Source organism: Ranitomeya imitator, chromosome 4 (assembly GCF_032444005.1).
Source record: "Ranitomeya imitator isolate aRanImi1 chromosome 4, aRanImi1.pri, whole genome shotgun sequence".
NCBI lineage: Eukaryota > Metazoa > Chordata > Amphibia > Anura > Dendrobatidae > Ranitomeya > Ranitomeya imitator.
The window spans coordinates 625,966,303-626,038,391 of NC_091285.1; the positions used below are offsets into that span (position 1 = coordinate 625,966,303).

The following is a 72,089-nucleotide window of genomic DNA, read 5'->3' on the forward strand; positions in this document are numbered from 1 at the left end:
CTTATCTAGAGGTGTGGTGAGCACTTTGACCCACCAAGTGCTTCACAGAAGTTTATAATGCAGAGCCGTAAAAATAAAACAAAATTTTTTTCCCACAAAAATTATTTTTTTAGCCCCCAGTTTTGTATTTTCCTGAGGGTAACAGGAGAAATTGGACCCCAAAATTTGTTGCCCAATTTGTCCTGAGTGCGATGATACACCATATGTGGGGGGAACCACTGTTTGGGCACATGGGAGGGCTCAGAAGGGAAGGAGTGCCATTTGAATGCAGACTTAGATGGAATGGTCTGCAGGTGTCACATTGCGTTTGCAGAGCCCCTAATGTACCTAAACAGTAGAAACCCCCCACAAGTGACACCATTTTGGAAAGTAGACCCCCTTAGGAACTTATCTAGATGTGTGCTGAGCGCTTTGACCCACCAAGGGCTTCACAGAAGTTTATAATGGAGAGCCGTAAAAATAAAACAAAAATTTTTTCCCACAAAAATTATTTTTTAGCCCCCAGTTTTGTATTTTCCCGAGGGTAAGAGGAGAAATTCGACCCCAAAAGTTGTTGTCCAATTTGTCCTGAGTACGCTGATACCCCGTATGTTGGGGGAAACCACCGTTTGAGCGCATGGCAGAGCTCGGAAGGGAAGGAGCGCCATTTGGAATGCAGACTTAGATGGAATGGTCTGCAGACGTCACATTGCGTTTGCAGAACCCCTAATGTACCTAAACAGTAGAAACCCCCCACAAGTGACCCCATATTGGAAACTAGACCCCCCAGGGAACTAATCTAGATGTGTTGTGAGAACTTTGAACCCCCAAGTGTTTCACTACAGTTTATAACGCAGAGCCGTGAAAATAAAAAATCTTTTTTTTTCCCACAAAAAATATGTTTTAGCCCCGAGTTTTGTATTTTCCCAAGGGTAACAGGAGAAATTGGACCCCAAAAGTTGTTGTCCTATTTGTCCTGAGTACGCTGATACCCCATATGTTGGGGTAAACCCCTGTTTGGGCACACGGGAGAGCTCGGAAGGGAAGAAGCACTGTTTTACTTTTTCAACGCAGAATTGGCTGGAATTGAGATCGGACGCCATGTCGCGTTTGGAGAGCCCCTGATGTGCCTAAACAGTGGAAACCCCCCAATTATAACTGAAACCCTAATCTAAACACACCCCTAACCCTAATCCCAACAGTAACCCTAACCACACCTCTAACCCTGACACACCCCTAACCCTAATCCCAACCGTAAATGTAATCTAAACCCTAACTGTAACTTTAGCCCCAACCCAAACTGTAGCCCTAGCCCTAACCCTAGCCCTAACCCTAATCCTAACCCTAGCCCTAACCCTAGCCCTAACCCTAGCCCTAACCCTAGCCCTAACCCTAGCCCTAACCCTAACCCTAGCCCTAACCCTAGCCCTAGCCCTAACCCTAGCCCTAACCCTAGCCCTAGCCCTAACCCTAGCCCTAACCCAGCCCTAACTCTAACCCTAGCCCTAATGGGAAAATGGAAATAAATACATTTTTTAAATTTTTCCCTAACTAAGGGGGTGATGAAGGGGGGTTTGATTTACTTTTATAGCGGGTTTTTTAGCGGATTTTTATGATTGGCAGCCGTCACACACTGAAAGACGCTTTTTATTGCAAAAAATATTTTTTGCGTTACCACATTTTGAGAGCTATAATTTTTCTATATTTTGGTCCACAGAGTCATGTGAGGTCTTGTTTTTTGCGGGACGAGTTGATGTTTTTATTGGTAACATTTTCGGGCACGTGACATTTTTTGATCGCTTTTTATTCCGATTTTTGTGAGGCAGAATGACCAAAAACCAGCTATTCATGAATTTCTTTTGGGGGAGGCGTTTATACCGTTCCGCGTTTGGTAAAATTGATGAAGCAGTTTTATTCTTCGGGTCAGTACGATTACAGCGATACCTCATTTATATCATTTTTTTATGTTTTGGCGCTTTTATACGATAAAAACTATTTTATAGAAAAAATAATTATTTTTGCATCACTTTATTCTCAGGACTATAACTTTTTTATTTTTTTGCTGATGATGCTGTATGGCGGCTCGTTTTTTGCGGGACAAGATGACGTTTTCAGCGGTATCATGGTTAGTTATATCTGTCTTTTTGATTGCGTGTTATTCCACTTTTTGTTCGGCGGTATGATAATAAAGCGTTGTTTTTTGCCTCGTTTTTTTTTTTTTTCTTACGGTGTTTACTGAAGGGGTTAACTAGTGGGCCAGTTTTATAGGTCGGGCCGTTACGGACGCGGCGATACTAAATATGTGTACTTTTATTGTTTTTTTTTTTTTATTTAGATAAAGAAATGTATTTATGGGAATAATATTTTTTTTTTTTTTCATTATTTTGGAATATTTTTTTTTATTTTTTTTACACATTTGAAATTTTTTTTTTTTACTTTTTTACTTTGTCCCAGGGGGGGGACATCACAGATCAGTGATCTGACAGTTTGCACAGCACTCTGTCAGATCACTGATCTGACATGCAGCGCTGCAGCCTTCACAGTGCCTGCTCTGAGCAGGCTCTGTGAAGCCACCTCCCTCCCTGCAGGACCCTGATCCGCGGCCATCTTGGATCCGGGGCTGGAGGGAGCAGGGAGGGAGGTGAGACCCTCGCAGCAACGCGATCACATCGCGTTGCTGCGGGGGGCTCAGGGAAGCCCGCAGGGAGCCCCCTCCCTGCGCGGTGCTTCCCTGTACCGCCGGCACATCGCGATCATCTTTGATCGCGGTGTGCCGGGGGTTAATGTGCCGGGGGCGGTCCGTGACCGCTCCTGGCACATAGTGCCGGATGTCAGCTGCGATAAACAGCTGACACCCGGCCGCGATCGGCGGCGCTCCCCCCGTGAGCGCTGCCGATCGCATATGACGTACTATTGCGTCCTTGGGAAGTAAAGCCCACCCCACATGGACGCAATAGTACGTCTAATGGCAGAAAGGGGTTAAGAAATGAAGGTCAGTCAGTCTGAAAAATTGGGAAAACTTTGAAGGTGTCCGCAAGTGCAGTTGCAAAAACCATCAAGCGCTACAAAGAAACTGGCTCACATGAGGACTGCCCCATGAAAGGAAGACCAAGAGTCACCTCTGCTTCTGAGGATAAGTTTATCCGAGTCAACAGCCTCAGAAATCGCAGGTTAACAGCAGCTCAGATTAGAGACCAGGTCAATGCCACACAGAGTTCTAGCAGCAGACATATCTCTACAAGAACTGTTAAGAGGAGACTTTGTGCAGCAGGCCTTCATGGTAAAATAGCTGCTAGGAAACCACTGCTAAGGACAGGCAACAAGCAGAAGAGACTTGTTTGGGCTAAAGAACACAAGGAATGGACATTAGACCAGTGGAAATCTATGCTTTGGTCTAATGAGTCCAAATTTGAGATCTTAAGTTCCAACCACAGCATCTTGCAGCGGCATGCTATTCCATCCGGTTTGCGTCTAGTTGGATCATCATTTATTTTTCAACAGGACAATAACCCCCAAACACACCTACAGGCTGTGTGAGGGCTATTTGACCAAGGAGAGTGATGGGGTGCTACGCCAGATGACCTGGCCTCCACAGTCACCAGACCTGAACTCAATCGAGATGGTTAGGGGTGAGCTGGACCGCAGAGTGAAGGCAAAAGGGCCAACAAGAGCTAAGCATCTCTGGGAACTCCTTCAAGATTTTTGGAAGACCATTCCCGGTGACTACCTCTTGAAGCTCATCAAGAGAATGCCAAGAGTGTGTAAAGCAGTCATCAAAGCAAAAGGTGGCTACTTTGAAGAACCTAGAATATAAGACATATTTTCAGTTGTTTCACACTTTTTTGTTAAGTATATAATTCCATATGTGTTAATTCATAGTTTTGATGCCTTCAGTGTGAATTTACAACTTTCGTAGTCATGAAAATACAGAAAAATCTTTAAATGAGCAAGTGTGTCCAAACTTTTACTCTGTACTGTATATAGATTTATAGTTGGCTGTTATCTTTGAGGATTAGCAATTTCTTTTTTTGTTTAAATTTTAGTTTTCTACTGCAGAGCACAATTCCAACCCCAGGACCTTCCACTGATCATACAATCACATACTACATAAAGTTCCCCATACATATTAATTGCCGTCAGCCCAGCAAAATTGGACATGCCCGATTGACATCTCCACTCCTGACAAAGTTAGCGGCACCCCCCCCGCCCCCCATGCACAATGTGTTAACTGAACCCCTTGATAAATCGGCAGATGGAGCAGATATTACTCTTATGTGTATGGGGGCTTAAACTTTTACCCTTGTGGGTGCAGCCATCTTGAATTTTGAAGACATGACCACATTTTTTTTTTTACTGTTTCACTATTCCCAAACGTTTTTTTTCCATTGACGTAGCCATACGAGTGCTTGTTTTATTGTGAGAGGAGTTATAGTTTTTAATGGCTTCCTTTTGGGTACAAAATGCGTTGTAAACTTTTTTTTTTTTTTTATTTCCTGCAAAAATAAATAACAGCCGTTCCACAATGTTTTTGGTTTTATTTCTTGGGATTTATTTTTAGTGGCATTCACCATGCAATGTAAGTGATTAATTGGCCCGAGGAGCCCATTTCCATTGTCTAAGAACTCCAGTCTGTTTACCTGCTTGTTGAGCGGTCATCACGTGAGCACTTGTACGCGACTTGCATACTTGCGGTAATGTGCCACAAATCTTCTCCTCCAGGATCTCTCCATCACCCCAAAAACCCTTTAACCCAGAGGTAAATGGGCAGCACATAAAAAAAAAGTGAATATGATGGGCTGCATTCTTTGCGGGACAAGATGATGTTTTCAGTGACACCATTTTTTTTTCATATGACTTTTCATCCTTTTTTAACATTTTGGGCTTTTTAAAACTATTTTAATGGTTATCATCATGAGGGTTATTGTACAGGTTTTGGTTTGTATATAAAATTTTTAATATCAAGATATTTTTGGTATTTTTTCATTACTTTAAAAATTAAAAAATAGATTCTAAATACTGCAACTTTTTTCCAGCCCCATTGGCCTCACCCAGTAATATTGTTTCACAATTTGCCCCATATAATAATTCTGCTCCTTATCCTTTAACGTCCCCCATCCTGGTCCACCCTCCTGTAATAATATCCCTTGTCCTGGTCGTAATCTTGTAATAATGTAGTACATCTACTTCTTGTAATAATCCCCATTCTGACATTCTTCACATACAAAAAAAAAAGAAAAAAATTCTTCTCACCTGCACCTCGTGCTCTCCGCGAAGAGAGTCATTTTCCTCTTCCACAGCCAGAATGGCGCCTGACGTCAACTGCCAGTCCCTTGGGCTCCACAATGGAGAGTGTTTGAGACTCCTGCTTTAAACATTGGTCATGACAGATATATAGTGTGTCATAGACATGAATTAGTAAGAGTCCTGGACAACCATAGAAATATATATATAAAAAAAAAAATATAATAATTTAGCATGTTACTCAGCACCCATTGGGGCCCCAAAAAGGCCTAGTGATTTGTGCAAATAATATAATAAATAAAGAAGTAGATATTGTAAAAGAGACCCAGTAGGCAATCAGACACCAATAACATGAGAGATTTACTGCTAATATGTTTATAAAAAGTTCCAGATAATGTCTATAAATATAATTAATCATAGAATAAAATCACAATTTCCTAATTGGCACTAAGAGTCCTCTCCTTTCTCTTTAGAGGTAAGAACATCCAGGTCCTCTTTCTCTTCAAAGTATTCTGTTGCATTAACATGGACCAAGACTGGACGAGACAGAATCTTTAGCGCTTCGAGGTAGCTTGGTGGCGGAGTCCGTGTGTTCTCCAGAGGTCTGGACAAAACACGCAGCGCATTCATGTAGCTGGGCGGAGGGGTGATGGTGTTATTCAACTGGAAACCATGAGGCGCCAGCAAAGCGTTCACTTCTATTGCCAAAAACGAAAAAAAAAGGAAAACAAAACTTGAGGAGAATGTAAGAGTATCTGTCGAAAGAACAATACTTTATGGTTTGTCTGGACCTTTGGAACAGGTATATCTAAGCCAAGCAAAAACAAATCCTACTTTTTAATAAATTCAACAAAGCAAAAAAAGGCCATTCAATCATTGTGAGACTGACAGTGAGCTAATGAAAGACGTTCAGGTTTCTTTCCAGGAGAATCCCCTAATAACATCAAGAAGGCCGTAAGCAAAGCATCTGCATTCAGTCTCCATATCACCATCACTAAACAAGATTCAAGTAGAGAGAAAGTTGCCCCAACTGCAAGAGATCAAGTCCGGTCTCAGGTCTACACAACTCCTATTCAAACTTGTACTCGTCGCAGAACAGTTTCCTGTGTTGGCACCTCATCAGTGCTGTGAGTGAAGGGGGCTGGTTGACAAGCTCTGTTCAAAAACTAAGCTGGCCCCCTTCTCTGTCTGATGATAGATAAAAGGCCTGGCTTAGCTACTGAAATGAACTTGTCAGCCAGCCCCCTTTACTCACAGCCCTCATGAGGTGCCCATGCCTACACTCACAGCACTGATAAGGCGCCAATGCCTTCTCTCACAGCCCTGATGAGGCGCCAATGCCTTCTCTCACAGCCCTGATGAGGCGCCAATGCCTTCTCTCACAGCCCTGATGAGGCGCCAATGCCTTCTCTCACAGCCCTGATGAGGCGCCAATGCCTTCTCTCACAGCCCTGATGAGGCGCCAATGCCTTCTCTCACAGCCCTGATGAGGCGCCAATGCCTTCTCTCACAGCCCTGATGAGGCGCCAATGCCTTCTCTCACAGCCCTGATGAGGCGCCAATGCCTTCTCTCACAGCCCTGATGAGGCGCCAATGCCTTCTCTCACAGCCCTGATGAGGCGCCAATGCCTTCTCTCACAGCCCTGATGAGGCGCCAATGCCTTCTCTCACAGCCCTGATGAGGCGCCAATGCCTTCTCTCACAGCCCTGATGAGGCGCCAATGCCTTCTCTCACAGCCCTGATGAGGCGCCAATGCCTTCACTCACAGCCCTGATGAGGCGCCAATGCCTTCACTCACAGCCCTTATGAGGCGCCAATGCCTTCACTCACAGCCCTCACAAGGTGCCCATGCCTTCACTCACAGCCCTGATGAGGTGCCCATGCCTTCACTCACAGCCCTCACAAGGTGCCCATGCCTTCACTCACAGCCCTGATGAGGTGCCCATGCCTTCACTCACAGCCCTCACGAGGTGCCTATGCCTTCACTCACAGCCCTGATGAGGTGCCAATGCCTTCACTCACAGCCCTGATGAGGTGCCAATGCCTTCACTCATAGCCCTCACAAGGTGCCCATGCCTTCACTCACAGCCCTGATGAGGTGCCCATGCCTTCACTCACAGCCCTTATGAGGCGCCAATGCCTTCACTCACAGCCCTCACAAGGTGCCCATGCCTTCACTCACAGCCCTGATGAGGTGCCCATGCCTTCACTCACAGCCCTCACAAGGTGCCCATGCCTTCACTCACAGCCCTGATGAGGTGCCCATGCCTTCACTCACAGCCCTCACGAGGTGCCTATGCCTTCACTCACAGCCCTGATGAGGTGCCAATGCCTTCACTCACAGCCCTGATGAGGTGCCAATGCCTTCACTCATAGCCCTCACAAGGTGCCCATGCCTTCACTCACAGCCCTGATGAGGTGCCCATGCCTTCACTCACAGCCTTGATGAGGCGCCGATGCCTTCTCTCACAGCCCTGATGAGGCGCCAATGCCTTCACTCACAGCCCTGATGAGGTGCCCATGCCTTCACTCACAGCCCTCACGAGCTGCCCATACCTTCACTCACAGCCCTCACGAGGTGCCCATGCCTTCACTCATAGCCATCACAAGGTGCCCATGCCTTCACTCACAGCCCTGATGAGGCGCCGATGCCTTCTCTCACAGCCCTGATGAGGCGCCAATGCCTTCTCTCACAGCCCTGATGAGGCGCCAATGCCTTCACTCACAGCCCTGATGAGGTGCCCATGCCTTCACTCACAGCCCTGATGAGGTGCCCATGCCTTCACTCACAGCCCTGATGAGGTGCCCATGCCTTCACTCACAGCCCTGATGAGGTGCCGATACAGGAAACTTTTTTCCTGAACTGAGCACAAATTAGAATGGGAGTTGCCTGGATCCAGAACGATTGCTTCAGATGTGGCCACCATTCTTAATACAAGTATATTAGAACGTTGTACATTTTTATATATAAAGAAAGAGATAATGTTATTGCAACATGGGATCAGGTACACAAGTCAGTCTCACGGGTTTCATCAATACTAGCACAGAAACCCCTCCCTGATGTGAACGGAGACTTGTCTGCTTCACAAATGCCTCTGTACAGGGGGAAAGTACAGTCTATATTTCAAAAGTAAAACTTACCGCTCGGATCCTGCACAACTCCCGGAGAAGATGGAGGACTATTGGTTTCCTGGACTTGGACATTAGGGGGTTCCCGGTGGTAAATGCTCCTCCGTGCATGAATTTTATGATGGGGATTGGATCTTTTACAGAAAATATAAAGCACGTTCTTGTGCAGACATTGATTACAACATTTCCAAGACTTGACCACTCGAAACCAGCAAAAAATCAGGATCATTATAGCAGCAAAACATATGGTGAGCCAGACGAGCCACGACTCCTCCATTCTGGGGACACACAGACAGCAGGGTAAGACGGCACATCCACAAGTTACACTCCCTGACAGGCACGATAGTAGCAATTACATTTTACCCCTTTATTCACACTAGTGGAAACTTATTGTTCTGTCAAATACAATGGAGAAAATGGGGGCATAACTTTTAAATAGATGAATAATATGTTACTCATTATCAATTTTTTTGGGCTAATGTTCATATATACCTAAGAAAACCTCTTTACACCTTTAACGACCTACTGCATACTTTTCCATCACAGGTGACTGCAGGTTGTACAGAACGTGCTCAGGAGTTGAGCCCACTTCTATACAGGTTACTCAAATTTGAGAAAGGCAGTAGATACAGTCAGCCTGTGATATGTGTGGCCTCTCTATACTCCACACAACGCTTAAATGCCTTACATACGACCTAGTCAGGTTCTCAGAGTTATATAAAAATGTAATGTTACATAGTAGTAGCAGCTAACCCCTATAAATAATATATTTTGTCCCATGAAAATTATTAAACCCAAGAAATATCTAAATTAACATTCAGGTCCACTGCTACCTAATTCAACAACTACCTAAATCTCGGCACTGAGTTCTCAATCTGCGCATGTGCCACCTACGGCAGCCATTTTCCAGGACGCCATCACATTGAAAAGCATGGAAAGCACGGGGCCTCGGGGCTTTTGCAAAATGTCGATGGAGTCACCGCACACCCCCTCCTACCAGCCTGGGGCCCGTAGCATCACCCCACTACTACCACTGCTGAACACCACTTCATACCAGCCTGGGGCCCGTAGCATCACCCCACTACTACCACTGCTGAACACCACTTCATACCAGCCTGGGGCCTGTAGCATCACCCCACTACTACCACCGCTGAACACCACTTCATACCAGCCTGGGGCCCGTAGCATCACCCCACTACTACCACTGCTGAACACCACTTCATACCAGCCTGGGGCCCGTAGCATCACCCCACTACTACCACCACTAAACACCACTTCCTACCAGCCTGGGGCCCGTAGCATCACCCCACTACTACCACTGCTGAACACCACTTCATACCAGCCTGGGGCCCGTAGCATCACCCCACTACTACCACTGCTGAACACCACTTCATACTAGCCTGGGGCCCGTAGCATCACCCCACTACTACCACTGCTGAACACCACTTCATACCAGCCTGGGGCCCGTAGCATCACCCCACTACTACCACCACTAAACACCACTTCCTACCAGCCTGGGGCCCGTAGCATTACCCCACTACTACCACTGCTGAACACCACTTCCTACCAGCCTGGGGCCCGTAGCATCACCCCACTACTACCACTGCTGAACACCACTTCATACCAGCCTGGGGCCCGTAGCATCACCCCACTACTACCACCGCTGAACACCACTTCATGGGGGGCGTGGCCTAGCACCTGATGTGAGCGGTCGGCTTCTGGAGCTCCTCCGCTGTGACCCTGCATTTATCCTGAAGATGAGATCTCTCTGGGAGCTGATAACGCGTTGCGCGGCTGAGGGAGGTCACCAGAGGTCAGCCCTGACGTGTGAAGCTGTGCAGAGCTGCGGATATGGTCCGGAAAAGGCAACAGGACGCCAAGGCAGGAGCAGTGACCCGGACCCAAGATGGCGCTGACAGTGTGGAGGCGGCTGAGAGAGCGGGCGTTGCAAATGCCTCATATGCAAGGAGGCTAGAGGTGGCTGCTAAGCTTGAAAAGTATGCCTGGGTGGATGGAGCAGGGAAGGAGATAGCTGAAGAGGAGGAGGAACAGGCTGGAGAGAAAATGAACGTGCAAGGAGAAGGCTCAGAGGATGATACAGTACAGGGGGGCCAAAGGGGGAGGAAGGAAGGCGGGAAAATGATGGTGTGGAGCAAGAGACTGTGGAGGAGCTTATAACAGGGGAACCCACTTTGCGAGACATTTAAGATCTGATCAGATCATGCAAAACTGCAATAACAACTCTCACTCAGAGTGGATGGGGCTATAGCAGAAGTTAATACAATAAAGGCAGACATGACCAAAATGGATAAGAGTGGGAGAGGTAGAGGAGAGAGTAAGTGTGCTGGAGGATCAACTCTCTAAAATGCAGAGGTCCCATACTCAGTGTCTGCAAAAATGTGCTGCTTTGATTAATAAGAACGATGATCTGGAGAATCGCTCACGGAGGAATAATGTGAGACTAGTGGGTATCCCTGAGAAGACTGAAGGAAATGACCCTACAAAATTTATTGAAAAATGGCTCCAGGACAAGATAGGCGCTGATAACCTGTCTAAGTTATTTGCGGTGGAAATGGCGTACCGCATTCCTATGAGACCTCTCCCGCCAGGGTCCCCCCCTCGTACTATCCTTGCTAGGATCCTGAACTATAGAGACAGAGATGCCATATTGAGGAGTGCTCGTACAGCTGAGGACATGTGCATTAATGGCCAAAAGATCTCCATTTACCCAGATTACTCGGCTGAGGTGCAAAAGTAGAGGATGAGTTATGGAGCGGTTAAAAGGAGATTGAGATACTTGAAATTGATTTATTCTACTCTATAACCGGCGAAATTAAGGGTTGTAGCCCTGGGGACGGTTCACTTTTTCCAACACCAGAAGAAGCCACTAAGTGGCTGGACTTAAATAAGCAGAAGCTTACAGCTGACAAAGAAAGAGGGAAGGAAAAGGAAGATTCTGTAGATGAAGATGATGCTGCCTTATTGTTACCACTGGACTTTGGTTTAATGGTTGTTGCGGTTCTCAGAGTAATAATGTTGTTCTATATGCAGAGGGGTTGGGGAGGTGTTCTAGTTACAGCGGTTTACAGGTACTGAGGGAAGGGTAGTAAGACGCTGGACTACTTACTCTCTGGTAAGAGGCGAAAAACAACAGCGGATCAGTTATGGGTTACTGTGTTAATGAAAATTGGGGAGGGGGGAGTGAGGGGGGGATGGGGCTTATTGCTGGAAATTGGGACTTATAGCTTACTGGGAACAGCATCCTATTTCAAGGGGTCATGAATTTGTATTTGTGAGGCTTTAAGGTGGGAGACACAATTAAAATGGTTAGTTGGAATATAAGAGGACTGTCGGAGGGTACCCAGAGGACAGCAATTATGGAATATGTGAGAAAATGGGGTCCGGATGTCAGTTGTCTCCAGGAGACATTTGCTTACAGAAAAGGTAGATGTGCTAAAAAGGAGGTGGATTGGGAGGTCTTATCACTCTACGTATTCTTCATATGCTAGGGGGGTCTCGGTTCTGATTGGAGAGTCCACGCCTTTTGAAGAAATTGAGAGCCATGTAGATAGAGATGGGCAATATGTTCTGTTATTCTGCAGAATTTATGGGCAACCATTATGTCTGGTGGTTGTCTATTTCCCACCCCCATATTCTGGGAAAAAGGTACAAGAAATATTTGAATTGTATAAACGAGGTATGGGGTTACCAATGTTAATTATTGGGGATGTCAATAATGTGATGGATGAAGGGTGGGACAGGTATAAGAAACGTTTAAGCAAAGGCATTAAAAAACTGTCGACGTTTGGGAATTATATGACAGAATTGGGGATGGTGGACCTCTGGAGAGTGAGGAATGAGAATGTAGTTTGCTACTCCTGTTATTCTGCAACTCACGGTTCCCTTTCCAGGATTGACCTAGCACTAGGAAACGATTTAATGACGCGCATGATTTGTGGGATAGAATATCTCCCGAGAGTGATTTCGGACCACAAGCCTATAGACCTCATAATTAAATGGACAGGAGGGAGGACTGGACGGGGGTGGAAATTTCAGCCCCTGTGGTTCAAACATATTAATATGGATAACATTAAGAAGGAGATCACAGAATACTGGCAGTTTAATGAAGATTGTGCCGATAAGCGGGCAGTTTGGGACGCAATGAAAGCTTTTCTGAGGGGTCTTCTTTTCAGGGAGATTTCTAGATGTAAATCCAAAACTAGGATGGAAGATAAAGACATCATAGAGAAATTAGAAAGAGCAGAAAGGGATATAGTGTCGGTCCCATCAGAGATATCTCAATGTAGACTAAGGGAAGCCCAGGAAGAAGTTAAAAAGTTGTATTTGAAAAAGGCGGCGAGAAGAAGAGCTTTTCAGAAATTACAGTTTTTTGAGGAAGAAGAAAGAGTGGGGCACTTGCTCTCAATGGTAAAGGCGGCACAGAAAGAATCATCATATGTGTACAAACTAAGGACAGATGAAGGGACTGTGTTGACAGATGATGTGGATATTTTGGATTAGCTTAGAAGTTTTTATGAACAGTTGTATTCGTCTGGGTTGAGGGCTACATTGGGGGACATTGAAAACTTCCTTGGTGAGGCGAAATTTCCTAGGATTGGGGATTGCGACAGGAGGAGGTTGGATGAACCTATAACGGAAGAGGAGATTAGACTTGCTATCTTGTCAATGACTAACAACAAGGCCCCTGGAGCTGATGGACTACCGGTTGAGACATATAAGAATTTATTGGATATTTCAGTGGCTAAATTAAAGATTAGTTTTTGATGAGACACTACAGGAGGGAGAGCTGCCTGCGTCCATGAGAGAGGCGACAGTAGTAGTTATTTTAAAGGAAGGTAAGGACCCAGAATTGGGGGAATCATATAGGCCAATTTTGTTGCTGACGGCAGATGTTAAGATTTTGGCTAAAGTAGTGGCTAATTGTTTGGCAAGTGTGGTCCAGAATCTGGTCCATCCTGATCAATCTGGTTTTAGGCCAAATAAGTCTACAGCGATAAACTTACGTAGATTATTTCTGTACTTGCAGGTGCCGTCGGACAACGAGGGTAATAGAGTTGTAGTCTCACTGGATGCTCGTAAAGCGTGTGATAGTGTTGAATGGTGCGATCTTTGGGAGGTTTTGAGATCTTTTGGTTTCGGTCCAACTTATTTCATGGGTGAGGTTATTGTATTCTTCTCCAACTGCTAGGGTGAGAGTTAATGGAGAGTTGTCTGGAAGTTTTGGTTTATATAGGGGACTAGGCAGGGGTGTCCGCTGTCGCCGCTGCGGTTTGCGTTGGCAGTGGATCCCCTAGCACAGACAATTAGGAGTTCGGCTTCGGTTAGGGGGTTGCGGTATGGCATGATAGAGGAGAAAATAGCCCTATATGCAGAGGACAGGTTACTCTTTTTAGAAAATTCTGGAGAGGCCCTGGACGGTGTGATGAATATTCTCAGGACATTTGGTGATATATCGGGTCTTGAAATCAATTGGACAAAATCAAATATCTTGATAGTGGATAAAGGGGGGGCAATGACATCCTGATATCAGGGGAAGGTAGCAAGCCGTCAGTGGATCTGCAGTTCAAATATTTAGGTGTTCAAGCATCTATTCATCTTTCAAGCAATGTCGATTTAAATTTGTCCCCATTGTTGGACAGATTTAGGAAGAAAGTAGGGACGTGGTGCAAATTACACCTCTCTGTGGTGGGAAGGATACATTTAATTAAAATGATTCTTATGCCCCAATTATTATATATATTGCTTTACTCCACCGTTTGGTTGCCCCAAAAATGGTTTCATACCATAAGCTCAATATTTCGAGACCTCGTTTGGGGGAAGAGACAGCCAAGAATTAGGCTAGAATTGCTTCAGAGGCCTAAAGATGGGGGGGACTAGCGCTTTCGAATCCCTGGATCTACTTTTTGGCAGCGCAGGGTAAGCAGATGAGAGGTTGGAGTGAGGAGAATGGATTGGGCTCGGTCCAGCGGATTTTGGTTTGGTTGGTGGGAAGGGCCCCATTGGTTCAAGGCTTGGAGGCAAGGGGATTTGGGAAGTTTGAAATGGCCTATCCTACTTGGACACTGCTTCAAAATGTATGGGAGGCAATTAAAAAGACAAGAGAAGTGGGACGTTTAACAAATCTCTCCCAAATATGGTATAATGAAATACTACCTGAATTTATTAAAATGGGGGAATTCACAAATTGGACATCATTAGGTATTCAATATGTGGCTCAGATTCAGGACGCATAAGAACTGTTATCCTTTGAGGCACTGCAGGAGAGTTGTGGGTTGCAGGAGACCTGTAGGTTTCAGTATGGACAGTTGAGAAATGCCTATCTTACGCAGAGTAAAACGATTGATATGGGACTTTATAGAGACATTCTGGTAGACTACGCCTGTGCGTCGGGAGGAACGAAAGGGGTAGTCTCGGATATTTATAGGGATTTGTTGTATACCTTTCTTAACAGATTTCCTATTAAGGCAAAAGAGAAACGGGAGGAAGAGCTGGGAAGGATAGAGGAGGATAAATGGGAGGATATCATGGAGTATATTCTCCAATTATCATTAAGTGAGCCGGGTAGACTTGCGCAAATATATGTGCTTCACAGAGTGTATAGGACTCCAGATAGACTATATAAAAGGCAGGGTTGAGACAGACTTCCGAGTGTCCTAGGTGCCAGTCCGAGAGGGCAGGGATTTTACACGTTATGGCAATGTACGAGATTGAATTCATACTGTTTGGAGGTGGGAGAAGCAATTGGAAAATCGCATGGCTGTACAATCGCAAGCGATCCTGTGATATTTATTTTGGGATACGTGGAAGAGATCCTAGTTCCAAATCATCATAAAGTGGCCATAGCTAGATTATTGTATGTTACGCGATAGCTAATTGCCAGGCACTGGTTGAGTGAGGTACCGCTGACTCTGCAGGAATTTTGTAGACAGTCTGATATGGTCATTAATATGAAAAAGGGTATTTCTAAAAAAAAAGGAAAAGTGTGAAAACCTTTGAAACACTTTGGAAACCATGGATGGAGAGGAACAGATTCCAATGGGATGTTGTTTTATTATGTAAGCAATGTATGCTATTGTCCTATTCTTGTTTATAGAGGCTTTAAGGGAGGGGAATTGGGGGTTTGTTTCAAAATGTTTGTAAACATGTCTATTCTTTTTTGACACAATTGTGTGTGGTTGTTAATTTGAATACTGTCAATAAAAATTATCTGATTTAAAAAAAAAAAAAAAAAAAGACCGCCACTTCATACCAGCCTGGGACACGTAGCATCACCCCACTACTACCACCGCTGAACACCACTTCATACCAGCCTGGGACCCATAGCATCACCCCACTACTACCACCGCTGAACACCACTTCATACCAGCCTGGGGCCGGAAGCATCACCTTACTATTACCACCGCCAAACACCACTTCATACCAGCCTGGGGCCCGTAGCATCACCCCACTACTACCACCGCCGAACACCACTTCATACCAGCCTGGGGCTTGCAGCATCTCCTGCCTCCACCAGCTTCCTGCAGCAGTGACCCTGTCATCTGGGACCTTGCTCCCCCGACAGCTCCCCACAGTTAAGCTACTGTGGATTATAAGACGCACCACCATTTTTTTTTCTTATTTTCCTCCCCAAATCTCTGAGTCCTTGAAGGATTAATTTAACATTTTGAAAGGAGTTAATTAAATTTATGGACGGTTATCAGAGGGTCCTGCAGACAGGATGACCACAGCTTCCACAAACCCATCTCACGGGCCCAGATGTCCAGAGCAAAAAAGCCCTGAAAAAGAGGACCACCTATTTTTGGCGCTTATATTACAACTAGATGGTGGCCCGATTCTAACGCATCGGGTATTCTAGAATATGTATGTAGTTTATTTATGAAGATTTTAGAATAATACATTGGATACACAGGATTCGGACTGCGCCTGTCGCTGATTACTACGTGGCCAGCCGCGTAGTATATAGCACAACCACGTAGTATATAGCACAGCCCACGGAGTATACAGCACAGCCCGCGTAGTATATTGTATAAATTGTATATATTGCGTAGTACCACGCACGCAGTATATAACACAGGCCACGTAGTGTATAACACAGGCCACGCAGTATATTGCACAGCCCGCGTAGTACATTGCACAGCCTGCGTACTATATTGCACAGGCCACGAAGTACATTGCACAGCCCGTGCAGTACATTGCACAGCGCATATAGCACAGCCCACGCAGTATATTGCACAGCCCACGTAGTATATTGCACAGCCCACGTAGTATATTGCACAGCCCACGTAGTATATTGCACAGCCCACGTAGTATATTGCACAGCCCACGTAGCATATTGCACAGCCCACGTAGTATATTGCACAGCCCACGTAGTATATTGCACAGCCCACGTAGTATATTGCACAGCCCACGTAGTATATTGCACAGCCCACGCAGTATATAGCAATGTGGGCACCATATCCCTGTTAAAAAAAAGAATTAAAATAAAAAATAGTGATATACTCACCCTCCGCTGGCCCCTGAATTGAAGCGATTACAGACGCTCCTCGCGCGCTCCGGTCTGCAGAGTGCATTGCGGTCTCGCAAGGCGGCTACGTCATCATCTCGCGAGACCGCAATGCATGGAGCGGTCACCGGGCCGTCGCGAGGAGCGGAAAGGCCGGTTCCTGATCCGGGGGGCGGACGGACGGTGAGTACATAACGATTTTTTATTTTTTTTATTATTTTTAACATTAGATCTTTTTACTATTGATGCTACATAGGCAGCATGAATAGTAAAAATTTGGTCACACACAGGGTTAATAGCAGCGTTAACCGAGTGCGTTACACCGCGGTCACCGCTGCCATTAACCCTGTGTGAGCGCTGACAGGAGGGGAGTACGGAGCGGGCACTGATTGCGGGGAGGAAGGAGCGGCCATGTTGCCGCCGGACTGTGCCCGTCGCTGATTGGTCGTGGCTGTTTTGCCACGACCAATCAGCGACTTGGATTTCCATGACAGACAGAGGCCGCGACCAATGAATATCCGTGACAGACAGAAATGCAGAAGGACAGACGGAAGTGACCCTTAGACAATTATATAGTAGACTAGATGGTGGCCCGATTCTAACGCATCGGGTATTCTGGAATATGCATGTCCACGTAGTATATTGCACAGCGACGTAGTATATTGCCCAGCTACGTAGTATATTGCCCAGCCACGTAGTATATTGCCCAGCCACATAGTATATTGCCCAGCCACATAGTATATTGCCCAGCCACATAGTATATTGCCCAGCCACATAGTATATTGCCCAGCCACATAGTATATTGCCCAGCCACGTAGTATATTGCCCAGCCACGTAGTATATTGCACAACCACGTAGTATATTGCCCAGCCCACGTAGTATATTGCCCAGCCCACGTAGTATATTGCCCAGCCCACGTAGTATATTGCCCAGCCACGTACTATATTGCCCAGCCACGTACTATATTGCCCAGTCACGTAGTATATTGGCCAGTCACGTAGTATATTGGCCAGCCACGTTCTATATTGCCCAGCGACATACTATATTGCCCAGCCACGTACTATGTTGCCCAGCCACGTACTATATTGCACAACGACGGAGTATATTGTCCAAGTATATTGCACAACGACGGAGTATATTGCCCAGCCACGTAGTATATTGACCAGCCACAAAGTATATTGCACAGCGACGGAGTATACAGCACAGAGCCACGTAGTATAGAGACTTAAAATAAAAAATAAAACATATACTCACCTTCCGAAGGCCCGTTGAAGTCCTGCTATACTCACCATCCGCCGCTCCTCGGGACGCTCCGGTGACCGCTCCATTGCAAGCGGCAGCTTCCGCTCCCAGGGCTGGTGTGAACAGGACCTGTGATGACGTCGCGGTCACATGACCGTGACGTCATGGCAGGTCCTTGTCGCATACCAGCCATGGGACCGGAAGCTGCCGCTTGCAATGGAGCGGTCACCGGAGCGTCCCGAGGAGCGGGAAAGGCGACGAATGGTGAGTATAGCAGGTTTTTTGTTTTTTTTATTATTTTTAACATGACATATTTTTACTATTGATGCTGCATAGGCAGCAGCAATAGTAAATAGTTGGGGACACACAGGGTTAATAGCGGCGGTAACGGAGTGCGTTACACCGTGGGCCGTTACCGCTGCCATTATCCCTGTGTGAACGGTGAGTGGAGGGGATTATGGAGCGGGCGCCGGGCAGTGAGTGCAGGGGAGGGACTAATCGGACTGTGCCCGTCGCTGATTGGTCGCGGCAGCCATGACAGGCAGCTGCCAAGACCAATCAGCGACGCGGGATTTCCGTTACGGAAGCTAAGGACAGACAGACGGAAGTACCCCTTAGACAATTATATATATGGATGAAGTAAGATAATTCATGACGGAAGGTCTCCGTTACATATTCCCCTTTTAGAATAGCTTTCCTGACATATCAGTTTTGGCAAATAGTAGTCCCCAAAGAATAACAATTCTGTAGCATCTTGTCCTTAAATTATGCACTGTGCATTACCTTTGTAATTCCCGTCACTAGAAGTTACTGTTCTTTGTCAGTAGGATGTGTCCCTGCACTATCTGACATGGGGAAACTTCCACTTTATCAATGTATTCCTACATTTCCAGGAGGAATAACAGAGGAATAGCACAACACAGAGTTCTAACAAAAGATGCTCTAATACGATTATCACGATTAATACGAGGTTCTTTACAAACTTACATTTGTTCTTTTGCTTAATTATCGCCCTACATTTCATGGCTGCAAACTATTCATTTCTTCCGAGTCTCTACCCTTCATCACACATTTATACTCCTCATATATGAAATAAAGGCCTCACCGAGTGCGGTTACACTGCAGATACGTGGTCAGGCCGGATGCACAAGTCCGAACCGCGTAGTTGTCACACTCCCACAGAGAGCTACCATTCTCCAGACACTGTAAAGTCACCGGCTCCAGAGACGACTTGACCTTGTTAAGTGGTGAGAAAATAGGCGACTGTGGTGTACAGCCCATCTGGTGCGCAGAAGAGACCAAAGGGAGAGACGAGGGAATTAAATCACATATTGTCTTCCTTATATGACCTTCTCGATTATATTCCTACATGGACGGTATCCCTGCAGCTGGGGAGCGTCAGATTACAAGGCATTTCCACCCTATGACTACGTTCACACTTCGTTGCTTTGTTGCAGCAAATCTCAACAGCAATTCAGCAAGAATCCACAGCAAATTTTGAAGTTTTTTTTCCCTGCCGATTACTTGTGGAAAACAGCGGAGCTTGTAAAATAAACACCACATTACCCTACTCGGACTTTTATACTGACTGTCTTTAGGATAGGTCATCAATACCTGATCGGTGGGGGTGCAACATCTGGTGCCCTCAGCTGTTCCCGGTACGTCGGGAGGATGTGCTCAGTTGCGGAGCTGCCCAGCAAAGCTCTATCAACTGTATGGTGGTCGTGTACTGAAGAGCAGCCCCCTACTGAAATCAATAGGGGCGGATGTGCAGTACCCGGCTGCAGCCACTATGCTGTGCACTTCCACATCCGGCTGCACTGATAGGAGCTAATCGGCAGCGGTGGCTGCAACTCATTATGGCTCACAAGTAAAGTGGTCACCCCCACCGTGTGCCTCTGAGCATATTAACTGGGGGGGTACAATAGTTGGACTATTTTAAAAGGTGCCCCGAATTCCTGTTTGAAAACTAATCAAGCAAAGGCACCGGCAAAGCATGACCATTTTATACATGCTCTTTACATTTGGGTAACAGAATCCAGTTAATTACTACAGACAGACATTTTGGATGCGCAGGATGTGTCTGACCATTAGGCGATCCTACAGAGAACGGGAGCTAAAGGCTACTGATAGGAGATGCTTCTTTTACCTAATATTTGGCAAATTGTTACATATTTATGCCCCCCCACCCCCAATTGTTAAGTTGTTAAAAGTGCCACGGCCACCAGTGCAGAGCCAGACTCCAGAATGACAGATGAACCTAGTCACGGAGAGATACATCTGCGTTATAGCACGGCTTAACGAGAAGGTTTAAAGGGAAATTAAACGATATAGAAATGATCTGATTTAATACCCAGGACTATTGTGCCTTACACAGCTCGCGGTCTTACCTGCTGACAGAGCAGAGGAGCATCGCTTTTCTTGATGCTGTTGAAACACAGAGGACTCCATGTGTCAGCCGTAAACACCTCTACGTGCCCATCACAAGACCTGCGGCCCCTGGAGAGTCTCCATGAGCTCACATCTGCGGAGCGGAAACATAAGAACGATAGTCACCCAATCTGGTGGCTTATTATAGAGTATAAGCCCCCCTATATACTATATCTATAGGTTTGTTAGCGGCTTATCACAGGAATCTGTTAAATAGCTTGTTTATCTCTTTATAGCGTTACTCACAAAAATAAATACAGTTATCCCCTATTCTATATAACTTACCGATCGCTAGGAAGCCAGTGATCCCAAGACTGGGGCTATGTACAATAATCCCGAGCCCTGTGCTGAATGGAGTGGAGGTGTGCATGCTCGGCCTCTGCTCCATTCATTGTCTATAGGACTGTGGAGTAAAGCTATTTCCAATAGTGTCATAGACAGTGAATGGAGAGGAGGCTGCACATTCCCACATCCGTTCTGTCCCCAATCTCATGGTTCCAGAGCAGCTCTTTCAGCACTACTGGGGTCCCAGGTGTCAGCCCCCCCAGCGATAAGCAAGTATCCAACTGGGCAGCACGGTGGCTCAGTGGTTAGTACTGCAGCCTTGCAGCGCTGGAGTCCTGGGTTCTAATCCCACCCAGGACAACATCTGCAAAGAGTTTGTATGTTCTCTCCGTGTTTGCGTGGGTTTCCTCCGGGCACTCCGGTTTCCTCCCACATTCCAAAGACATACTGATAGGGAATTTAGATTGTGAGCCCCATTGGGGACAGTGATGATAATGTGTGCAAACTGTAAAGCGCTGCGGAATATGTTAGCGCTATATACAAATAAAGATTATTATTATTATTATTATTATTATCATCAGCATCCAATGTCTGATAATCCTGATGCAAGTGGGCGACTTTTCAGGCTGCAGGATCACTGGATATTCCCAGTACAACACAAGGTAAATCTGTCATCAGAGATGACACAATGACGCCATGTGCGTCCTCACTGTACAATGTTGTCATATAGCCAACGATTCCCTGCCTAATATTTAGATCAGCCTGGGCCAGGCGACCCAGGAAATGCGCATTTTCATACCATACATAATTGTTTCTAGGAAATGAAAAAGCCATGTCGTTATGAACGAGCCATGAGTGGCTTTTGACCACAAAAGGACGATTCACATCCCCCCGATGCCGGGATGACGCTACATATGATTCACATTCCTGTAAGGGGGCAGATGATGACCATTATTGTGTGTCAGGAAGGCTGAGGACCTCTAAGGACCTCCATGCACTGCACATGTATCGCTGTCCATAACAGGTCAGCTTTTTACACTAATGCTAAGATACGTACTGAAGAAGAACCCATGGGGAAAATAAAATAAAGTATCTTCCCTCAGAAGAAAATTGCGCACAATAAGAGTATTACAAAAATATTGGGTGCAAAGCCTTCTCCATAAAGGACTTTTCTATCACGGCGTGTATGGAGTAGGGGCATTATGTGACTGCAGACTTGTGAATCCTCACATCGCGCACACTACTGACTGTGAGCATGACCACAAGTGTGCGATCACATGCCATCTTCATGCCCTCGCTCAATGTAAGCGCACTGAGCGAGGCCGAACATGTCTAGTTGGAATGTGGCCGGAAGTCTGCACATCACACACGTACAGTATCACGGCCGCCTGCTCCCGCCACTGGGGAATCCTCGCATTGCGCACTGTGCGAGCTGTGAGGATTCTGAAATCCGCAATCACATAGACTAACTGCAAACTCGCAGGCTAAGGCCGGACAACGCCTTTAATATGACATTTTTATGAATACTGGAAGAATTGGTTTCTATTTAATACCTTGTAATTCCTCACTGGAAGGAACAGGTCTTTATATTAGGTTTAAGCAGTTTTTTTCTAATTCCTTATTGGCAGGAGTCGGTTCCATTAATATCCCTAAGGGCAGGTGCAGACGACAGTTTTCTCTCCATCTGAGAAAAATCGGCCAGATTATGCTAATCAGAGTGTGATCAAAAGAGAGATCAAATTTTCTAAGAGATGGAAAAAAATACATTTTCTCCACCTTCTCCATTATGTTGGTTCACGAAAATCAGACTGCACTTAGATGTCATCTGAATGCAGTCTGATTTTTATCACGAACCCATAGACATAAATAGGTGAGGGCCATCCGATTCTTAGAGGCAAACTGTGCATGCCGTGATTTTTTCCTCGGACCAAAAAAGAGGAGAGTTAAAACTCTTTGCAGCATGTCAATAGTTTTTGCAGCATTCCTTCTTGACATCATCCTTACAATATAATGGGAAAAGTCTGCAGCAATATTCATTGTAAAGCCTGCATGTAAGACAAACATTCTGCAGAAAATTCATTTGGAGGATGTCCTGTACATACGGTTTATTGATGCTGCTCTTAAGATATGCCACAAATAATACAGTCACAGAGACCCAGATAGTTACCCAACAGCACCCAATCAATAAGTCCGGGCTCTTGTGTTACTGATTATTTCTAGGCTTGGCACCAATTATTGGATGAGTGATGAAGACGTTGGGTGCCAAAGACATCAATGCCCGCTGGTACCACCCAAGGACGGCCCTAAGCAGGCCCATATTCTCCATTTGTATGGATAGGTTGTAAATCCTACATAAGAACGCCTATGGTTACCTGTATGGTTGGTGAAGTTCTGGTTACAGGAGACTGCTGCAATGCTCTGGGGACCACAATCCTGCCCGACCTCTCCTTCCTTCTCACACTCATTCACACTGGACTCGTTTCCTGTGTTCATAGAAAAATACAGCTATCCATAAAAAGGATTAAAAAAAATTACAGCCTTGATTGAATTATGACTAGCTCTGCTCTACTGCACTGCCACTGTAAGAAAACAAAACACAAAGCTATTACCCCCTTGAACTGACAACTGGTTCTTACATTTTTCAGGTTTTATATTAAAGAAATGAAAGATAAGCGTTCCATGTGCAGGGCCGCTACTCGGGTCATATTAAAGAGAATATATTACAAGCTTTTTGCCACCTTAGCTGAGATCAGCATAATGTAGACACAGAGACCCCGATTCCAGTGACATGCCACTTACTGAGCTGCTTGCTGTTGGTTTGATGAAATCAGTGTTTTATCAGCAGTAGATCACTAGAGGACTAATAAACCTGCTATCAGGTAGTCCTCCGTATTCATGAGCTCTCTATAACCTCGCCCGCAGCACTGATTGGCAGAAAGCTGGCAATCAGTAGTGTGGGCGAGGTTATACACAGCTCAGCATTCAGAGAACAGCTAGATCTGCAGTAGATAAAACAGAAATTTTATCAAAACTGCAGCAAGCAGCTCAGTAAGTGACATCCCTGGAATCGGGGGTCGCTTCCCCTACATTATGCTAATCTCAGATAGGGGTAGCAAAAACATGATGACAGATTCACTTTAATAAGCAGTTAGTGAGATTTTGCACAGCACTCCTTAAAGAGGTGGTCTACTACTGGAAAAGCCTTAAACAGCACCAGGAGGGGGAAAAAAAAGATTAGATAGATAGATAGATAGATAGATAGATAGATAGATAGATAGATAGATAGATAGATAGATAGATAGATAGATAGATAGGATAGATTAGACATATCTATGTCGAGTGACCGCTGCAGCCAATCCGAAAACTTAGCTCAGAAAGGTGGGCCACGACAATGGATACACCTTGACGTGGTGGGATGGATTTAATGCTTTTTTTGATCAAAATAGTGTTAACTAAAGGACCCCATGTTATTTACATTTACTATTACTATCAACTTGTAAGGTGTATGATCATTTTTTGTGTCTTTTTTTCCTTTTTTTTTGTCTGTGAAACATCCACAGTGTGAACAAGCTGTTACACATTGCACATACACCAGCTTATATAGTCCAACTCAGTTTTTCTGTAATCTCATGTATTTTGCCATGGCCTCCCTTTCTGTGCTAAGTATTCCGTCTGTATAGCTTCCCATGGATGGGGGTCTCAGTCAGGCCCTGTCCTGCTCTGCCCTTACTGTTATGACCTGGTGGTTAGGAGCACCCGGAATGCCCTGATAGTTAAACCTCATACAGGACGAGCTCTGGGATGTGGAAGCTCTGCTGACCGCAAGCCCTAATCCTATCACACACACTAGAAATAGCCGTGGAGCACTCCTGACCAGACCTAGGCGCCTCGTCACAGCCTAAGAACTATCTAGCCCTAGAGATAGAAAATAAAGCCTACCTTGCCTCAGAGAAATTCCCCAAAGGTAAAGGAAGCCCCCCACATATATTGACTGAGTAAAGATGAAAGTCACAAACGCAGAAATGAAACAGGCTTCAGTAAAGGGAGGCCAGACTTACTAAATAGACAGAGGATAGGAAAGGTAACTTTGCGATCAGCACAAAAACCTACAAAAGACCACGCAGAGTGTGCAAAAAGACCTCCGCACCGACTCACGGTGCGGAGGTGCCACTCTGCATTCCAGAGCTTCCAGCTAGCAAGACAAAATCATGAAAACCAGCTGGACAAGAAAACAGTGAACAAATAATGACTATCAGGAACTTAGCTTCTGCAGGAGAAGGCAGGTCACCAGAGAGATCCAGGAGCGAACTGAACCAATGCAAAAACATTGACAGCTGGCATGGAGTAACGATCTGAGAGGAGTTAAATAGAGCAGTCAACCAAAGGATAAACCACGTCACCTGTGTAAGGAACCTCAGAAGCAGCAGCTTCACTCACAGCCACCAGAGGGAGCCCATAGACAGAACTCGCCGAAGTACCATTCACGACCACAGGAGGGAGTTCGACAACAGAATTCACAACACCTTACATAATACCACGTGACTGTTGGCCGTCAATGATGGAGTGGTAGTAGTCCAATAGGAAAGTGAGCTTGTTTTTAGGCTATGTGCACACAACGTGGATTTGACGCTGTGGATCCGCAGCAGTTTTCCATGCGTTGTACAGTACCAAGTAAAGCTATGGAAAACCAAATCCGCAGTGCACATGCTGCGGAACATTCCGCGCAGAAACGCAGCGCTTACTTTTTCGCAGAATGTCAACTTTTTGTGCGGATTCCGCAGTGTTTTACACCTATATATATTATAGGAATCCGCAGGTGGAAAAAACGCAGGCAAATTCCACACAAAATCCGCAGGTAAAGCGCAGAAAAATAAGCAATGGAATCTGCAACATGTGCACATACCCTTAGTGTTCTGCAGTCTGGCGCTATTAAAGGGAACCAGTCATGAAGATTTCACGACAAACTAATAAAGACTAAATCCATACCCAATTTGTAGAAATCTATTCTGCAGTTTATGAGAAATTCAGCACTGAAATCCTATGCAAATGAGCCACAAGTGCTTTGGGGTGGGACATTGTGCTTGCAGCTCTCCTGCCTTCCCTTCTTATTTAATGCTGGGTTATCCAGAAAATACAAAACTTATCTCTACAATCAAAATATGAATCTAATTAGTCGGAAAGCACCAGTATTTATTTTGTGAGGTGTAAAATCTTCAAGATACGTTCTCTTTAAGAAAATATTGTCCAGCAGTGGACAATCCCTTTAATGCATTGTGTAGTGTCGATGTAATGTGCGCCACCTAGTGGTTGTATAGATGTACTTTTCTCCTGATCCAGAGAAACGCTGGATGGAAGTGACGTTCATGGGCACTGCTGGGGCTACTGATTAATAATCCTAACGACTACTCAATTTCCCTGACTCCGACTCCACAGCCCTGAGTGTAAAAGGACCTTCATGATTCAAAAAATGCATTATTTTACAACACAAAATAAGACTTCGAGTACCACAAGTATCAGACCTGCTAACTGATAGCAGCAGCAGTGCCCACAAACTTCTCCTGATCCAGCATTACTCTAGATATATGGAGTGCGGGTATTAAATAAAAACATAAAGATTAGGCCATGGTGTACCACAGACCTTTACACTGGAAGCCTTGGACGGCGCCATAGGAGTCCTTTGGAGGAGACTTCAAGGTCCATGTAGAATTTGGAGCTCCACATCCCGATTCCTTGCACACAACTTGTGCGAGAGGAGACTGCGGGCTCCACAGACTGTCACACACCTGCACACAAACACAGAATGATAGTCATTTTATCTATGCACCCCTGAATCCCATGTACTTCTCTCCCTCTGTTCTGAGTGGTACTTTGCTTCTTTTTCCCTGACTTTAATTCCTGTATCCTTCTGAAAATCTTCTGACTGCATATTGACATGTCTGTGCTCCTCACACCCAGCCCCATCTTTTGATCTTATCCTGCCTCTGTCTTTATCTTTGGTAGTCAAATGTTGTATTAACTGCAATCTGCTAATTGTCTCCTGCTGTGGACTGTCCTCCTCCACCTCCTTTCCTCCCCTCCCTCTCTCACCTGGCTTCATTTCTTGGACATTTGAATGGTAGAAGTTGCATGGAGCGCGACAGATCTGACTTTAGTCAGATGTGACATAATTTCAAGTGACATATTTTAAGTGTATCATCTGACATATACCAGAAATCGGCCAGACGGTAAGACTAATCACTGTCTTCTAAATTTACTTGCCTTTCTTTTTCTCCCCTGCTCTTTAACCATGCTCACATTTCCCCCACTGTTTTTGCTCCACTAATCCTCACTCTCCTCCACTAACCCCATACCCTCGCACCCTCAAACCACATAACTATCTCCCCCTCTCTCTAACCCCCACCTCGCTTCATCTGCAGACCTGCTCTCTAACCTCAGACCTCTACCACCAAAATATAATATAAGCCAATCACTCTCCTTCACCCACCTGCTTCTTTCTCTGCTTATTCTTACTGCTGGTGACATCACCCAATCCTGCGCCCCCCCCCCCCCGCCCCCCGCCCCCGCCTCCGCCTCATTCAGCACTAATCCTCGCCCCTATCCTTCTCACACTATGAGAAACTATCGCAACCACTCACACTTAAAACCTGTGCCACTTACCCCCACCCCTCTGCTTCCTCTCTCTGGGGCACTTTGGAATGCCCGCTCTATATGCAACAAGCTCCTTGTGATCCACGATCTCTTTACTTCCCGCAACCTTTCCTTCCTGGCTCTCACTGAGACCTGTCTGACGCCCCCTGACACGGCCTCCCCTGCTGCACTGAGCTACGGTGGCCTCCAATTTACCCACACTCCTCGCTCTGGCAACAGACATGGTGGAGGAGGGGGTATCATCCTTTCTAAAAACTGTTCCTTCAACCCTATCCAACCCCCACCCTCCCTTATCCTTCCTTCTTTCGAGGTTCACTCTGTCCATATCTACGCTCCCTCCAATCTCCAAATGGCTGTCATATACCGACCACCGGGCTCAGCCACTGCCTTCATCGACCAATTCTCCACCTGGCTCCTTCACTTTCTCTCTGCTGACATCCCCACCATCATAATGGGTGACTCTAATATCCCTACTGACACCCGCCAGCCAGCAGCCTCCAAGCTCCTGGCCCTTACTTCATCCTTTGGACTCACTCAGTGGTCCTCCACAGCCACCCACACAGACAGATATACACTAGACCTCATCTTCACCCGCCTCTGTTCCTTATCTAATCTCACAACCTCTCCCTTCCCCCTATCTGACCACCATCTACTCACCTTCTCATCCTTGTCCTCCTCACCTGCCCCCCATGTCCAGCCATTACCACATCCTCACAGAAACCTCGCACATCTAGACATTCACAGACACTCTCCTACCCCTGTCCTCCATATCTTCACTCCACGACACGGACAGCGCCACCGCTTTCTATAACTCCACCATCACATCAGCCATAGACTCAGTCACTCCTCTCATGCATGGCATCTCATGCATGGCATAGTGCGACAAACCAATAGGCAACCTTGGCATAACAATCTCACAAAAAAACTTCGATAAGCATCCAGGGTTGCAGAGCGGCGTTGGAAGAAAACACGGCTGCCAGACGACTTCACTGCCTTCATACAAGCTACATTTGACTTCAAATTAGCCCTCACCTCCGCTAAACAGACCTATTTTACTAACCTTGTATCTTCACTATCCTACAACCCACCTCCAACTCCCCTCATCTCTTCCGAGGACTTTGCCACCTTCTTCAAAAACAAGATCGACCAAGCAAGACAAACCCTAAAGGTACCGTCACACTTAGCGACGCTGCAGCGATACCGACAACGATCCGGATCGCTGCAGCGTCGCAGTTTGGTCGCTGGAGAGCTGTCACACAGACCGCTCTCCAGCGACCAACGATGCTGGTAACCAGGGTAAACATCGGGTAACTAAGCGCAGGGCCGCGCTTAGTAACCCGATGTTTACCCTGGTTACCATCCTAAAAGTAAAAAAAAACAAACACTACATACTTACCTACAGCCGTCTGTCCTCCAGCGCTGTGCTCTGCACTCCTCCTGTACTGGCTGTGAGCACAGCGGCCGGAAAGCAGAGCGGTGACGCCACCGCTCTGCTTTCCGGCTGACCGACGCTCACAGCCAGAGCAGGAGGAGTGCAGAGCACAGCGCTGGAGGACAGACAGCGGTAGGTAAGTATGTAGTGTTTGTTTTTTTTTACTTTTAGGATGGTAACCAGGGTAAACATCGGGTTACTAAGCGCGGCCCTGCGCTTAGTTACCCGATGTTTACCCTGGTTACCAGTGAAGACATCGCTGAATCGGTGTCACACACGCCGATTCAGCGATGTCTGCGGGGAGTCCAGCGACCAAATAAAGTTCTGGACTTTCTTCCCCGACCAGCGACAGCACAGCAGGGGCCTGATCGCTGCTGCCTGTCACACTGGACGATATCGCTAGTGAGGACGCTGCAACGTCACGGATCGCTAGCGATATCGTCTAGTGTGACGGTACCTTAACTGTTCCACGACCCCAACCACTCCATATACCAGACCTCTGCCCTTCCCTAATAACCTCCCTCTCCAACATCTCTGAAAGAGAGCTTACTCGCTTCTTTTCCAAATCGCACCTCACCACCTGTGCACTTGACCCCATCCCCTCCCACCTGCTCCCCAACCTCACTAACATGCTCATTCCAGTCCTAACCCATTTCATCAACCTATCGCTATCTTCTGGTACCTTCCCTTCTGCCTTCAAACATGCCACCATCACACCCATGCTCAAAAAAACTAACCTTGACCCAACTGCTACGCCCAGCTAACGCACCATATCACGGCTCCCGTTTGCTTCAAAACTCCTTGAGCAGTATGTCCATGCTCAAATTTCCTCCCACCTCTCATCTAACTCTTCTTGACAACCTCCAATCTGGCTTCTGCCCCCACCACTCCACCGAAACAGTTCTCCATCCTCCTCCTTCTTGACCCGTCCTCTGCTTTCGACACAGTCGATCACTGCCTACTGCTACAGATTCTGTCTTCCCTTGGCATCAAAGACCTTGCCCTGTCCTGGATTGCCTCATACATTTCCGGTTGCACATTTAGCATTTCCCACGCCCACACCACCTCCTCATCCCGCCCTCTCTCTGTTGGAGTCACTCAAGGCTCTGTCTTAGGGCCCCTACTTTTTTCCATCTATACCCTTGGCCTAGGACAACTCAAAGTCCCATGGCTTCCAGTACCACCTATATGCGGACGACACTCAGATCTACCTCTCTGGCCCAGATGTTACCTCTCTGCTGTCCAGAATCCCGAAGTGTCTGTCAGCCATCTTCAGCTCTCGCTTCCTAAAACTCAATGTAGACAAAACCGAACTCATCCTCTTTCCCCCCCCTCCCCCCATCTCATGTATCCCCCCCTACCTGACCTATCTATTATGGTAAACGGCATCACGCTCTCTCCCGCACCTGAAATCCGCTGCCTCGGGGTAACTCTCGACTCTGCCCTGTCCTTCAAACCGCACGTCCAAACTCTTGCCACCTGTTGTCGCCTCCAACTCAAAAATATTGCCAGAATCCGTTCCTTCCTCAGCCCACAATCTACCAAAACTCTTGTGCATGCCCTCATCTCCCGCCTCGACTACTGCAACACCCTCCTCTGTGGCCTCCCCGCTAACTCTCTTGCACCACTCCAGTCTGTCCTCAACTTTGCTGCCTGGCTAATCCACCTCTCTCCTCGCTTCTCCCCTCTGCAAATCCCTCCACTGGCTCCCAATTCCCCAACGAATCCAGTTCAAACTACCAACACTGATCTACAAAGCCATCGACAACCTGTCCCCTCCCTATATCTCTGAACTAATCTCCCACTATCTTCCCTCAAGTAATCTCCGATCCTCCCAAGACCTCCTACTCTCCTCCACACTTATTCGTTCCTCACACAACCGCCTCCAAGATTTCTCCCGAATATCCCCCATCCTCTGGAATTCCATGCCTCAACACGTCCGACTATCCACCACCCTCTGATCCTTCAGACGGAACCTGAAAACCCATCTCTTCAAGAAAGCCTACAGCCTGCAATAACCATTCTGCCCTCTCTCCATCACCAGAGCCGCCGCCTCATCCCTACCTTCTGTCTCTTCCCCGCTATCCCATAGAATGTAAGTCCGCAAGGATATATCTATAACTCTGTATGTAAACCCTTTCTCATGTACAGCACCATAGAATTAATAGTGCTATATAAATAAATAATAATAACACCAGCATCAGGGTGTTTGCAGTAGTCACATTATGGGTAAGCATTGCACTTTATTTTAGTATTATTGATGCTTGAAATTCCATTGTGAATTATTACTATATGTTGTGCATCTGATTGACTAATATATTATGACAGTATATGTATAAACCATATTGTCCACCACTACTTCATCCTACTTGAATCTCTTGACAGTGAATTAGTATATGTTTTAATAGATGCTGATAAATGTATATATTTTTCAGAATTTATGGGTGGTTCGCTGCTACTCTTTGGTATTCATTTATAGGTAATATAATTATCATCATTTATCAGAAATTGCAGAGTAACGCATGATTCCATAACACTAAGAAGAGAAATGTGGCACCGGCTCACAAACGATTACAATTTACAGAGAATCAGGTGACACAAGAGGTAAAAAAAACCGAGATCCGCTCATAGACGTAGGTAGGAAAACTGGACATGGATCCTAATGGCCCCCTTGTTTGTAATTCAGGGGTAGCACATAACAGATCGTAGAGAAATCAATACCAGCGTATGCACAACGTTGGCTAATGCGGACACCCTGCTGTAGTCACAGTGTCGCCCATTAGTCTCCGGAGATGTGCTCCTCAGTGGCCGATCAATGCTTTACTATTTCTGGAAAGCACAATTACCCAGTGTGTGCCTGGGCGACGCCGCGCTCAGTCGTCAGCACAGGTGCCAGCTCACACACGCCATGTTGATGTCCCCTATATGCCGTCTGCTTCTCCTGATTACTACACTTCACTTTAATTCACTTTCCACAACTTGTGCTCAGACCACAATGATCCAATAGTAATGCCAAGATAAGAAACCTCTGCATTCATTGTTGCAAGGGGAAAAAAAACAAAAACACACACCTATAATGCAAATTAAAAATCCATGGGATGTTTGTGTGAAGCATGGATGTGTAAATGGAGGCGTCCATCATGTAGTATAAACTGTCCAAGAGATCATCCATATCTGATGGAAGGGAGAGCAAAAAGCCCATTAAGAATGAATTCTAGAAGACCACACATAACTCCGACATAAAATTACTATAAGCCTTGCTGCAGGTCGCAATCCCACCCGACCGTTAGTGTAGCTACTGGGGGGGCAGAGGGTGCGGTCGCCCCGGGCCCCTGCTCTGAGGGGCCCACCCTGCACTACTGCTGTCAGCAGAACAGCAGGTGAAGTTAGGACAGGAAGCCAGAGAAACTCAGCGTGGTGACATCATCGTGCCGCTCTGGGACTCTGATACTCAGTATGTGCGCCGGCACTTCGCAGGAGGACTCATCAGGATCCTGGAATAGGTGAGTATATGAGGTTTTTAATTTTCATTGAAAAATATAGTGTGACTGTGGGGACATTATAAAGTATGGAGGCTCCTCATCCAGTGTGAAGGGCCCCTCATACGTTGTAAAGACTACTGTGGGGGGCCCTCAAAGTGTGGAGGCAATTTTACTATATGGAGGACTATGGGGAGTGCATTATACTGTATGACGCATTATGGGGAGTGCAATATACTATATGTAGTATGGGAGATGCGTTATACTGTATGTACTATAGGGAGTGCATTACAATATATAGAGGACTATGGGGAGTGCAGTATACTGTATCAAGGACTTTTTTTTATTATTCTGTCTCACAGTTGAAGTGTACCTACGATAAAAATTACAGACCTCTCCATTCTTTGTAGGTAGGAAAACTTGCAAAAATCAGCAGTGTATCAAATACTTATTTTCCTCACTGTATATAGAGGACTATGAGGAGTGCATTATACTGTATGGAGGACTATGATGTGTGCAGTATACTGTATGAAGGACTATAGTGAAATCGTTATACTGTACAGAGGAGTATGAGAAGAGCATTACACTGTATGGCGGACTATAAGGATTGCAGTATACTGTATGGAGGACTATGGGGTGCATTATACTGTATGGAGAACTATGGGGAGTGCAGTATAATGGATTACCAGTTAGGGGCTCACTCATATTTCGCCCCTCCCCCTGAGCTGAACCCCTAGCTACACCTCTGAACCTGCCTGATCAGTCTGTTGTCAGCCATTGCAAAGGAATGTTCATCTAATAATGATAGTCGGATGAAATGGGTAAAATCTTCCATTTCGTGTGTCTTTTACGTTATGTGTATTGTTATGACCTGGTGGTTAGGAGCACCCGGAATGACCTGATAGTTAAACCTCATACAGGACGAGCTCTGGGATGTGGGAGCTCTGCTGACCGCAAGCCCTAATCTTATCACACACACTAGAAATAGCCGTGGAGCGCTCCTGACCAGACCTAGGCACCTCGTCACAGCCTGAGAACTATCTAGCCCTAGAGATAGAAAATAAAGCCTACCTTGCCTCAGAGAAATTCCCCAAAGGTAAAGGAAGCCCCCCACATATATTGACGGTGAGTAAAGATGAAAGTCACAAACGCAGAAATGAAACAGGTTTCAGCAAAGGGAGGCCAGACTTACTAAATAGACAGAGGATAGGAAAGGTAACTTTGCGATCAGCACAAAAACCTACAAAAGACCACGCAGAGTGTGCAAAAAGGACCTCCGCACCGACTCACGGTGCGGAGGGGCCACTCTGCATCCCAGAGCTTCCAGCTAGCAAGACAAAATCATGATAACCAGCTGGACAAGAAAACAGTGAACAAATAATGACTATCAGGAACTTATCTTCTGCGGGAGAAGGCAGGTCACCAGAGAGATCCAGGAGTGAACTGAACCAATGCAAAAACATTGACAGCTGGCATGGAGTAACGATCTGAGAGGAGTGAAATAGAGCAGCCAACCAAAGGATAAACCACGTCACCTGTGTAAGGAACCTCAGAAGCAGCAGCTTCACTCATAGCCACCAGAGGGAGCCCATAGACAGAACTCGCCGAAGTACCATTCACGATCACAGGAGGGAGTTCGACAACAGAATTCACAACAGTGTATGTTAAGATGATTCCAAAACAGCTGCCAATTTCTTAGTGAAATGCCTTGCACACACTCAAGGTACCTAGTGCCAGAGACACCAAAACAACCCCAAAACTTTGAACTTCCACCATATTTGACTGTAGGTACTGTGTTCTTTTCTTTGTAGGCCTCATTCTGTTTTCGGTAAACAGTACAATGATGTCCTTTACCAAAAAGCTCCATCTTGCTCTCATCTGTCCACAAGACTATTTCCCAGAAGGACTTTGGCTTACATACAAACATTTTGGCAAATTGCAGTATATTTTTTATATCTCTTTGTCAGTAGTGGGGTCCTTCTGGGTCTCCTGCCACAGAGCTTCATTTTATTTAAATGACAGGGTGCATCAGTGTCAGCGCAAAGTGAGCTTGCAGGACAGCTTCAATTTCTTTGGAACTTAAATGGGGATGCTTATCCACCATCCTGACAATCCTGCATTGCAATCTTTTATCAATTTTTCTCTGCTGTCGACGTCCAGGGAGATTAGCGACAGTGCCATGGGTTGTAAACTTCTTGAGTATGTTGAGCACCGTTGACATAAGATCTCTGGAGATGGACTTGTAACCTTGACAGTGTTGATATTACTCAACAATTTTGGTTCTTAAGTCCTCAGACAGTTCTCTTCTGCTCTTTCTGTTCTTCATGCTTAGTGTGGCACACACAGGCACACAATGCAAAGATTGAGTCAATTTATCCCGTTTTAATCTGGTTTCAGTGTGATTTTGATATTGCCCACACCAGAAAAAGACAAAAAAAACAAACAAACATGAACATTGAAAACAAATGAACGCCAAACCAAGTTGCGCGTTCCTGTGTACAAGGGAAATTTTTGTGATTATTTATCATGGACCAAGGGACAACTAAATATAGCAAATGTAGATCCCAAAATAGCAGCTCATTTAGTGTCAGTAATCTGATAACATCTACAGGAAATGGTGAATGAGGAAACAATCAAACGTGAGAAACAGGATGGAAAAAGAAGCTTATTTACATGTAAACGAGTATATGTGTGTGCACACACGTCTAAGTAGTCAGTAATAACATCCACACGAGAAATGAGGTTAATATCCCAATTATATAAGGTGATCTTAACGCTAGCTATCACATGTAATGGGCACAAAAGTAAACACCACTTCATTGATTTGGGAAAGTCACGGGTGTACAGATGTAGAATAATGTATTTAGGCCGAGAAAACAAATATAAAAGAAATATACTCTAAGTGTCTGTGATATTGGTGGTCAGTAAAGTTTTAAAGCCATTTAAAACTTCCTGGCGGAAGCTGCAGAGACGGAAAATAAAATCATTAGAGGTACATAGAAAAAAAAGTTCTGTTCATTTGTCTAAAAACTACAGAATTATAAGACGCTTTTATTTATTATTGTCCCACAGGGAACGGTACTTCTTTCACCACTTAAAACATTTTTCATTATCCTGTTTATCATGTTCATATAGAATCCGAAAATCGAGGTCGGCTCTAAATCTGCCTCTTATTAAATTCTGTATTAGGCCGGCGTCACACACAGCGTATGAAAATACGGTCCGTATATTACGGCCGTAATACGCTGAAAAGTCCCGAAAATAGTGGTCCGTAGCTCCTCCGTAGGCAGGGTGTTTCAGCGTTTTTTGCGCATGGCATCCTCCGTATGTAATCCGTACTGCGTGTTTTTATCGCAGGCTTGCAAAACCGACATACGGCTATACAAGGGATCCATGTGTTAAAAAAACAAACCATGTATATGTATATATATATATATATATATATATATATATATATATATATATATATATATGTATATGTATATGTATATGTATATGTATATATATATATATATATATATATATATATATATATATATATATATATATATATATATATATATATATATATATATATATATATATATATATATATATATATATATATATATATATATAGAGATCATAAGAGGGCGCCCTCTGCTGGTTGTCCTCATATGAACTCGAGCCAGGGAGCTTTCTAGGAAAGTTCCTACAATCTAGGAACAGCCAGCAGAGGGCGCCTCACCGCAAATGCAGGTAAATATAGGTCAATTACCTACTTTACCTTCATTCTCCGGGGTTTTGCAGCCACGAGCATCAATGCATTAGCACAGCTCGTGGCTGCAAAATATTTTAACCCCTTCAGATGGATTTACATCGTTGGACTTTGCAGATCTGCGGAAGGTAAGGATATTGTTGTTTGGTTTTTTTTTTGGATACAGAACGAGGGTCTTCAGTGATTGGAATGGGCGTTCAATAAAATATTACAACAACCTTTGTTTTTATTTCATTAAAATAATTTTAAATAATGTGTTTGTGTATTTTTTTTAACCCTTTCCTAGTATTGGATTAATAATGGATAGGTGTCATAATTGACGCCTCTCCATTATTAATTTGGCTTAATGTCACCTTACAATAGCAAGGTGGCATTAACCCTTCATTACCCCATATCCCACCGCTACACGGGAATGGGAAGAGAGTAGCCAAGTGCCAGAATAGGCGCATCTTCCAGATGTGCCTTTTCTGGGGTGGCTGGGGGCAGGTGTTTTTAGCCGGGGGGGGGCCAATAACCGTGGACCCTCTCCAGGCTATTAGTATCTGCCCTCAGTCACTGGCTTTACTACTCTGGCGGAGAAAATTGCGCGGGAGCCCACGCCAATTTTTTCCGCCATTTAACCCTTTAATTTAGTAGATAGAACGGCCAAATTTTGCATATACACACTACTAACATTAGTAGTGTGGAATATGCCTAAAAAAGGGGGAGAAGACATGGTTTACTGTATGTAAACCATGTCACAAATCATGTCGGGTTTAGGAAGGAGAAAGCAAAAGCCGGTAATTGAATTACCGGCTTTAAAGCTGTATAGCGCTGTATGAAATAATAATATATATACATATATGTGTCTCACTGACATATATATATACCTATTCTATGTGTACACATTTATTCTACCTATTCTACTGTAAGCTGTCAGTATGATTTTACTGTACACTGCAATGAATTGCCGGCTTTTCTCGCTAACACCGCTGCGTATTCCTCGCAAGTCACACTGCTGGTCCGTGTGTGATCCGTATTTTTGGGGCTTCTGTAGACTTTCATTGACGTTTTATTTGCGCAATACGGTGACAAACGCAGCATGCTGCGATTTTCTACGGCCATAGAAAGCCGTATAATACTGATCAGTTTAATACGGCAGATAGGAGCAGGGGCATAGAGAATCATTGTGCCGTATGTTTTGCGAGTTTTACGGACGTAGTTTCTGCGCTCTTACGTCCGTAAAACTCGCAAGTGTGACGCCGGCCTTAGGGGGAATTTCCTACTAATAGATCAAAGCAGTATAAACAAGCAAAGGAAACCGCATAATCAGCGCACAGCGAGGAGATATGCAAATTTACGGGTAACACTCAGGGCGAACTGTGAAGCTGCCCATAGACATAACAGACACCACCATTACCTAGCGGTCAGGTCTATATACAATGATTGCCGCTGGTCATCTGTCTGATAGCATTCAGCAAGTACGTAGAGGCAAGAAAGATTCATCAAGCAATTTTGCCAGATGAATCAAGCCTTTTGTTTCTAAACCATGACCATTCATGGTAGTCAGACAGCCATAAAAATCGGACCTTAATGCTCGGACTGGCTACGACTCTCCGTACCCAAGCATGACAGCTTCATATATTTCTATGCAGCTACACAAAAAAAATTGGACCTGCACACCTTTGGTATTAAATTTATGCATAGGTGGAGAAATACACACTGTGGCCAATATACTACCATACACATTCGCCATGCCAAAACAGCCTCATGTGAATGAGGAGTGAAAAGCTCTTCCCCGCCCCCCCAATAAGGAGGTAAGACATTTAGTGTTTAGGGACTATCCACACTAAAAGGTCACCATGACGTGGTTGGATGGCTTTTGCGCTCTTTGATCAAGAAACGCTTACTAAGTACATTTTACAGTTTTAACGTTTGCAGCAATATTGGAGTTCATGCATTCACTAGTTGCTGACACAGTGTACACTGTGCTCCAAATTGTTAAGCAAATTGGATTTAAGTGTCATAAAGATTTTATTGTTTTGTTTTTCAAATAAACTCGTGGATGGTATGGTGTCTTAGGGCTCAATGGATCACTGTAATCAATCTTAAACACGTGATAATTAGTTTTCCAGGTGACTCGAATTAAAGGAAACTACTTAAAAATTATGTTCCACATTATTAAGCAGGCCACAGGTTTCAAGCAATATGGGAAATAAAAAGGATCTCTCTGCTGCTGAAAAGAAAGCGTTAAATAAAGCAATGCCTTGGCCAAGGTATAAAAACATTAGATATTTCACGAGAACTTAAGAGTGATCATCATACTGTAAAGAGATTTGTGACTGAAACAGAGCTCAGAGTTCATGCAGATAAAGGCATAATGAGGAAGGTTTCTGCCAGACAAATTAATTGGATTAAGAGAGCAGCTGCCAAAATACCATTACAAAGGAGCAAACAGTTATTTGAAGCTGCTGGTGCCTCTGGAGTCCCTCGAACCTCAAGGTGTAGGATTCTTCAAAGGTTTGCTGTGGTGCATAAACCTACTATTCGGCCACCCCTAAACAGTGTTCACAAGCAGAAACGGTTGCAGTGGGCCCAGACATACATGAAGACTAATTTCCAAACAGTCTTGTTTACTGATGAGTGTCGAGCAACCCTGGATGGTCCAGATGGATGGTGTAGTGGATGGTTGGTGGATGGCCACCATGTCCCAACAAGGCTGCGACGTCAGCAACGAGGTGGAGGAGTCATGTTTTGGGCTGGAATCATGGGGAAACAGCTGGTAGGGCCCTTTAAGGTTCCTGTAGGTGTGAAAATGACCTCTGCAAAATATATAAAGTTTCTGACTGACAACTTTCTTCCATGGTCTAAAAAGCAGAAACTTGCCTTCAGGAGCAAAATCATCTTCATGCATGACAATGCACCATCTCATGCTGCAAAGAATCCCTCTTGAGGGAGTCATTGGCTGCTATGGGCATAAAAGGAGATAAACTCATGGTGTGGCCACCATCTTCCCCTGACCTCAACCCTACAGAGAAGCTTTGGAGTATCATCAAGCAAAAGATCTATGAGGGTGGGAGGCCGTTCACATCAAAACAGCAGCTCTGGGGGGCTATTCTGACTTCATGCAAAGAAATACAAGCAGAAACTCTCCAAAAACTCACAAGTTCAATGGATGTAAGAATTGTGAAGGTGATATCAAAGAAGGGGTCCTATGTTAACATGTAACTTGACCTGTTAGGAGGTTTTCGAGTTAAATAGCTTTTCTGTTCAGTGAATGTGACCTCCTAATGCTGCAAATTCCACAAGCAGCATGAGCATTTTCAGTTCTTTATATCAAATGTTTAGAAATTCTACTGTGCCTAATAATTTGGAACAGCGCATTTTGAGTTTTTATTCATTTTGGAGATTATACTGTTATCATTGGGAGGTTTCTTCAATAAAATTCGATGTTTACTCTAACGGGTGATGACTTTTATTAGACTGACTGTCTCTTGTTGGTGATGCCATATTTTAAATAAAGCTGCTTTATTTTTGATACATCCTGGTATTTGGCATAGACAAAACTGTATTGATACAGTCATGTGCGTATTACAAGCTTTTTTTTTTTACCTCTGGATTTTCCGCATCTATGCAAATCTATGGGGAAAATCTGCACATAAAACATAGCGAACCCGCAAGAGAAATTGACATGTTGCGGATTTCAAACACACACCGAAGGTCACTTTACACTGCCTAAAATAAAATGCACAGTGGACAGGAGATTTCTATAAATCCCATCCACTTTGCTGGAACTGCAAGACACTGCGTTTTTGACTGTTAAAATCTGATGGTGGTCACAGTCTTAGGCCGGCGTCACACTAGCGAGTTTTACGGACGTATGAGTGCATAAAATACGTCCGTAAAACACACCTAACAAACATCCCAATTATTCTCTATGTCCCAGCTCTTATCTGCCGTATTTTACTGATCCGTATTATACGGTCTTCTACGGCCGTAGAAAATCGCAGCATGCTGCGTTTGTCACTGTATTGCGCAAAAAAAACGCCAATGAAAGTCTATGGAAGCCAGAAAAATACGGATTACACACGGACCAGCAGTGTGACTTGCGAGAAATACGCAGCGGTGTTAGAGAGAAAAGCCGGCAATTCAGTGCGGTGTACAGTAAAATCACACTGACAGCTTACAGTAGAATAGGTAGAATGAGTGTGTACACATAGAATAGATATATATATATATATATATATATATATATATATATATATATATATATATATACACTAGATTGTGGCCCGATTCTAACGCATCGGGTATTCTAGAATATGCATGTCCCCGTAGTATATGGACAATGATGATTCCAGAATTCGCGGCAGACTGTGCCCGTCGCTGATTGGTCGAGGCAACCTTTATGACATCATCGTCGCCATGGCAACCATTATGACATCATTGTCGCTGTGCCCGTCTCTGATTGGTCGAGGCAACCATTATGACATCATCGTCGCTGTGCCAGTCGCTGATTGGTCGAGGCAACCAGTATGACATCATCGTCGCTGTGCCCATTGCTGATTGGTCGAGGCCTGGCGGCCTCGACCAGAGAGCCGGGATTTCCAGGACAGACGGAAAAACCCTTAGACAATTAGAATATATATATATATATATATATATATATATATATATATATATATATATATATATATATATATATATATATATATATATATATATATATATATATATATATATATATATATATATATATATAGTCAGTGAGACACATATATGTATATATATTATTACTTCATACAGCGCTAGATAGCTTTAAAGCCGGTAATTCAATTACCGGCTTTTGCTATCTCCTTCCTAAACCCAACATGATATGTGACATAGTTTACATACAGTAAACCATCTCATATCACCTTTTTTTGCATATTCGACACTACTAATGTTAGTAGTGTGTATATGCAAAATTTGTCCGTTCTAGCTATTAAATTAAAGGGTTAAATGGCGGAAAAAATTGGCGTGGGCTCCCACGCAATTTTCTCCTCCAGAGTAGTAAAGCCAGTGACGGAGGGCAGATATTAATAACCTGGAGAGGGTCCACGGTTATTGGCCCCCCCTGGCTAAAAACATCTGCCCCCAGCCACCCCAAAAAAGGCACATCTGGAAGATGCGCCTATTCTGGCACTTGGCCACTCTCTTCCCATTCCCGTGTAGCGGTGGGATATGGGGTAATGAAGGGTTAATGCCACCTTGCTATTGTATGGTGACATTAAGCCAAATTAATAATGGAGAGGCGTCAACTATGAAACCTATCCATTATTAATCCAATACTAGTAAAGGGTTAAAAACAAACACATTATTAAAAATTATTTTAATGAAATAAAAACAAAGGTTGTTGTAATAATTTATTCTACGCTCAATCCATCTGAAGACCCTCACTCTGTGACAAAGAAACAATAATAAACCAACAATATACATACCTTCCGAAGATCAGTAAGGTCCCACGATGTAAATCCATCTGAAGGGGTTAAAATATTTTGCAGCCAGGAGCTCTGCTAATGCAGCGGTGCTCCTGGCTGCAAAACCCTGGGGAATGAAGGTAAAGTAGGTCAATGACCTATATTTACCTTCATTTGCGGTGATGCGCCCTCGGCTGGTTGTTCCTGGAACGTGGGAACTTTCCTAGAAAGCTCCCAGGCTCGAGTTCATATGAGGATAACCAGCAGAGGGCGCCTCACCGCAAATGAAGGTAAATATAGGTCATTGACCTACTTTACCTTCATTCCCCGGGGTTTTGCAGCCAGGATCACCGCTGCTCCTGGCTGCAAAATATTTTAACCCCTTCAGATGGATTTACATCGTGGGACCTTACAGATCTTCGGAAGGTATGTATATTGTTGGTTTATTATTTTTTCTTTGTTACAGAGCGAGGGTCTTCAGATGGATTGAGCGTAGAATAAATTATTACAACAACCTTTGTTTTTATTTCATTAAAATAATTTTTAATAATGTGTGTTTTTTTTTAACCCTTTACTAGTATTGGATTAATAATGGATAGATGTCATAATTGACGCCTCTCCATTATTAATTTGGCTTAATGTCACCTTACAATAGCAAGGTGGCATTAACCCTTCATTACCCCATATCCCACCGCTACACGGGAATGGGAAGAGAGTGGCCAAGTGCCCGAATAGGCGCATCTTCCAGATGTGCCTTTTCTGTGTGGCTGGGGGCAGATGTTTTTAGCCAGGGGGGGGCCAATAACCGTGGACCCTCTCCAGGCTATTAATATCTGCCCTCAGTCACTGGCTTTACTACTCTGGCGGAGAAAATTGCGCGGGAGCCCACGCCAATTTTTTCCACCATTTAACCCTTTAATTTAATAGCTAGAACGGCCAAACTTTTCATATACACACTACTAACATTAGTAGTGTGGGATATGCAAAAAAAAAAAATGGTGATATGAGATGGTTTACTGTATGTAAACCAGGTCTCATATCATGTCGGGTTTAGGAAGGAGATAGCAAAAGCCGGTAATTGAATTACCGGCTTTAAAGCTATCTAGCGCTGTATGAAGTAATAATATATATACATATATGTGTCTACTGACATTATATATATACTAGCTATTGAACCCGTTCTACGCCCGGGTGGCTAGCATCTATATTGGTATATGGTCTCCATCCTGGTATGTGCTGCTCCATCCTGCATCCCCATCCTGTCATGAGCTGCTCCATCCTGCGTCCCCATCCTGACATGTGCTGCACCCATCCTGCGCCCCCATCTTGCCATGTGTTGCACCCATCTTGCGCCCCCATTCTGTCATGTGTTGCACCCATCCTGCGCCCCCATTCTGTCATGTGCTGCTTCCATCCTGCGCCCCCATTCTGACGTGCTGTTCCCATCCTGCGCCCCCATTCTGACATGTTCTGCACCCATCCTGCGCCTCCATTCTGACATGTTCTGCACCCATCTTGCGCCTCCATTCTGTCATGTGTTGCACCCATCCTGCGCCCCCATTCTGTCATGTGCTGCTCCCATCCTGCGCCCCCATTGTGACATGTGCTGCACCTATCCTGCGCCTCCATTCTGACATGTTCTGCACCCATCCTGCGCCTCCATTCTGTCATTTGCTGCTCCCATCCTGTCATGTGCTGCTCCCATCCTGTGCCCCCGTTCTGTCATGTGCTGCTCCCATCCTGTGCCCGTTCTTTCATGTGCTGCTCCCATCCTGCGCCCCTGTTCTGTCATGTGCTGCTCCCATCCTGCGCCCGTTCTGTCATGTGCTGCTCCCATCCTGCGCCCCCGTTCTGTCATGTGCTACTCCAATCCTGCGCCCGTTCTGTCATGTGCTGCTCTCATCCTGCGCCCCCGTTCTGTCATGTGCTGCTGCCATCCTGCGCCCGTTCTGTCATGTGCTGCTCCCATCCTGCGCCCCCGTTCTGTCATGTGCTGCTACCATCCTGCGCCCGTTCTGTCATGTGCTGCTACCATCCTGCGCCCGTTCTGTCATGTGCTGCTCCCATCCTGCGCCACCATTGTATTATATGCCCCCCATAAGATGCTCCATTATATATGCCCCGTATGCTGCCATATATAAAAAAAAAAAAAAAAAAAAAAAACATACTCCCCTATCGTCGCTGGGCGCCGAGTGCTGGGGGCCTGAGCAGGCGGTGACACCGGCGCGCTGTGTGGGTCAGGTGCCGGTATCACCGCTAGCTCAGGCCCCCAGCACTTGCTATACCCACCTGTCTGTCCCGTTCCAGCGCTGCGCGCCGCCATCTTCCCGGTGCTCTGGCTGTGACTGTTCAGTCAGAGGGCGGCGCCGGCGCGCATTAAGTGCGTCATCGCGCCCTCTGAACTGGGAACGTCACAGCAGAGAACCCGGGAGACGGAGCCGCACACAGCGCTGGAACGGGGGACAGGTGAATATACTTCCCCTCCTGGTGGTCCCTGACTCTCCGGTGGAGATCGCGGTGTGCGTTCAGTGTTTACGCATACCGCGATCTCCTGGGAGCGTCACTCTGTGAGGCCCAGACTGCGCCGGCGCTTGCGCAGTCTATAAAGGCTTCGGACAGAGTGACGCTCCCAGCGTTATATTATAGATATATACATATATATATATATATATATATATATATATATATATATATATATATACACACACACTAGATTGTGGCCCGATTCTAACGCATCGGGTATTCTAGAATATGCATGTCCCCGTAGTATATGGACAATGATGATTCCAGAATTCGCGGCAGACTGTGCCCGTCGCTGATTGGTCGAGGCAACCTTTATGACATCATCGTCGCCATGGCAACCATTATGACATCTACGTCAATACTGTGCCCAACGCTGATTGGTCGAGGCGAATTCGCGGCAGACTGTGCCCGTCGCTGATTGGTCGAGGCAACCTTTATGACATCATCGTCGCCATGCTGTGCCCGTCGCTGATTGGTCGAGGCCGCCAGAGACGCAGGATTTCCAGGACAGACAGACAGACAGACGGAAAAACCCTTAGACAATTACAGTGCCTACAAGTAGTATTCAACCCCCTGCAGATTTAGCAGGTTTAATAAGATGCAAATAAGTTAGAGCCTTCAAACTTCAAACAAGAGCAGGATTTATTAACAGATGCATAAATCTTACAAACCAAAAAGTTTTGTTGCTCAGTTACATTTTTATAAATTTTAAAAATAAAAGTGTGGGTCAATTATTATTCAACCCCTAGGTTTAATATTTTGTGGAATAACCTTTGTTTGCAATTACAGCTAATAATCGTCTTTTATAAGACCTGATCAGGCCGGCACAGGTCTCTGGAGTTATCTTGGCCCATTCCTCCATGCAGATCTTCTCCAAGTTATCTAGGTTCTTTGGGTGTCTCATGTGGACTTTAATCTTGAGCTCCTTCCACAAGTTTTCAATTGGGTTAAGGTCAGGAGACTGACTAAGCCACTGCAACACCTTGATTTTTTGCCTCTTGAACCAGGCCTTGGTTTTCTTGGCTGTGTGCTTTGGGTCGTTGTCTTGTTGGAAGATGAAATGACGACCCATCTTAAGATCCTTGATGGAGGAGCGGAGGTTCTTGGCCAAAATCTCCAGGTAGGCCGTGCTATCCATCTTCCCATGGATGCGGACCAGATGGCCAGGCCCCTTGGCTGAGAAACAGCCCCACAGCATGATGCTGCCACCACCATGCTTGACTGTAGGGATGGTATTCTTGGGGTCGTATGCAGTGCCATCCAGTCTCCAAACGTCACGTGTGTGGTTGGCACCAAAGATCTCGATCTTGGTCTCATCAGACCAGAGAACCTTGAACCAGTCAGTCTCAGAGTCCTCCAAGTGATCATGAGCAAACTGTAGAGGAGCCTTGACATGACGCTTTGAAAGTAAAGGTACCTTACGGGCTCGTCTGGAACGGAGACCATTGCAGTGGAGTACGTTACTTATGGTATTGACTGAAACCAATGTCCCCACTGCCATGAGATCTTCCCGGAGCTCCTTCCTTGTTGTCCTTGGGTTAGCCTTGACTCTTCGGACAAGCCTGGCCTCGGCACGGGAGGAAACTTTCAAAGGCTGTCCAGGCCGTGGAAGGCTAACAGTAGTTCCATAAGCCTTCCACTTCCGGATGATGCTCCCAACAGTGGAGACAGGTAGGCCCAACTCCTTGGAAAGGGTTTTGTACCCCTTGCCAGCCTTGTGACCCTCCACGATCTTGTCTCTGATGGCCTTGGAATGCTCCTTTGTCTTTCCCATGTTGACCATGTTTGAGTGCTGTTCACAAGTTTGGGGAGGGTCTTAAATAGTCAGAAAAGGCTGGAAAAAGAGATAATTAATCCAAACATGTGAAGCTCATTGTTCTTTGTGCCTGAACTACTTCTTAATACTTTAGGGAAACCAAACAGAATTCTGGTGGGTTGAGGGGTTGAATAATAAATGACCGTCTGAAAAAACTTTTCCCAATTTAAAAAAAAATAAACAAAGAAATAACATTCTTTTTTGCTGCAGTGCATTTCACACTTCCAGGCTGATCTACAGTCCAAATGTCACAATGTCAAGTTAATTCCAAATGTGTAAACCTGCTAAATCTGCAGGGGGTTGAATACTACTTGTAGGCACTGTATATATATAGATTAGGTTTCACTGATGGCGGCCCGATTCGAACGCATCGGCCGAGGCAGCCTTTATGACATCATCGTCGCCATGCTGTGCCCGTCGCTGATTGGTCGAGGCAACCATTATGACATCATCGTCGTCATGGCAACCATTATGACATCATCGTCGCTGTGCCCGTTGCTGATTGGTCGAGGCCTGGCGGTCTCGACCAATCAGAGACGCGGGAAGTCTACGTCCTTTATGACATCATCGTCGATACTGTGCCCGTTGCTGATTGGTTGAGGCCTGGCGGCCTAACGCATCGGGTATTGTAGAATATCCATGTCCCCGTAGTATATGGACAATGATGATTCCAGAATTCGCGGCAGACTGTGCCCGTCGCTGATTGGTCGAGGCAACCTTTATGACATCGTCGCCATGGCAACCATTATGACATCTACGTCGATACTGTGCCCGTCACTGAATCAGAAACGTGGGATTTCTACGTCCTTTATGACATCATCGTCGCTGGCGGCCTCGACCAATCAGAGACGCGGGATTTCCAGGACAGACAGACAGACAGACGGAAAAACCCTTAGACAAATATATATATACTAGACTGTGGCCCGATTCTAATGCTTCGGGTATTCTAGAATATGCATGTCCCCGTAGTATATGGACAATGATGATTCCAGAATTCGTGGCAGACTGTGCCCGTCGCTGATTGGTCGAGGCAACCTTTATGACATCATCGTTGCCATGGCAACCATTATGACATCTACGTTGATACTGTGCCTGTCGCTGAATCAGAAACGTGAGATGTCTACGTCCTTTATGACATCATCGTCGCTGTGCCCGTGGCTGATTGATTGGTCGAGGCCGCCAGGCCTCGACCAATCAGAGACGCGGGATTTCTACGTCGATGCTGTGCCGGTCTCTGATTGGTCGAGGCCTGGCGGGATTTCCAGGACAGACAGACGAAAAAACCCTTAGGCAATTATATATATATAGATATATCTATCTATCTATCTATCTATCTATATATATACACACACACACACACACACAGTATATATGGTTTTGTTTAGTTTTTTTGTTTGTTTTTTTACACATGGATCCCTTGTATAGCCGTATGTTGGTTTTGCAAGCCTGCGAGAAAAACACGCAGTACGGATGACATACGGATTACATACGGAGGTTAACATGCGTAAAATACGCTGATACACCCTGCCTACGGAGGAGCTACGGACCACTATTTTGGGGACGTTTCAGCGTATTACGGCCGTAATATACGGACCGTATTGTCTTACGCTGAGTGTGACGCCGGCCTTAGCTGGTCTTGTACTGAAGCCACTAAAGAACAGGGAAACAGCCTTAAAAGGTGTACAATACTCACCTCACCGATTCCTTGCGGTACAAGCTCAGCACTGCCTGGTTGTAGCTTGTCTCTACCTTCTGGTGCGGTAGGTGTCCCAATACAGAGACACGGGACTTCTGCACCCGATCTCTGTGCTGAGCACAATTCAACATAGTGAGGACAACATATATTGTAGTGATGTCCAGCCTTCATCACGTCCATGCTGATAGAGAGCAGGCTGGTCATCACTCGCTCTAGAGGTCTCTTCATAGGTCATGGATGTACACAGTGTTGCGCTCACGTGACTTCCTTGTATACATTGTGAAGTCAGTGGCTTTTCATGACATTACTGCCAGATCTTACACACTTTGTTTGCAAATCCAATAAACAGTCAATGCAAACCATAACAGGACATGAAGTAATAGGAATGGGAACATTACCAGGCTGCCGGTGTCATTGATGAAGATCAAGACGATTCCATGACACGTTTCTTCGTTCTCCACCAATGATTCATTCTGCAGAGCCGCTAGCGAGCTGCGAAGTCCAGAGGATCCACTCAGTGCTGAGAGACAGTCAATGATATGTAATGAATGCTAAAAAGATTTCTAAACTTTGCAATTAATGTAATATTGCACCAACACATAACAAAAACATCTTTGCAACCAGCTTTGTGCGTCTACAGGTACTGTGCAAACCTTTAATGTCTGCAGGATTAGGCTACAAAGGGTTTGTAATCCAAGGATCCTTGCCCAATTCTAGACAAAGAAGTGTCTAGCACTTTTCAACTGATGACCTGGCCTTGGGATAGGTAAAAAAAAAAAAAATCAGATGGGGATCCGGACACCCGTTACCCCCCAATCCATTTTGGACATATCATTGGTGCAATCTATACAGCTGCACAGGGGGCCCAATACGTAAGGGGCCCGACTTCCACCTTTAAGGTAGCAAGCATCTTTTGTCATAGACAGAACCATTGGACTGGAAAGGGCCCATATGCTGTTCTTTCACAACGGCCCTTTTGGGTCTAGGTCTGCCATGACCACCACGAATCAGCTGTTATCGTGGCCATATCTACACAATGTGCAAAGCTCCTATTGAGGTGAATAGGAACTGAGCTGCCAGGTTGGAATGTCAAACCCGCCACTGATCTGATATTGAAGGATACATCATCTAATTTTTGCCGCCCAAACCACAAGCAACATGAAACAAGGTCTGAAGGCATGATTCAGCACGAGCTTTCTCGGAAATGCTCTGGCGTTTCAGAGAAAATAGAGTAGGAAGACCATAGCCAGAAATGAGACTAGTCCTGCGCCGCCCCTTCCCAGCGCTCCCAGAGGTGATTGACAGCTGCTTCCCTCATTTGAACATAGGGAGGGATCTGTCAATCACCTCTAGCAGCCCCTCGAAGAGACAGTCAGGGGACAGACCATGGTCCCCGGCAGGACCTTCTAACTATACCTTCTCTGGAAGGCTCCAGCGTTTTCAAGAAAAATATACAGGGGGGGTGAAATAAGTATTCAACCAGCTGATATTTTTCACTAACTGGCAGGATTGCTTTCTAAAATACTGATAGATTTCAGCTGGTGTCGTGACTTTCCAGTGCTTTTTGCACCGATCTTTCTTCATGTGTTCAATACTTTTTTTCGCTGTGTCATCTCTCATTATTACATAACTTAATTTACCGATATCTATGGTTTGATTTCTTTGCCTTTGTGGATCCGATGGGTAGTCACCAACATCTGGTGAGAATTTCATGTTAATAGCACCTTTAGAAATAGATTTAGTTATAAAATTGGTGCCGTGTTCAATACTTATTTCTCTCACTGTAGATGGCTGCAATTGTGAAGCTGGACTCTAATTTATGCTGACCATGGTTTGAGTGCCATAAATCAGATGACAGGTTCCCTTTAAAATCTGTAAAATCTTTTAATCGACAAACTGGAAAAATAAATATTATGTTTTGTATTAATAATTCATTATGTTAACAATGACATTCAAAGCTACGACACATAATGGAATTGAGACCCATGAGGACTTCCAAACGATGCCATACAATGACCAAGATGGAAAGCATACACATTCTTGATTTGGAAACTTCCCACAACCAGTGAGAAAATGAACTGTCACTTTCCCACGCTGCTGAGTTCACCTCGGGTCAGGCTGGGAGGCTGCGCTGACGTCACGGATGCCGACGCCGGCAGCTTCTCAGTCATTCCCCAGTAGTTTACAGCCGGGCCGGTCGCATTAGCACCGCTCCCGGTTGTAAACTATATATTTCCCAGATATGGATTACGCCGTGGGACTGACTGTATGCCAGACAGGTATAGGTATATTGTGGGTGTTTTTTTGTTTTTTTTTTATTTATTACAGGAGATCGAGGGCATCGTTTGGATTGGCAGAAGAATAAAGATGGCAAACTGTGTGTTCTTTCATTTCATTAAAATACTATATTTTCCATGTGTGTTTATTTAACCCCTTACAAACTATAGGATTATTAATGGATAGGTGTCTGTTATGATCAGGTGACCTTGGAGCAGCATGAAAACTTTCACTGGAGTAGGTGGTAACTATACTGACCGCAAACCCTGATCTTAACACCGCAACTAGAAGTAGCCGTGGGGTGTGCCTAAAAAAATCTAGACACCTCAACACAGCCGGAGAACTAAATATCCCCAAAGATGGAAATAGGAATACTATCTTGCCTCAGAGCAGAACCCCAAAGGATAGGCAGCCCCCCACAAATAATGACTGTGAGTAGTAGAGGAAAAGACACACGCAGGCAGAAAACAGGATTAGCAAAAGAGGCCACTTCTAGCTAAATAGGAAAGGACAGGACAGGATACTAAGCGGTCAGTATTAAAATCCTTCCAAAAATATCCACAGCAGAAAATACAAAAAACTCCACCACCTAACTAAAGGTGTGGAGCGTATATCTGCAACTCCAGAGAATCCAACCAGACTGAGAAAACACTGACACAGTCTAAGCTGGACAATAGAAAAACAAATGAATAGCACTGAAATATAAGCACACTGCATATGTGCCACAGAAAAAGAAACAGACACTTATCTTTGCTGAACTGGCAGCTAAGCAGGAGAGGCCAGGAAAGATCCAACACTTCCCAAGAAACATTGAAAACTGCCAAGGAGTAAAGAGTCCTGCAAACCTAAATACCCCAGTCAGAATTGCAATCAGCAGATACACCTGTGCAAGACTGCAGCCCAGGGACAACTGCATTACCATTTACAACCACCGGAGGGAGCCCAAAAGCAGAATTCACAACAGGTGTCTTAATGACTCCTCTCCATTACTAAGCCAGGCTTAATGTCACCTTACAATACAAAGGTGACATTAAACCCTTATTACCCCATATGCCACCACTACAGGGCAGTGGGAAAAGAGCGGCTAAGTGCTGGAATTGGAATCTTACAGATGCACCTTTTCTGGGGTGGCTGAGGGCAGATGTTTTTAGCGAGGGGGGGTAATAACCATGGTCCCTCTCTAGGCTATTAATACCTGCACTCAGTCACTGGCTTTCCCTCTATGGCGCGGGAACCCACGCCAGTTTTTTCCGTGAAAACATTCTTTTATGAAATACATACAGGCCCCAAATTTTACACACACATACTACTGACAGTATTAGTCACTGACGTATATAAAATCTAACTGTTCTGCAATGGTTTACTGTATGTAAACCATGTCTCCTATCCTGTCGGCTTCTGCAATGACTTTACAGAAGCCGACAAATGAATTATCGGCTATTCCGCTATCTATCCGTCTATGAAATATATATATATATATATATATATATATATATATATATATATATATATATATGTCATGTCTTGCACCATCCACCAACGTCACGTTGCACCACAGACTGTCCAGGAGTTGGCGGATGATTATATATATATATATATATATATATATATATATATATATATATATATATATATATATATATATATATATATATATTTTATACACACACATACACCTATTATATGTGTATATCTGCTCTATTCTAACTTATTCTATTCTGTCTGCGGCAGATCATTTGCTGACTTTTAATCTATTATATATTCTATCTTTTCTATTCTTAACATGTCAGTGTGATTTTACTGTACGCCAGACATGCATTGCTGGCTTTTCAAATGACACCGATGCGAAAAATCGCGTGGTCCGAGTGCTGTGTGATTTTTTTTTTTCCTCGCACCCATTGTATTACATTGGCGAATCTCATCCGAGATACGCAGCATGCTGTGATTTTTTTCTCAGTCCGATTTCGGACGTGGAAAAAAAAAAAAAAAAATTGCAGATTAGATGTAACTCATTGAATAAAATTGGTCCGAGTGCAATATTTAAGCGCTGCGGAATATGTTGGCGCTATATAAATAAAATTATTATTATTATTATTATTAATATTTCTCGCAAGTGAGTATGAGCCCTAACTGACATTCTCGGCATGAAGTCACGTCAATACTACTAATCAGAGGCGACTATGGACAACTGATGTGGCTGCTGGATCAGGGTAAAAAAAAAAAAAAAAAAAAAACAGAAAATCCAAAATATTGGACAATAATTTCTTTACTAAAAACTGCTGCCAGTGATTCGAATATACATACTGTATGTATTACCACATCCAATCTAGTGATTCTCAATGGGGGCGTGTTGTGACACCACATTAAGGCCTCATTCAGACATCAGTGTTTTTCACGTACGCAAAAATAAAAAAGTCATCAGTGTTTGGTCAGTGTTTTTCATGGAGGGATAAATAAATTACAAAGTTTCTCCTATCCCTTTTTCAGTGTTAATCATGGACCTCACACGGACTGTGCATGGACGCCATCAGTGTGCTGACCGTTATTTTCCCAGACTTGTATTGGTACTTTTCATACATCATGCTGGTAAAAAGCGGACATCAGTCTTCGTGATTTTTGCATAGATACCCAGTTTGAAAAGAACACAGACCTGTGAACAGCTCCATAGACTAACATGTACGTGCAACATGGAGGTTTGAATGAGGCCTAATGCTGCTGGATGTTTGACTGCAAGCTGCATGCAACATTACCGCACTATGTGTAAAGAAGATCTGTCACCCCCAGAATGCAAATTCAGTTACTTAAAGGGGTTGTCTAGGATGTTACCATTTCTAGCCTATCCTCAGTAGAAGCCATCAATGTCTGATTCAAATCAATAGGGGGTGGATGTGCAGTACCCAGAAGTATCAATGGAGCTGTGCAGCTCTGTTACTGAGCCGTTTTGACCACCGCCGACACCAGGAACAACTGATTGACAGGGGTGCTGCAGACATTGATGATCTAGGCAAAGGATAGACCACCAATTTTAAAGTCCTGGACAACCCTTTTAAGCAATGTATAGGGGAATTAGACTCTAAAAAAATAATATCAGTAAGATATATTTTAATGGTGTAGCTGCAGAAAAGTTCACTTTTAGGGTTCACTCACACTGCCATATATTCTCTCATGCGGAACAATCGGACTGATTATACTAATGACACATGGATAAAACTCTGTCAGAGTCTGATCCGAGTGTCACTTTAGTGTGATCCGACTCTCTCACATGAGAAAATTGCAGCAGAGGTGCAGAGAGGACGGAGAGCTTAATTTCTCCATTCTTTGTGTCTGTGGAGGTAGCACTGCACTCAGATGACATCTGAATGCAGTCCGGTGTCCGATTATCGGAACCACTATAATATTGAGCTGAGTGCCTTCCAATAAAACACCGGCTAGCTGTGTTATACGCTAGTGTGAGAGTACCCTTAATCTGTATACATATAACTCAAATCCCTGCATCATGCGAGTGCACACTGACACTAGAGGAGCCCAGCGGCACGCTCACAGTGTCAGTGTGATAACGCTCTGATCCTGACTCCTAACAGTCTATGGACGCCACTCACTACACCCGGAATGTAGTGAGAGGCCTCAGAGAGAAGCCAGAGATCAGAGCGTTGTCACACCGACACCGTGACCCTGCCATTAGGCTCCTGCAGTGTAAGTGCACACTAGCAGGACTAGGGATTGGAGTTAAACAGGGGAAGATGTCAATCAATCTCAGGGACAATAATATGCAAATCAGGGAGTAATGGTGCACCGATACATTAGCCACACCAAGGGTACACTGAAGCACCCTCATTGGCATATATATTAAAAGTAACTTTTTTGGAACTACATAACTAAAAAAAAAAATGTATATAATTGGTATAGGGCTCGAGTTCCCTATATAAACATTCAACTAGTTATATTTGCATTTTGGGGGGGGGTGACAGACGCCCTTTAAGGCTGGGGCGACAAGTGATAGGAATTCACAAATACTCTGAGCAACCAAAACCATTTCTGCTGCTTACACCCGTGTGGATATTTTAAAGCTGAAAGTTTGTTGTAAAAATAAAACGCCAAATTGCCCACAAGTTCTCGCCAGTCACAGTCACATGCAGGTTTGGACCGGCCCTCGGGGGAACAAGGGAATCCTCCGGTAGGCCCCTCTGAAGGACCGCTAGCCTCTGCCAACCCAGTCCAACGCTGGTCCACACGTAACAGAAAATCAGACATATTTGGAAACATTTGTGGCTCAGGAGGTCACAATGAGGCACCATAGGAAATCATTAGATCACATAATGTGACACCACGGTCTCGATGTCACCCTTGCTGTCGCAGAAGGGTCTTCCTCACACCGGAGACCTGGGGGTCGCCCCTTCCTCACACCGGAGACCTGGGGGTCGCCCCTTCCTCACACCGGAGACCTGGGGGTCGCCCCTTCCTCACACCGGAGTCCTGGGGTCGCCCCTTCCTCACACCGGAGTCCTGGGGTCGCCCCTTCCTCACACCAGAGACCTGGGGTCGCCCCTTCCTCACACCAGAGACCTGGGGTCGCCCCATCCTCACACCAGAGACCTGGGGTCGCCCCTTCCTCACACCGGAGACCTGGGGTCGCCCCTTCCTCACACCGGAGACCTGGGGTCGCCCCTTCCTCACACCGGAGACCTGGGGTCGCCCCTTCCTCACACCGGAGACCTGGGGTCGCCCCTTCCTCACACCGGAGTCCTGGGGTCGCCCCCTCCTCACACCGGAGTCCTGGGGTCGCCCCTTCCTCACACCGGAGACCTGGGGTCGCCCCTTCCTCACACCGGAGACCTGGGGTCGCCCCATCCTCACACCGGAGACCTGGGGTCGCCCCATCCTCACACCGGAGACCTGGGGTCGCCCCTTCCTCACACCGGAGACCTGGGGTCGCCCCATCCTCACACCGGAGACCTGGGGTCGCCCCATCCTCACACCGGAGACCTGGGGTCGCCCCTTCCTCACACCGGAGACCTGGGGTCGCCCCTTCCTCACACCGGAGTCCTGGGGTCGCCCCTTCCTCACACCAGAGACCTGGGGTCGCCCCTTCCTCACACCAGAGACCTGGGGTCGCCCCTTCCTCACACCAGAGACCTGGGGTCGCCCCTTCCTCACACCGGAGACCTGGGGTCGCCCCTTCCTCACACCGGAGACCTGGGGTCGCCCCATCCTCACACCGGAGACCTGGGGTCGCCCCTTCCTCACACCGGAGACCTGGGGTCGCCCCTTCCTCACACCGGAGTCCTGGGGTCGCCCCCTCCTCACACCGGAGTCCTGGGGTCGCCCCTTCCTCACACCGGAGTCCTGGGGGTCGCCCCTTCCTCACACCGGAGTCCTGGGGGTCGCCCCTTCCTCACACCAGAGACCTGGGGTCGCCCCTTCCTCACACCAGAGACCTGGGGTCGCCCCATCCTCACACCGGAGACCTGGGGTCGCCCCATCCTCACACCGGAGACCTGGGGTCGCCCCTTCCTCACACCGGAGACCTGGGGTCGCCCCTTCCTCACACCGGAGACCTGGGGTCCCCCATCCTCACACCGGAGACCTGGGGTCGCCCCTTCCTCACACCGGAGACCTGGGGTCGCCCCTTCCTCACACCGGAGACCTGGGGTCGCCCCTTCCTCACACCGGAGACCTGGGGTCGCCCCTTCCTCACACCGGAGACCTGGGGTCGCCCCTTCCTCACACCGGAGACCTGGGGTCGCCCCTTCCTCACACCGGAAACCTGGGGGTCGCCCCTTCCTCACACCGGAGACCTGGGGTCGCCCCTTCCTCACACCGGAGACCTGGGGTCGCCCCTTCCTCACACCGGAAACCTGGGGGTCGCCCCTTCCTCACACCGGAGACCTGGGGTCGCCCCTTCCTCACACCGGAGACCTGGGGTCGCCCCTTCCTCACACCGGAGACCTGGGGTCGCCCCTTCCTCACACCAGAGACCTGGGGTCGCCCCTTCCTCACACTGGAAACCTGGGGGTCGCCCCCTCCTCAGCTGCAGCCATGTTTTCAGTAACTATTGCACTAGTTTCTCTGCAGGCCAGGAAGTGACAGCAGGAGCTGCTGTTCCCAAGAGCTTACACTCTGAGGATGAGGAGGAAGAGCTGACACTCTGAGGAGGAGGAGGCTATGGACGCTGCCTGGGAAGGAGAGGAGCAGAAAACTAGGGAGAGGACGGAGTCACGCACAGCAACACAAACTCACCCAAACTGGAGACCCACAGGCACAGAGACCAGGAAAGGGGCAGTGCCAGCTCCATGCCCAGGGAGAGGAGAGCTGGGGAGGAGGAGGAGGAGGGCAGGACTGCCGGCAGCCGAGGGAGGGGAGGACAGGACAGACGCTGGAGAGGAGGGGCCCAGGAATGCAGGAGTGTCTGCTCTGCTCCTACCTGTCCGTGCAGTGAAGTCAGCTACTGCTGCTTGTATTGTTCCAGTCCAGTCATGTGACTTCTGGAACTTGTAGTTCTACAGCAGCTGGCAGCTCAATAGGCTTCCACACAGAAGCCAATCAGATATCAGCTCTTATTCTCCAAGTGCAGCTTTATAATTGAAAGACGTTTTCTGATTGGCTGCTTTGAGCAACCTCTGTGCTTAGCTGTTTTGCACCAATATCAGACTATCGAAAATCAGCCCTGTTTACTGCAACCAATCGGAGCTTAGCTTGCATTTGTTTAACTGCTCTGGAGTGATGGAAGCTGAGCTGTTATTGGTTGCTATGTGTAACAAGGCTAGTTTTGCTTGTGGACAAATTTAATACGGCCTTGTATTGTATTTGCAACCTTCAGTATAGAGTTCTGTTTGTGTGACATTGTATATGGAGGTGGTAACGGCTGTAGGCTAGAAGGGACCAAAATAAATGAGCACAAAGTTGGAAAATACTAAACCAGAAGTTTTTTCCACATAGACCTTCAGTTTGGGTGGTAAAAATGCTCGTGCGCCTGCAGGTTAATATTGGTCGGTGTACTGTTGACTCCAGTAAAAAAACATGTCCAAGTATTCCTCAGGGTATGTGCACACATTGCGGATTTGACTGCGGATTCGCAGCAGTTTTCCATGAGTTTACAGTTCCATGTAAACCTATGGAAAACAAAATCCGCAGTGCACATGCTGCGGGAAAAAACACATGTGCGGGAAAAAACGTGCGGAAACGCTTTGTTGTTTATGCCGCAGCATGTCAATTCGTTGTGCGTATTCCGCAGCGGTTTACACCTGCTCCTCTATAGGAATCCGCAGGTGTAAATCTGAAGGTGAAATCCACTGTAAATCCACAGGTAAAACACAGTGCGTTTTACCTGCGGATTTTTCAAAAACGGTGCGGAAAAATCCGCACACGAATCCACAACATGTGCACATGGCCTCAGTGTTAGGTCTCATTCACACTTCTGATTTTCTCACGGGAAAAAAGGACTATTATTGTGATCTGAGTTTGGTCCGAGTGTCATCCATTTTTATTCAGTCGCCATAACAGCACAACGAGAGAGAGGGGATCCGCACTTCAGGGACAGGAAACCTACAGACATAAAAGGGCGGTACCTCTCTCCCGCATCAGTTGGTTTCCTGTCCCTGACAGCGGAACCTCTTCAGACAGGCCTGTGAAGAAGGTCGAAGATATGAAGAAGTCCCCACTCCTGGCAGGCCGTTGCAGGTAGCGGGGGTCCCCTACCTCGGCCTAATCAGGGGGCAGGAAGCACCACACGGCAGGGGGACTGTTTGTGTAGGTGGCAGCAGGAGGAAGCAGCCTCCGACATATAGGCTAGCTTCTATGGTGTCCGCAGCAAGGGGGTATCTGCTGAAGGAGTCTAGGCTTGGTGCGGTCTGCCGGGTCCTCGGGAGTCCGTCTGTGCCTTGCGGGGGTCGGTGTCGGTCCGGAGGGGTGTCTGCTGCCGCATCCGGAAGGGGCGTGTCCGGATGACGTGGCCGGGCATGCGCAGTAGCGCCGTTTCCGGCCAATGGCGGCGCCCAGCTGGAGGGACCGGCCGGGCTTCTGGGGATGGTCCGACGGTCTTCCGTCGGGCAGTGGCGGCGCAGCACGGAGCGGTGGAGGTACCCATCGGGTTCAATGCGGTAATCGGCACCTGGAGTTCCCTGCTGACCCCCATCCGGGGGCGGTACCCTGAGGGCCTTATTTAATGCTGCACACGTGGGCTGCTGGTGTTCCTGTTTCATTCCATAATGGAGTCGCCAGAAGGAACTCAGAGCAGCCAGCAACAGCAGCAGCTTCAGCAGTCAGAGGAGCTCCCAGCGTCGGTCTAGTGGCAGTAGCCGCGCTGGTGGAGCTAAAGAGGCTCAGATATCAAGACCAAAGTCCTCAAGCCGTAAGGAATTGCCGGCTACGAAGGACCCTCCATCTACGGTACCACTCATTACTGGCGGGGTAAGTGATCTTCGTGAAAGTTCACTTAGTGATTGTTTGTTCCCCTTATATTTCCTCTCTCCTTACTAGGGGAGGAAAAGTTTAACTAAGGCCAAACATAGGCAGTGTGCCGAATGCGCAGAGCCGCTTCCGGATGGGCGTTTAAAAAAGTTGTGCAAAACATTTGCTAGAGGAAGAGGCTCCTGATCTGACCTCTACAATAAGAGAGATGGTTAGACAAGAAGTCAGAAGTTCTGTAAAATCCAGGTTTCGGGTAACGGAAGTTAAAAGTTCATCCCCTTTATCTGATGTGATTTCGGACTCGGGTGAGCTGAGCTCTGGGTCCCTCCCGTCTTCCTCCTCCTCTGAGGATCTGGAGTCTAGTCGGGCCTGTTTGTCCCTAGATAGGGTTAACCATCTGGTTAAAGCAGTTAACAGTACAATGGGGATAGAGGACACCCAGTCGGAATGCTCCATTCAAGATGTTATGTTCAAGGGTATTGAGTGGAAATCCCAAAGAGCCTTTCCAGTGGTTGACAAGATTAAATCGCTAATTTCAAAAGAATAGAAGAAACCCGAAAGGAAGGGGTCACTTCCACCTGCATTTAAAAGGAGATATCCCTTTGAGGAGGAGGCTTCATCCTCATGGGATAAAGTTCCAAAGCTGGATGTGGCAGTCGCCAAAGTGTGCAAGAAAACATCTCTCCCCTTTGACGACTTGGGGAACCTAATGGACCCATTAGATAGGAAAACTGATATCTTCCTTAAAGGAGCCTGGGAGACTTCGGCTGGATCCTTGAGACCGGCTATAGCAGCCACCTGTACAGCTCGGTCCTTGATGGTATGGTTAGGTCACCTCGAAGATCAGCTCAGGGATAAGGTCCCCAGAACTGAAATATTATCCTCTATGCCTATAATCCAGGATGCTGCAGCTTTCCTTTCGAAAGCATCAGCAGACTCGGTCAGGTTGGCCGCGAGGTCCTCAGCGTTATCTAACGCAGCCCGGAGAGCGCTATGGATAAAATGCTGGCCAGGGGACTTACAGGCCAGAACAAAGTTATGTAGCATTCCCTGTGAAGGAGCTCACTTATTCGGACCGGTCCTAGATGAGTTGTTGGAAAAAGCAGGGGATAATAAAAAACGCTTCCCTTTCTTAGGAAGACCCTTTTACAGACGGGACTATAATAGAGGATGGTCTAACCGCAGAAGGCCATATAGAGATTCTAACAGGGAATCTACCAGATACGACAGCAACAGAAGGAGGGGTAAAGGATTTATGTTTAATCCTTCACGAGATTTTAAGAAACCACAATGACTGGCGGACCAGGTGGGGGATAGGCTTTCGGCCTTCTACCCGGCCTGGGTACGGATCACGAACAGTCCATGGATTCTAGGCATTGTGGAAAAGGGCCTAAGGTTCGATTTCCACCATATTCCTCGGGACAAGTTTATGTTGACACCTGTTCGTTCCTCCTCTACAGAGCAGTTGGCGCTGGAGTCAGAAGTTTGGGAACTTCAACAGAAGAAAGTTCTGATTAGAGTCCCTACTGGAGAGGAAGGTAGGGGGTTCTATTCCCCTCTATTCCTGATCAACAAGCCTGACGGTTCATATCGCACCATTATTAATTTGAAAGGCCTGAACAATTTTTTGTTGGTTTCGTCCTTCAAGATGGAATCGGTTAAAACGGCAATAAAATTACTCTTTAACCATTGTTTTATGGTTGTCTTAGACCTCAAAGATGCCTACTACCATGTTCCAATACATGTAGATCATCAAAGTTTTCTTAGGGTGGCGGTTTCACTGGCTGGCACGATAGAGCATTTTCAATATCAGGCACTTCCCTTCGGAGTCGTAGTTGCACCCCGGGTGTTCACAAAAATTATGGTGGAAGTTATGGCACACTTGCATGAACAAGACATATTAGTAATTCCATACCTGGATGATTTACTAATTGTGGGTCATTCAGAATCACATTGCAAGGACCAGCTAGAGAAAGTGATGAGAGCGTTGCACGGGTTAGGCTGGATAATCAATTTTAAAAAATCGCGTCTTCAGCCCCTAAAATTGCAAGAGTTTCTGGGATTTATTATAGACTCTAGTCGGCAGGAGTGTCGCCTGCCGGACGCAAAAGTAGCTAAGGTTCAACGGCTAGTCATCAGGGCAATCGGCAATCCCTTAGTGTCTGTTAGAAGTGCAATGTCTCTCTTGGGTTCCCTCACGTCTTGCATCCCGGCGGTTCTCTGGGCTCAGTTCCACACAAGGACACTACAATGCGATGTTTTACACAATTCCTGTCGTCTAGGGGCTCACCTCGATAGTAAATTTTCACTTTCTGCGGAAACTACACATTCCCTTGTTTGGTGGACTCACACTTCAAATCTACATAGGGGGGTCCCTTGGATAAATCATGTATCTGGAGTATTGACTACGGATGCTAGCCCTAAGGGATGGGGGGCTCACTTAGGAGAGGATTGGGTTCAGGGGCTATGGTCTCAGCCTGAACAGGACTCATCCTCCAATCTGAAAGAGCTATTGGCCGTAAAACACACCTTAAATAAGTTCCTTATACCCCTACAGGCAGGGCCGGCTCCGGGTTTTTGAGGGCCCCGGGCGAACGAGTCTCAGTGGGCCCCCCCTTTAACACATACCACGATTCATGATGCACAGATAAGAATCAGCCCACGCCACGCAGTATATAACACACTAACACAGCCCACGCAGTATATAACACAGCCCACGCACGCAGTATATAACACACAGCCCACGCACGCAGTATATAACCAACAGCCCACGCACGCAGTATATAACCCACACAGCCCACCCACGCAGTATATAACACACAGCCCACCCACGCAGTATATAACACACAGCCCACGCACGCAGTATATAACACACAGCCCACGCACGCAGTATATAACACACAGCCCACGCACGCAGTATATAACACACAGCCAGGGTGGATAAAAATCAATGTTTTTTTTTAAAAATAAAAAAAAATCGGATTTTTTTTATTTAAATCGGATTTTTTTGATTTAAATCGGATTTTTTTCAATAAACTGCTTTTTGAGGAAAATATTTTACCATCCAAAGGTTCTTCCATCATGAGATAAAGCTGAGTTGTTTAACTCAGTAGAATAAAGGCTGTATATGTGTAACATTCACAATGCCATGCTCTTCCAGAGGTTTCTGTAGGATTAGTGGGCAGTTTCTCTCCTATATTATCACAGACGCTCGCTTTACTTACGCAGTTCTCAAAACTGAATTTGACTCCGCAGAGGTCCCAGCCTCTTCTTCACGGCAAAAATGTTACAACATGAACAGAGTTGAGAAAAAGACCTTAATCCTATTGTTCTACAAACCTATGAATACAGAATCAACCCCTTCAGTGCCAAGTCCAAGAAGTTAGACAATATGTTTCTGATTGTTTGGAGTGGAATAGATCTGCACAACACAAGAAGAATGTGAATCTAAGTGTGAGGAGGAGGAAGGGCAAGCAGACAAGAAAATGAAAGTGAAACTTTGAGCACAATACTGCAGCATAGCCACAGACAGACAAGTCTGGATCTGTTTGTGTGTATGATCTGAGGTTTATTATATTCTTTCCTTATAATGGCAGCAGGCCGTAAAAGAGACCCAGTTAGGGAATATTTTAATGAAGCTCCTTCGCCTATCGGTAAGGCAGGCATGCGTGCAAAATGCAAATGATGTAACAAAGAGATGCAAGGCCTGGTGGCGCGAATGAGGCAACATCATGAGAAGTGCGGTGATGAAGATGACTCAAACTGGGTCTCTTTTACGGCCTGCTGCCATTATAAGGAAAGAATGTAATAAACCTCAGATCGTACACACAAACAGATCCAGACTTGTCTGTCTGTGGCTATGCTGCAGTATTGTGCTCAAAGTTTCACTTTCATTTTCTTGTCTACTTGCCCTTCCTCCTTCTCACACTTAGATTCACATTCTTCTTGTGTTGTGCAGATCTATTCCACTCCAAACAATCAGAAACATATTGTCTAACTTCTTGGACTTGGCACTGAAGGGGTTGATTCTGTATTCATAGGTTTGTAGAACAATAGGATTAAGGTCTTTTTCTCAACTCTGTTCATGTTGTAACATTTTTGCCGTGAAGAAGAGGCTGGGACCTCTCCGGAGTCAAATTCAGTTAGGTAGAAACTTTGATTTAAATCACTGATTTAAATCAAGCCTTACTGACTAGTGATTTAAATCGTGATTTAAATCGTGATTTAAATCAGTTAGATTTAAATCAAATCCACCCTGCACACAGCCCACGCACGCAGTATATAACACAGCCCATGCACGCAGTATATAACACAGCCCACGCACGCAGTATATAACACAGCCCATGCACGCAGTATATAACACACAGCCCACGCACGCAGTATATAACACACAGCCCACGCAGTATATAACACACAGCCCACGCACGCAGTATATAACACACAGCCCACGCACGCAGTATATAACACACAGCCCACGCACGCAGTATATAACACACAGCCCACGCACGCAGTATATAACACACAGCCCACGCACGCAGTATATAACACACAGCCCACGCACGCAGTATATAACACAACACAGCACAGCCCTGTGACGTAGTATATAACCGCGGCAACACCTAAAATGGGTGACACTGGCAGACATCAGATTTGGAAAGTAAAAGGGTCAGTCACGCAGCAGACCCAGGCTCAGTCAGCAGCAGGCTGCCTGCATCCCATTTCGATTCATTCCCCCGCCAGCCCCCGCAATGCGCAGCGTTGGGGTCGGGGACCGTCACCGAAGACGAGTCACTCACTCAGTCACTGCTGCTAGCCTTCGCCGGCCCGTTGCCCCCGTTGTGGACACACAGGAGAGGGCACCGACCGTGCACCTCCTCACTCACTGCAGCTGCTGCTCGTCTTCTCCTGCTTGGCGCTGCTAGACCTGTCCTCTTGTCCTGGATGGTGGCTCTGTCTTCTTGCTCTTAGGATGACAAGCCGACCGGAAGTAACAGGACAGATGACCCAGCGCCGCCCGGAAGTGACTCTCTCTGTATTGTGTATCCATGGTGACGGGCCGGCGGAGGTGAGTATTGCTGCTATTGCAGCTGCGCAGCACCAGGCGCCAGCAAAATGGCTCAGACAGAGCTCTGTTGTCTGCCCCCTGCTGCCGAGGTGCCGCCGGGCGCCGGGGATGATGAGGGATTTGATTTGATCACTGTACACACACAGCAGCGATGTAGACAGTGACAGTGTGTACTACCATAAATGGGCCCCCCCGTCTCGCCAGGGCCCCGGCATTTGCCCGGGTACACCGGGTGCTGACGCCGGCCCTGCCTACAGGGTCGACACGTCAGGCTGTTATCGGACAATCGGGTAACCGTGGCCTACATTAATCGTCAAGGAGGTACACGATCCAGTTCATTGATGAAGGTCGCAAATCATATTTTTCAGGTGGCCGAAGAACATCTTCTCTCTCTGACGGCTCTTCATATAAAAGGAAGTATCAATACCAAAGGCGACTATTTAAGCCGCAACAAACTCAAACAGGGAGAGTGGTCACTAAATCCAGCCATCTTCAATCAGATCATTCGGATATGGGGTTGTCCAGAGATAGACCTTTTTGCCAGCCGTGGGAACAAAAAATTACACCGATTCTGCTCCCTAAATCCAAGAGACAACCCATACGCTGTGGACGCTCTTCTTCTACAAAAGGGTCTAGAGATGGGCTTGGCCACAAGCACTCTCAGAGTTCAAGTGTCGGCTCTGGGGGCACTATACAATTTTAACTTGGCCAGCAATCACTGGATATCTAGATTTTTCAAAGCAGTCACTAGATCCAGACCAATCATTAAACAAAAGTTAGTTCCATGGGACCTAAATCTTGTACTCTCAGCCTTAACGCAAGCCCCATTCGAGCCTATTGATACCATCCCTGTAAAAATCCTTTCAAAACAGCCCTCTTTGTTGCACTCACATCTGCTAGAAGGGTTAGTGATCTGCAGGCACTTTCCAGACATCCACCATACATGCAGTTCAGGGAGGATAGAGTAATCTTGAAACCCGATCCCCCCCTATCTTCCAAAAGTTGCGTCAAAATTCCACAGGGTACAGGAGGTAGTCCTACCCTCTTTTTGCTCCAACCCTGCTAATGATAAAGAACGTAAATTTCATTCCTTAGATGTAAGAAGATGCCTCCTTAGATATATTTCAGTTTCAGATGCCTGGAAAAAAGATAACTCTCTGTTTGTAGCATATCAAGGGGTGAGAAAAGGTCTTAGAGTATCTAAAAACACTCTAGCCAGATGGATCAGGGAGGCGATCTCTCTCGCTTATACAGCAGGTGGCAACGAAGTTCCAGATGGTATAAAGGCACACTCCACGCGGGCCGTAGCATCTTCCTGGGCAGAGAGATCAGAAGTATCGATCGAAGACATATGTAAGGCGGCCACATGGTCTTCTCCTTCTACCTTCCTAAAGGTACCGTCACACTAGACGATATCGCTAGCGATCCGTGACGTTGCAGCGTCCTCGCTAGCGATATCGTCCAGTGTGACAGGCAGCAGCGATCAGGCCCCTGCTGTGCTGTCGCTGGTCGGGGAAGAAAGTCCAGAACTTTATTTCGTCGCTGGACTCCCCGTAGACATCGCTGAATCGGCGTGTGTGACACCGATTCAGCGATGTCTTCACTGGTAACCAGGGTAAACATCGGGTAACTAAGCGCAGGGCCGCGCTTAGTAACCCGATGTTTACCCTGGTTACCATCCTAAAAGTAAAAAATAACAAACACTACATACTTACCTACAGCCGTCTGTCCTCCAGCGCTGTGCTCTGCTCTCCTCCTGCACTGGCTGTGAGCGTCGGTCAGCCGGAAAGCAGAGCGGTGACGTCACCGCTCTGCTTTCCGGCCGCTGTGCTCACACAGACAGTACAGGAGGAGAGCAGAGCACAGCGCTGGAGGACAGACGGCTGTAGGTAAGTATGTAGTGTTTGTTTTTTTTACTTTTAGGATGGTAACCAGGGTAAACATCGGGTTACTAAGCGCGGCCCTGCGCTTAGTTACCCGATGTTTACCCTGGTTACCGGCATCGTTGGTCGCTGGAGAGCGGTCTGTGTGACAGCTCTCCAGCGACCAAACAGCGACGCTGCAGCGATCCGGGTCATTGTCGGTATCGCTGCAGCGTCGCTAAGTGTGACGGTACCTTTAGACACTACAGATTAGATCTGGGTAGTTCCTCAGACCTTACGTTTGGGAGAAGGGTGCTGGAGGCTATTATCCCCCCCTAATCTTCCTTACTTCTCTGAAAGTCTTTCGTTGTGCTGTCATGGCGACTGAATAAATACTTACGCTACTCACCTGGTAGCAGTGTTTTTTCAGGAGCCCATGACAGCACCCTTATATTCCCTACCCTATTCTTTTCTTGGATGATTCAACACCTTTTCGGGGTTTTTTCCTTTAAAGGGAACCTGTCACCCCGAAAATCGCGGGTGAGGTAATCCCACCAGCATCAGGGGCTTATCTGCAGCATTCTGTAATGCTGTAGATAAGCCCCCGATGTTACCTGAAAAAGGAGAAAAAGACGTTAGATTATACTCACCCATGGGCGGTCCCGCTGCTGGTCAGGTCGGATGGGCGTCTCCGGTCCGCTCCGGCGCCTCCTATCTTCTTTCCATGACGTCCTCTTCTGATCTTCAGCCACGGCTCCGGCGCAGGCGTACTTTGCTCTGCCCTGTTGAGGGCAGACAAAGTACTGCAGTGCGCAGGCGCCAGAAAGGTCAGAGGCCCGGCGCCTGCGCACTGCAGTACTATCCTCTGCCCTCAAGAGGGCAGAGCAAAGTACGCCTGCGCCGGAGCCGTGGCTGAAGATCAGAAGAGGACGTCATGGAAAGAAGATCGGAGGCGCCGGAGCGGACCGGAGACGCCCATCCGACCTGACCAGCAGCGGGACCGCCCCTGGGTGAGTATAATCTAACGTCTTTTTCTCCTTTTTCAGGTAACATCGGGGGCTTATCTACAGCATTACAGAATGCTGCAGATAAGCCCCTGATGCAGGTGGGATTACCTCACCCGCGATTTTCGGGGTGACAGGTTCCCTTTAAATTTCCATGTTCACTTACATAATAAAATGTACTTAATTGTATGCTGCATCTGTGTTACTAACCAAGGTGGTCCTCTCATGCTCTGGAACCAACTGATGCGGGAGAGAGGTACCGCCCTCTTATGTCTGTAGGTTTCCTGTCCCTGAAGGGCGGATCCCCTCCTCTCGTTGTGCTGTCATGGGCTCCTGAAAAAACACTGCTACCAGGTGAGTAGCGTAAGTATTTCACATATTGGGAGGGAAAAATAAAAGTTTCTTTCCTTTTTGTTAGTCATTGAAAACTCGGACGGCACCCGGATGCTTTTGCACGGAACCATAGACTTTCATTGCTAATTTTGTTCCAACCCTCGAAAATCGGACATGTGAATGGCTCCACGGACTATCACAGGTACGGGCGATATCCGCGAAAACACATATAGCGCTCATACACCAAAAACGGACGTCTGAATGGGGGCGAAGTCTACATTTCCCTGGTGCCCCATTACAGCTCTGCTCATACACCAGAACCCTAGAGCTGACATTTCATGCAATACGGCCATTTATTCATGGGAAAATTCTTAAAAATATACATTTTCTGGAGGCACAATGAAAGCCGCACGTCTGTGGTTACATTACATCAAGGCGTCTGTTTTTCCACATACTTGTTTATTTGTATTCTCCACAGATAGAACACAGACGCAGTATACTCTATGGGGTTGTTCACACGTCCGCCTACGTTACATTTTTTACCTGCCTGATTTTCCGCATCTACTGCAATTCTGTGAGAAAAAATCCGTACGTAAAACTCAGCGCAGTTGCAAGAGAAGTTGAAATGTTACGTATTTCAAAAACGCACCGCAGGTCAGTTTACAGAGTTTAACAAAAAAAAAAGCACAGTGGGCAGATTTCCATAAATCCCATCCACTTTGTTGGAACTGTAAGGTGCGCAGCAAAAACACGCAGAGTCAGAAAGTCACCAAAAACCCATTATGGGAATTTAAAGTGAACTTGTTACGTCAAAAAATGCTGTTAGTCTGTACACATGGGGTTAACCTGCAGGTTAATAGTGTTATAAAGCCAAGCGGCAGGGGCACTGGAAGCCCAGGTGCTGGGAGGAAAAGAGCTTTATTCTTCCCAGCAGCCTCAGTCATAGAGGGTCAGCCGCTTACACCGCACGTCTGGCACTGACTGACAGCCGGCTGACAGTCAGTGCCAGGACCTGATTCCAGACACGATGTACTGAGCGATGACTACAGCCGCGTTGGCTGCTCCTCTATGACTAAAAGAGCTAAAAAAGAGAAAATAAGGTAACATACAAATATTCAAAAAGTTATAAAATAAAAAGGAGAAATAACAGAAAACACCTAAAGGTTTTGATCTACAGATGTTATTCTATTCCTTGAAGGTCGGAGAACGATGGTCCGTTGTACAAAGTTATCCATGTGGATATCAGACTTAGGCCTCATTTACACATCCAATTTTACCATGTACGAGAAAAAGGACCAATTATTTTGATCAGCCTTAGATCCGAGTGTAGTCCAAGTGTCAACCAATTTTCTCGTAAGTGGAGAAATTACAAAAAAAATCTCCACCTTCTCCATTATGACATTCTGTGAAAATTGAGTTCGGTCCAATTTTTTCACAGACCCATTGACTTGCAATGCCAATTTTGATTCGAACCTCAAATCAAAATCGGACAAGTCTCTTGGATTTTCCACGGACCTCTCGGTTCATGAAAAATCAAGTCCCGAGTGCTATCTGTGAAAATAATTCGTATGCGAAAATCGGATGTGTGAATGAGCCCTTATATCCTAATATTACATTTTCCCCTAAGAGTTTAGTAATGTGAGAGAAACGTTCGCAATCCACATGATACCTTGCGATGCGAACACTAGTGGACTCAAAAAAATATAACAAAAGAACCCGTGAAACAATATCCCTCCCCTGCCAGTGTGAATCTCTCAGGTTATAGTAACTGCACGTCACTGCAGAGTTGGTGATGTGCATTCACTCTCCAATATTAAGAATCTATGGGAGGAACTTCTTAGAAACTCACTCAACAGGTTCTATTTTAAAAGGTCAGTCTCCCTGTATGGTGAGTCACGGACCTGGTCATACTGCATCACATGGACCTGCATATAATTACAGATCAATACTTACCTAATGCATAGAGTTTATTTACCCCTCATCGCTGTAGTCAATTTTCATTTCTCTGTGTACGTTTTTGAATCTGTGATCACTCTTCTTCTAGATTGCTGTGTTTTGTGACCAGCTGTCTAACCCCTTCGGCATGTACTATTGTCGGTGTCATCTGCGGGATATTCACATTGTGTCTTCTTTTCCAGAGGTCAAAAACGATGGTTTTATAAGAAGATTCTTTAAGAAACTCTCCTTTTCTCTCAAGTTTTGTAATCCTGAGAATCTTTAGGTCGTTTCTTGAGCAATTTTTCTGCCACCCTTTTTTTTAGAATTTTATTCCAATGTCTTTTTATTACTATTTTCCTTACATTTTTTTGAAATGCGTAAAACTAAAAGATCAGTCTTTTTAGCTTTCCCTTTGACCTGTAATGTAAAATACTGTCTGCTTTAGCAAGGCTGGTTGTCAAACATGGGGGGACCCCACACCATTTATTTTAATTATTTTATTATTCTTGATAACCAGCCTTGCCAAAGCTGACAGCGGAGGGTTGCAGCCCCCAGCTATGAGTTTTGCCTGGCTGGTTATCAAAAATACAGGGGAACCTATGCCGGGGGTTTTTTTTTAACCCCTTTACCCCCAAGGGTGGTTTGCACGTTAATGACCGGGCCAATTTTTACAATTCTGACCACTGTCCCTTTATGAGGTTATAACTCTGGAACGCTTCAATGGATCCTGGTGATTCTGACATTGTTTTCTCGTGACACATTGTACTTCATGACAATGGTAAAAATTATTTGATAGTACCTGCGTTTATTTGTGAAAAAAACGGAAATTTGGCGAAAATTATGAAAATTTCGCAATTTTCCAACTTTGAATTTTTATGCAATTAAATCACAGAGATATGTCACACAAAATACTTAATAAGTAACATTTCCCACATGTCTACTTTACATCAGCACAATTTTGGAACCAAAATTTTTTTTTGTTAGGGAGTTATAAGGGTTAAAAGTTGACCAGCAATTTCTCATTTCTACAACACCATTTTATTTTAGGGACCACATCTCATTTGAAGTCATTTTGAGGGGTCTATATGATAGAAAATACCCAAGTGTGACACCATTCTAAAAACTACACCCCTCAAGGTGCTCAAAACCATATTCAAGAAGTTTATTAACCCTTCTGGTGCTTCACAGGAATTTTTTGAATGTTTAAATAAAAATGAACATTTAACTTTTTTTCACAAAAAATTTAATTCAGCTCCAATTTGTTTTATTTTACCAAGGGTAACAGGAGAAAATGGACCCCAAACATTGTTGTACAATTTGTCCTGAGTATGCCAATACCCCACATGTGGGGGTAAACCACTGTTTGGGCGCATGGCAGAGCTCGGAAGCGAAGGAGTGCCATTTGACTTTTCAATGCAAAATTGACTGGAATTGAGATGGGACGCCATGTTTCGTTTGGAGAGCCCCTGATGTGGCTAAACATTGAAACCCCCCACAAGTGACACCATTTTGGAAAGTAGACCCCCTAAGGAACTTATCTAGAGGTGTGGTGAGCACTTTGACCCAACAAGTGCTTCACAGAAGTTTATAATGTAGAACCGTAAAAATAAAAAATCATATTTTTTTACAAAAATTATCTTTTCGCTTCCAATTTTTTATTTTCCCAAGGGTAAGAGAAGAAATTGGACCCCAAAAGTTGTTGTACAATTTGTCCTGAGTACGCTGATAGCCCATATGTGGGGGTAAACCACTGTTTGGGCGGATGGGAGAGCTCGGAAGGGAAGGAGCGCCGTTTGACTTTTCAATGCAAAATTGACAGGAATTGAGATGGGACGTCATGTTGCGTTTGAAGAGCCACTGATGTGCCTAAACATTGAAACCCCCCACAAGTGACACCATTTTGGAAAGTAGACCCCCTAAGGAACTTATCTAGAGGTGTGGTGAGCACTTTGACCCACCAAGTGCTTCACAGAAGTTTATAATGTAGAACCGTAAAAATAAAAAATCATATTTTTTCACAAAAATTATCTTTTTGCCCCCAATTTTTTATTTTCCCAAGGGTAAGAGAAGAAATTGGACCCCAAAAGTTGTTGTACAATTTGTCCTGAGTACGCTGATACCCCATATGTGGGGGTAAACCACTGTTTGGGTGGATGGGAGAGCTCGGAAGGGAAGGAGCGCCGTTTGACTTTTCAAAGCAAAATTGACAGGAATTGAGATGGGACGTCATGTTGCGTTTGAAGAGCCACTGATGTGCCTAAACATTGAAACCCCCCACAAATGACACCATTTTGGAAAGTAGACCCCCTAAGGAACTTATCTAGAGGTGTGGTGAGCACTTTGACCCACCAAGTGCTTCACAGAAGTTTATAATGCAGAGCCGTAAAAATAAAACAAAATTTTTTTCCCACAAAAATTATTTTTTTAGCCCCCAGTTTTGTATTTTCCTGAGGGTAACAGGAGAAATTGGACCCCAAAATTTGTTGCCCAATTTGTCCTGAGTGCGATGATACACCATATGTGGGGGGAACCACTGTTTGGGCACATGGGAGGGCTCAGAAGGGAAGGAGTGCCATTTGAATGCAGACTTAGATGGAATGGTCTGCAGGTGTCACATTGCGTTTGCAGAGCCCCTAATGTACCTAAACAGTAGAAACCCCCCACAAGTGACACCATTTTGGAAACTAGACCCCCTAAGGAATTCATCTAGATGTGTTGTGATAGCTTTGAACCCCCAAGTGTTTCACTACAGTTTGTAACGCAGAGCCGTGAAAATTAAAAAAAAAAATCTTTCCCCCCAAAATTATTTTTTAGCCCCCAGTTTTGTATTTTCCCGAGGGTAAGAGGAGAAATTCGACCCCAAAAGTTGTTGTCCAATTTGTCCTGAGTACGCTGATACCCCGTATGTTGGGGGAAACCAACGTTTGAGCGCATGGCAGAGCTCGGAAGGGAAGGAGCGCCATTTGGAATGCAGACTTAGATGGAATGGTCTGCAGACGTCACATTGCGTTTGCAGAACCCCTAATGTACCTAAACAGTAGAAACCCCCCACAAGTGACCCCATATTGGAAACTAGACCCCCCAGGGAACTAATCTAGATGTGTTGTGAGAACTTTGAACCCCCAAGTGTTTCACTACAGTTTATAACGCAGAGCCGTGAAAATAAAAAATCTTTTTTTTTCCCACAAAAAATATGTTTTAGCCCCGAGTTTTGTATTTTCCCAAGGGTAGCAGGAGAAATTGGACCCCAAAAGTTGTTGTCCTATTTGTCCTGAGTACGCTGATACCCCATATGTTGGGGTAAACCCCTGTTTGGGCACACGGGAGAGCTCGGAAGGGAAGAAGCACTGTTTTACTTTTTCAACGCAGAATTGGCTGGAATTGAGATCGGACGCCATGTCGCGTTTGGAGAGCCCCTGATGTGCCTAAACAGTGGAAATCCCACAATTATAACTGAAACCCTAATCCAAACACATCCCTAACCCTAATCCCAACAGTAACCCTAACCACACCTCTAACCCAGACACACCCCTAACCCTAATCCCAACCCTATTCCCAACCGTAAATGTAATCTAAACCCTAAC

At 45.8% G+C, this 72,089-nt stretch overlaps 1 protein-coding gene across 1 annotated transcript; it reads right to left on the bottom strand.

The window, feature by feature from the left end:
- Positions 1-5,561: 5,561 nt before the first annotated feature.
- Positions 5,562-56,270, bottom strand: LOC138676943 (CD5 antigen-like). Its single transcript, XM_069766659.1, has 8 exons — positions 56,135-56,270; positions 48,019-48,140; positions 26,470-26,614; positions 23,204-23,314; positions 20,507-20,640; positions 19,222-19,397; positions 8,363-8,628; positions 5,562-5,918 (listed from the first exon to the last, which is right to left on the bottom strand). The coding sequence occupies exons 1-8, from the start codon at positions 56,187-56,189 to the stop codon at positions 5,668-5,670; spliced, it is 1,260 nt and encodes a 419-aa protein (XP_069622760.1). The 5' UTR covers positions 56,190-56,270; the 3' UTR covers positions 5,562-5,667.
- Positions 56,271-72,089: the final 15,819 nt, after the last annotated feature.

Excerpts from the sequence above, each read along its gene's own strand:
- LOC138676943 (XM_069766659.1), bottom strand. The coding sequence starts at position 56,189 with ATGGAGCTGGCACTGCCCCTTTCCTGGTCTCTGTGCCTGTGGGTCTCC. Across the intron at positions 48,141-56,134 it reads CCTGTGGGTCTCCAGTTTGG|CACTGAGTGGATCCTCTGGA; the intron begins GTGAGTTTGTGT and ends ACTGTCTCTCAG. Across the intron at positions 20,641-23,203 it reads GAACTTCACCAACCATACAG|ATGTGAGCTCATGGAGACTC; the intron begins GTAACCATAGGC and ends TCCGCTCCGCAG.